The sequence below is a fragment of the Spea bombifrons genome, chromosome 2, assembly GCF_027358695.1.
Source record: "Spea bombifrons isolate aSpeBom1 chromosome 2, aSpeBom1.2.pri, whole genome shotgun sequence".
NCBI classification, from domain to species: domain Eukaryota; kingdom Metazoa; phylum Chordata; class Amphibia; order Anura; family Pelobatidae; genus Spea; species Spea bombifrons.
Window position 1 is genome coordinate 30,862,725 of NC_071088.1, and position 72,089 is coordinate 30,934,813.

The 72,089-nt window shown below is 38.1% G+C and overlaps 1 protein-coding gene across 1 annotated transcript; it reads right to left on the reverse strand.

Annotated features, from left to right (window-relative positions):
- Window positions 1-11,037: 11,037 nt before the first annotated feature.
- On the reverse strand, window positions 11,038-36,989 carry MXRA5 (matrix remodeling associated 5). The gene is made up of 7 exons (XM_053457376.1): window positions 36,582-36,989; window positions 25,744-25,951; window positions 24,915-25,044; window positions 23,157-23,547; window positions 17,066-22,396; window positions 14,933-15,833; window positions 11,038-13,682 (listed from the first exon to the last, which is right to left on the reverse strand). Exons 2-7 carry the CDS (start codon window positions 25,941-25,943, stop codon window positions 11,777-11,779), a joined length of 8,859 nt encoding a protein of 2,952 aa, XP_053313351.1. The 5' UTR covers window positions 25,944-25,951; window positions 36,582-36,989; the 3' UTR covers window positions 11,038-11,776.
- Between the last annotated feature and the right edge of the window lie 35,100 nt (window positions 36,990-72,089).

A 72,089-nucleotide genomic window follows, 5' to 3' on the forward strand; every position in this document is an offset into this window, starting at 1 on the left:
TATTTTGATTTAAAGGGTGAAAGTGGATGAAAAAAGTGAGCTGAGAAACAAAGGAAATTAGAAATATAATATAGGATTAATTTATATATATATTTATATCTCCTAATAACTATGCTGTAGTTAGAACTGAAAGACTTTAATATTAACTAGATGCAAATGACACATATACAGAAAAGTCTACATAGATATAAATATTTGGATATATATATTTGGGTATGTGGGTGGCGCAAAGCATCTATAAAGCAACTCTATAGAAGTCCTGTTATTTAGACATGTTGTGCTAAAGTGTTAAATGTTGTATGCCATTTTTCTATTCATCAATTGCTATTGCCAACCAAAATAGCAAAAAGCATTCTAGGTGGACTTACAGTTACAGTTCATAGACATCCTCCAAATTACATAAACATCTGTACAGTAGTATGTGAGGATGTAGAATTTTCCGTTGGGTTTTTATCCCCTTCACTACTGGGGTTTAAATGTAAGTTTAATTAAGATTTCCCTTTTCTGTGATTGATTGAAAGGTTTTATTCCACTGTGCAATAATAAAAGGCCAAAAGAGTACCGTACAGCAATCTGTGGTCTGGGGTAGAGAGAAAGTCTGTTAAGCAAGCCAAGGTCAAAGACTCCAAAAAACAAGTATCCAGCAAGGAGGTATGGGAGTACAGGAAGGGACTTGAACAATCAAGCAATGATGGATCAGTGCTGGAGGTTTAAATAGCCCGCTAAAACCTGACTCCTCCCCCATCCCTCCTTCTCCTATATTCATAGTTAATGGTGACCTGTCCATCACCGGTCTGCCCTCCTGCATCATCGGACCACAGGGCACACCCCCGCTGCCACTCCTTTCCCGGCACGGGTAATATACAAATGTGATTGACTTGCATATCAAAACAAATACTGAAAAAGAAAAAACCTAATAAATCATGGATGTTTAGGAGTTGCAAGCGTAATGTTTGGAGTCCAAGGAGTTTTAGGTAGATTCTTAGAATTACTTCTTGTAGATGGAATTGATCGCTTAAATCGAACTAAGCCCTCATTCCGATATATATCACTAGACTCCATGTAGAACATCAGATTCCCTCTATTATATCCATTAGGTTTGCTTATAAACAAACATGACATTTATAAATTCATAAGAGGATGTAACAAATAAGTATGTGATTCTAATATTAGTGGTCACAAAATTACAATTAACATTTAATAATTATATTCTAGCGTATTTCTACTGTTTTTTTTTGGTGCTTTTGATATTAGATTCCTCTTTGGCGACCTTAAGACTATCTCCGGATATTGCTTCTCCACCACCAGCCCTGAGTACGGCTTGTGCACTAAGAAGAATTTTTTCCCCCCCAATGACCCTGATTCACAACCTTTAGCTTTGAAATTAACAGCAGCTTTTTGTCTGTTATTGACCCTGAAGTCAGACCTGAACACTGATAATTCAATTATGCTCCTGGTCTTAAGTAATCCTCCCTGACAGTCTGTCATCCATGTGTGAAAGTCACTCATCGCAACTACCTGATGCAAACCCAGACAGTAAATTTTACTAATGAAACGTCTGGTCAAGTGGATTTATCACGCTACTGGCAACCAGCATCCTCGTCATGACTTATTTCTGTAAAAAACTGAACTTTTTAATGTCAAATTATAAGATTTTTATATTGTTAGCTATCTACAGATAGGACATTCCACTGATGAAATTACTGATAATGTGTGTTACCAGAAAAAAATATTGTGATTCTTGGTCAATTGTTTGTATAAATTATAAATTGTGTTTTTAATATATTTCATGCATTTTTGTTACCTTACATGACTTACTCTAGCAAAGCTAATTGAGATGTGATTGCCTTCACATTGGTCTATAGGGAACTAAAAACCCTAGTAAACTGAGATTCTTCAAGAAGAATAGGACATTTGTCTGAAACAGTCTTCAACTTTAGACCTGTGTGCCATTTTGCACATTTTTTCTCCCTATTCCCACAGGAAAATCTTGAATGTATTATTATTGAAAGTGGTGAATTACAAATGAAACTGACCTAAGACAAATCCTTTCATCTTAGGCGCCGATCACATTACATCACTCTTTAGTAACTTCTAATTTCCTCAAAAATGTAATCCAGATTTTGAGTAGCGATTAATTAAACACACCACTTGGCAACTGTAGTATGTCTAAGCAATTTAATATTGTTACTTATATGAAATATCAGTATAAAAATACAGATGTCTGCTCATAATCCACTGTGTCATAATGTGCTTATTAAATAGAATAAAAACCTGTTTATATATATATATATATATATATATATATACACCTAAAACGAGTTAAAGAAGAATTAGAAATAACAATTTTTATTGGATTATTTAATCATTTTAATCAATCTATTTAGCCCACATCATCCTGTGTAAAACCCAGATTTATTTATTTTTTACTTTTTTCTGTGTAACCTTATGATGATCCCACTAATGCATTAATTCCAAATATATATATATATGTATATATATATATATATATATATATATTGCAGAGAGTGCACAGATGTGGTAGTTATACATAAAGTAAAGTTAGATTAAATTATATTAACGTGTATATCATGTATATAATCAAAAGTTGATATTATTATTATTATTATTATTATTATTATTTACTGGGTTTTAGAACACAGTGTTGTACAATGCATGTGGCCATATAGCCAAAACTTTTTAATAAATCAGGCAGTTAAAGTACAGCATGAAAGTATATTTTGACAAAAGTAGCCATGATGTTAATTTAGAAGGTCTGACGCTTATACATGTTAAAAGAGGGCGGTGGATAAATGAAAAAGCCATCTGGTTTAAGGGGTAAAAGTGTAGATTTTGGCACTGCTGGGATAGACATAAGACTATTATGCACATAAGACAAAGCTAAGGTTCAAATATGGTTTGAGATTTGCAGTTGGAAGGAAAAATAGACAGACTAGATCAGCCACGAGGCTTTTGGACACTCCTAGAAGGCTCTTCCCCATATCTATAATATATTATTTCACTGAATATAAGCATCTGATTCCAAAGAGGATAGTCCTATCATTTCCCCTAATTTGAAATACATTTTCCTTCTGCACTTTGTTTAAACCCTTTACATACGTGAACGATTCAGTCTTATACCTCTGTCTTGTTTTGCCTCCAAGCTACACATGTTGAGATTATTTCTGTGTTTCCTGACAGTCTTCATCCTGTACTCCGTTCTCTGGACTCTTTCCAGGATAAAGTCAAAAACATAATCAATTCCATATTCAATAAATCATATATGATGCTAATGTAAACCTTAATATATTGAATATTGCTGTGTGTCTGGTGAAACTGCTAAGTTCTTCAAGATGTGTGGTGTAGAATTAAATAATGGTCATTGTGTATTATTCGTTGTAAATGTTTTAATTTATTTTATTGCTAAATAGTTAAATCCTGCGTAATGACCAATAAATTAACCAGTATGTGCAATGTATGAAGTGAGTCAATATCTATCCCCTCTCTATGTATACGTATGAAGACGCCATTATAAAGTATTTGTCATATCAGCAATAACCAGTGGCTTTGTTAGTATTGTTGACGAAATGGGGAGCATTCCTCCGCCGATGCACAATTCTGTAATTCTAGCACACAACATTTCTTAAAGTGAGCGCAGGCTCTTCTTTCTTCCATGCTTGTGAAACCATTGTGCTCCATCTGAGCCATGGCACCCTTTGTCAGCCTGTCCACTTATTGGTCTTCTGTGCACATTTCATATCACAATCAATGTCTGGAGGATTCTATTCATGGATTATCGATATCTTATAACTATGTGACATAATTATTTTATAGAGTAAAAATTCCAATAATTCTAAATATCATAATTTATTTTACAGTTTAATAAAACCAGCTTAGTCTAGTTGGTCACGGGTCAATCTCCTTTCTTATTTAAACAGCATGTGTTTTAATTGGCTTTGTGGTTTTCAGTAACAATCAAACAAAAATGTTTCTTGTGCTTTCTCCGTTTCTAAAGAACACTTGAAGAATATAGTTTATTTTTCTTGCATCCGATACCAGAGTAACATTTGTAGCTCTTAGGAGAACCGTGTCATCACACTGGGTGGCTTGGCTTAAAATGCTTTCTAATTCATTCTCTTAATAACAAAAGTAAGTGTCTGTTTTGCCTTATTTCCTTTACTTAAGTGGCAAGTTCAATCAAGACATATAAAGTAAATATTTCCAATTGGCTTTTATTTTTTTTTCTACTTGACATCGGGAGGGCCAGCTACAGAAAAAATAATACAATTAGGAAGCAATACATTAAATTAGAGAATTAGAGAATTTTAAGTTTGAATTTTCAACTTACTTAAGATTTTTTTCTGTATATAAAGTGATATGAAAATACAAAAACTTATGAAGTGAATAAAATGTTAAAAGAATAAAAACATATTAAAGTATGTTAGTAATGATTAGTAAAAGATGTGTTTCCAAGGAACTTTATGTTAATAAAAAAGAAGATTTTAGGCAGGTCTGGCCATCTGGCAAACATGCAAACAGCTGGTGGGCCAGTGGCCGATCAAAATGCAAAATTACATTTACTGATGCTCCAGCAGAACCTCAGGTCTATCAGCATGTGGAAGCGTTGGGCCACTGACTAGATACGAATGACACACTATGCTGTTAAACTCCCATAGCGTCCGGGCCATATCCAGCAAATGGCAATACACACAACATTTAGCAGCCGCGTTTCTTCCCAATACCGAATGGACCATGGGTGTTACTTATAAAGCCTTGGGTCCATGCAACAGGGGCACATTTTCACTATAGGCACCAACGTAATGGTCCAGTTATCAGGGCTGGCGCCGGGGTTTCCAGTATCCTTGGTTAACCATGATTCTGATGAAGTACAGCGACGCAAAATATCAGTGAGATGCCTTGTTATTATTATAACTCTTATTCTTTACATATCATTTAATAGTTATTTGATATTGTGCTTTGCAGAATTATTTTGGACTGATAATTTCAATGTTAATTTCTGCCATATTTTTAAAGTTAAAAAAAAAACATGCTGGAATTCACCAGATAATATGATGTTTAATACCGATGGACCGATTTTCTTAATTTTATGATGTATTTACTGTGTTTTGCATATTACAATTTTGATTAATGAATAGTCTTGTTTTAATAGCCATGAAATGCGCACAATGGGTAAATGACTTCCTAATGCTTACCTTTCATATTCTCCAGGTTCTATGTCAATAGACTTAAAGGGTTTGTAAATATAATTTTACTCCTATAATTCTACATCTATCATGCATTTTACAGTCCCTCCGCAGGGTGTGTTGAGAATCCATTTGCCATCTGAAGAACACAAAGATAAACACAAAGTGCATTTTTTTACGACAAACTAGTGATATGATAAAGCCAATTAGAGATCCAATGAATGGCATTATCGCCAGCTTCATAGCAGCTGCTTGTGCACCAAAACCATTAGGGATGTCCAAAAAAGTATGGTCCCCATGCATTGCAGGGGTCACAACGGCTTGAGTGCAAGCAAGCGATTATAATGCTTCTTTCTGACTACAACTAATCTCTTGAGTACTATAGTGCCGACCAAACCATTGGGGAGGTCTCCTATGGCTCAGTAAATAACTAAGGGAGATTTAAGCAAAAAATATAGTGCAATAGTGCCGGGTAACATAGTTTCAGAGATATTCACTATTTGGTAAATAATGGTAGCAAAGTTATCATTATTTTAGATGAAACATTTTTTTCCCCATAAACGTACATTATATTTACTATCAATAACACTTATACATATCTTAGCTGTAATTTAAAATTCCAAACACTTAAGATAGAGCAAATTAGATCTTTATATATATAAAAAGATATGGAAATATAATTGTAAGTATTCTGGTATGGAAAAATCAAATTTTTTACATTTTCCAAAGAAAAAATAAATTAGTTTATTATGTCCTACTTGCTCATTTTCTGTATAGCAGCAACAATTTTAAAAGGTAAAGAAAACTAGTGTAGCACATCTGGAAGTCATTTTGAAAGCTTTTTGGCATAGATGAGATCTTGTGTGTTTTTTCTTTTTTCCTGAAATATTTTTTTTCTTTAATGTGGATGCTTAGCTTTTGACCATCTGAACACGTACATAGAGCACTTTAGCTCTTTAAAGCAATATGGTGTAGTGTACTATTTACTTAAAACAGTTTAGGCAAAACCATCAAAGTATCCGGCAAAGATGGTTTTATTTACATATGTAATGTATATATACATCTAACCCCGTCACTGATTTCTATATGGTTTCCATTTAATAGATTGAGCAGCTATCAAGAGTATTCCTGTGCTTTATGTAATATTATAGCTTGCAATATTGCAAAAGCACAATTTATAATGAATCAAAATAATTATTGCAAGTATTGTCATCAAGGCAACATGTCGACTTGGGCCATTTTCCATGATATTGTATATTACTTGTATAGAGCTACTATTACATAAGTTATGGTGAGTAAAGGTGATGGAAAACCCTTCCACTAAAATTTAGGGGTATGTAGAAGCATTATTAAACACTCATCTACAGACACCAGACAAGCCAGAAGGATTGTTGTTCCCTCAGAAATCTCAAGGTGCTGCCACAACCACAAGGGATTCTGGGTCAATGGATCCATGTATAAAGTGGATATAGAGGCAAAAGGTGATAATTGTTGACCTTATTTGCATGCGCCTACCCAGAATCCCTTGTGGTTGTGGCAGCACCACGAGATTTCTGAGGGAACAACAAGCCTTCTGGCTTGTCTGGTGTCTGTAGATGAGTGTTTAATAATGCTTTTGTATAGAGCTATCATATCCAGGCACCAAGCACCATAAAGACATGCAAGGACACTGCCATTGATATCTGTGCTGCGAGAGACATAAATAACTGCTCTCATATAGAACTGCTCTCATATATACCGTATTGGCTCGGATATAGGCCGCCCCCGTATATAGGCCGCACCCTAAAAGTTTGGTGCTTTTTTAAAGAAAAAGTTTTTTTTCTTTAAAAAAGCACCAAAAAAAAACATGCTGCCACTCTGTCCCCCGCCCGAGATCCGCTGCCGCTGTCCTCCCTCCCCGAGATCCGCTGCCGCTGTCCTCCCTCCCCGCGATCCGCTGCCGCTGTCCTCCCTCCCCGCGATACGCTGCCGCTGTCCTCCCTCCCCGCGATACGCTGCCGCTGTCCTCCCTCCCCGCGATACGCTGCCGCTGTCCTCCCTCCCCGCGATACGCTGCCGCTGTCCTCCCTCCCCGCGATACGCTGCCGCTGTCCTCCCTCCCCGCGATACGCTGCCGCTGTCCTCCTCTGCCCCCCCCCTCCTCGACTTACCGGAGCAAACTCCCGGGTGTCTTGCGGGGCCGGCGAGGGACATCTACGCAATACGCGTATGCAACTTCCGGTACCGGAAGTTGCATGCGCGTATTGCGTAAATGTCTCCCGCCGGCCCCGCAAGACACCCGGGAGTCTGCTCCGGTAAGTCAGGGGTGGGCAGAGGTAAAACGCTTAGATAACCTCCCGTGCCGGCACCCCCCCCCGTGGGAAGTGCTGGCAGGGGAGGCTGTCTGAGCGTATCGGGGAGAAGGATGCAGGTCCCCTGCACCGCTGCGGGGGATCTGTATCTTAACCCCGCTGCCTGCCCGGCGCCCGGGACTGCATGTCCCGGGCGTCGGGCGCTAGAGCCCGAATATAGGCCGCACCCCCACTTTAAAAACTTAAAGTGGGGGAAAAAAGTGCGGCCTATATTCGAGCCAATACGGTATATTCCTCCCCTTCAATGTAAAGTTGAGGGGAGTGACAGATATGAAATACCAGGAGAGCAGGAGAGTTAAATAATGTCAAGATAAAGAGGTAAAGGATATGGAGTGGTGTGATGAAGGGTAAGGTCAGGTCTAGGGCAGAATAGTAGTTAAATATATCACTACAGTAATCCAGTGTCCAGTTCATTCAATATTACAACAAAAAAAGTTATTTAGTCGAGTTAGAAGTACTCACTGAATGTAACGTCTGATAACACAGATGAAAAGTCCTTTTGAGGACTGTAGCCTTAGCATTTGTATTAGCAGCTGAAGTACCAGATGTTCCCGAAGCATAAATGCTAATTTGTCTTTGTGTACATAACTCAAAGATAATTCTGTAATAGCTGCATTAAAGGGATAGAGTTTTCCTTTCATACAGACCAGTTAGCGACTTGGTAGCAAATGAAAAAATAAACTTATAAAGCTGCATCTGGTAATCAGACAGCAACTCACAGGAACTCATGCAGAGGTATGTGAAAATTACATTTTTCTCTTACATTGATTGAATCACAAGTCAAAATGTTCAGGTGTTTGTGCGGTACGCTCCAGCACAGTTTATTCCTGTCTTTTGCCATTCGGGACTGTCTGGCGATCACTGGCACTTTAAGTCCAGCAGGCGCCTAATGAGGTAGGGGCCCCCTGACGGCTGGAAATGCAGGGCTACATGGTACGTTTTTATATCTGCTGCTGGTGCTCGAGTTAGTATGGTGTGCGGATGTTTTGAATAATGTGCCAAATAGCCAGTGTGGGCCTGCTTGCCATAATGGGTCTTCTGTAGTTTTTTGAAATCTGGAGAACATAGTTTATAAAAAGAAACAAAAGCAAACAATATCACCTATTTTAGTGTTTTTGTCCATTGTTTTTCCCCTATCCTTTTTCTGTGGTTCATTGATTCTTTACATTGTTCCACTTTCCCTCCACCCACATTTTGTGTTTTCTAACCCAAATCAATCATTCTCACTAGAATCAAGTAAGCTGTTGGTGGTTATTTAGTGGGTTCTTTATGTTAAAATCTGATTAGCTTTGCAAGTATCTCTACTCCAGACATTGACATGAGCAACATCATAGTTCATTTATTGGCTGTCTCCAGGCCACAATGGGGTTAGGATGGAGTTGCTGGGAGACCTATTAGCTAAAACTTTTGGCAGCCTCAGGTAAGTCCCCTCAGGACCAACACATGTTGAATGGTGATGGTGGCCTAGATTGGGGAGCAGGGAGAAAGGTGTCTTTTTGTGCATTAGACTGTATGGAAAGGGGTCGAACAAAAAAAGTTTTGACAATGATCTAGCTTATCATTCATTAAAGAAAGAGGTGCAAAAATTAAAATAGATCCGTTTCAGCAGGGCCGGCCCAAGGCAAAATGCCGCCTGGGGCGAATTTTAAAATGCCGCCCCCCCCTTATCTACCCTTCCTCTCCCTCCGTCCCTGCCGCCCCCCAATTATCTACCCTTCCCCCCCCTTGTACTTACCTTTCAGCAGCCCTGCGGCGAGTCTTCCTGTTCGGTCTCGGTGCCGGCTTGTAATGCTGAGCGCCGGAAATCTTCCAGCACTCAGCATTACAAGCTCGGCGAAGTGCCGCCCCTTCAAAAGTGCCGCCTGGAGCGGTTGCCCCACTCGGCTCCATTGTCGGGCCGGCCCTGCGTTTCAGTATTTGATTATATTTACTTAAGTAAGGCACCTCAACTTTGGAACTCCATCTTTGACATTTTTTTTATTTGTGCATTTGATAATAGGAGTTTATCTAGAGCTAGAGATAATAAATAAATATATTAGAGAAGTGAGATTAGATGAGCATCTACTAGACCTTGGAAAGGCTTATCCTACTAAACACTAAACACATGAAAACCAACTCAAAACACAATGACGCATAGAGAAAGTTCAGCAGACAATGATACCAAGGTAAACAGATGTGAATGGCAGAGCAATTATCAAGGTCAAACATTTGATCGACAAATTAAGTAATAGAAATATGTTAGAACTCTTCAATCCCCCAGTTGTACTTTGATTACATATCCCTCATTTTATCTCCCCAATGCAAATACATAACAAATCAAATTTTCTCAGTGAGAACAAAGACACCACATAATAGTATTTCAATTCTTATTTCCGAGATTTAAAATTAGAATTGCAACAATGTGAGCGGGGCTTACTTTACATAAGAAAATGATATCAATAAAAGTAAAAGTTGCAGATGGAATAATATGGGTATGTATTATGGAGCAGGATAAAGTATTTATGGAAGAGTCTACCTCTTTAAAATGTAGCTCTAAATACCTTGCATACCTTCTCACCAGTTGCTGCTAGAGGTGTTACATATGCTTAACTTGTTGAAACTCTCTAGGGTCATGTAACTAGATTTACAATGTAAAGGAAACAACGCTAGGCTCTTTAGTACTGGTACAGCAAAGTGAAGAAAAACAACATTAAAATGCAAATGACCTTTTTCATTACAATATAATCTACAATTAATGTTAATAAAGGTGTTTTTTTGTCCATAGGAAGTCTTCTGTGAGGCAAAAAGGTTTACTCAAATAGTACACAATATGCTTATTTACCTTTTAATTTATTCTGTTATTATGTTCTCATGACAACAGTAATATTTTTTGTGCAGTTTTAAAGCTTTTAAACTAAAAGTTTTTTAATTAAAGCATTCACATGATGCAGCGGCCCTCCTCCTCCTTGGTCTGTTGATTCTTGCCACTAATTGGCTACTTGAAGAAGCCTATCAGTGACAGGAAAGTCCTCCAGAGCTGCACCACCCTTTCCATTGTCCCATTTTCATGCCACTGTTGGCATAAAGCAGGGAATCAACGGCAGGAAAGCACTCCCACTTAACTCAGTCAGCGGGGGGGTTGTCATTAGACCCTCAAATCTCTCACATAAGCCTCGAGCTGCCGGAGGGTGAGTATACCATGTGGCAGCAGGAGAGGAGGTGTTTGGCCCAACAAATAAGCTAATAAACAAGATAAGACTCTGAGTACAAGGCAACTGCATATGGCAAGCTCCTACAAGATCCCTCCATTCATTTTCAAGGAAGAAAAAAAATCATAAAGTGACAACTTAGCTATCTATATGCCTTAAAGTGCACATGATGGCTTCAGTGTCCCTTTAATGTGGCAAACTGTAAACTGTAGTATTTAAGAAAATGATAAAATTGCCTAAACTTGTCAGAATGAAACACTGAAATAAAAAGCATTGATAAATACCGTCATCAAATTTGTTTGGAAAATATTATTTATTATAAAATGTACAATACAATGATTTTAATCATATAAACACAGTCTTGCAAAGTCTTTTAAAGACCAATAATTTATAAAATGAGACATGGAGTTTGATACTTTGCGTCTCATGGCAATATTACTAATATGTAACATACGCAGAAAACATACGTTTGCATGTTGAAAAAGTTTCTGTTCCTCAAATCACAGTTCATTGAAGATCGTCTGACTTTGTACACAATGAAATGTCAGCTCTGTGGTACATCGTTGCACATAAGAAAGTTATTAAAGACGGTAGCATTGTCGTAGAGGCAGGTTTAATGTTACCAGGGTTAAGGATAACTACGTTAATTGTCTTAAAATAAACCGGCAAAACACATATTACTGCAGCATGTTTTAGTACTAATACTTCTTTGGTAGTAAGGTGCAAATCAAGCCATTGTTATACTGTATCATATAGAATTGTTAGCATTAGAAAGCATAACCTTAAACTCTTATTGTAAAACATTGTATACATTGACATCTGAATTACGTTTGGCCTGATTATTGTTCTTATCTTGGTTACTAGTTATAGTAAAAAGTAAGGATATTCTTTTCTACTTTTTGTTGGTTATCATAAAAGAGGGATTGTCTTCTGGATAAAGCACCCATATTAGAAAAAAGGCTTCTTTTACACGTAATGATACAGTATATTTTGCACTCGAGTGGCAGTCTTGGGCATCTCACTGGTAGAATTCTTAATATATATGAATATAAGTTGTTTTTGTGTCGCTGCCTAGTATATTTTTGGCTGTGCATTTATAGTACCCCATATCTCTTTTTGAGATGTGCTGAATTATTAACGTCCCTTGAGGGTGGAGAAACTTATTTCCGTATAAGCGTGACTGGGCTAAAGCAGTCAAATGAGATTTATCAGGAAGTTCCCAGCTTATTTCCGCTTTCGGTATTCCAATAGACATGCAGTTTAACTGGACCGAACCTCCGGGCCTTGCGTAGATAACAGGTGCAGGACTAGTGGTTATACGGGGTGGGTAAGCTATAACAATTACAGGAACGCTCATTGTTGAAGAGCCATATTGAGTTGTTGCCTTGCATATATAGCTTCCTCTGTCATAAACAGATGTATTTCGTACCACAAGTGTTCCATTTTGCAGCAGAGAGACACGATCCTTTACTTGTGGGCCATCAATAACCATCCCGTTTGGCAATGTCCAGGCGATGCGTGGCTTAGGCTCACCTTGCGTTGTACACTGAAGCTGTAACGTTTCCCCATTAATTATACTAATTAGATTATTGTAATGATTGCTCAACTGCGGCTTACGACCAATCTGTAAATTGACCATCTTGTCTGCATATCCAGCTACATTTACAGCTCTACAGCGGTATGCTCCAGCATCAGCCATGGATGGAAAGCCAATATGTAATGTACCGTCCCTCTTATGGAAAATTCTGTGGAGGTGACTACCACTTCGAACTACTGTTCCATTTGGTAGAATCCATTGTGTTTCAGGTTCAGGTCTTCCTGTAGCTGAACAGTTAAGATTTACTGCCTGGCCTTCTGCTACAACAATGTTCTCATTATCGTTGATAAACTTTGGCTTCTCTGCTGGTTCAGTAACCGTCAACTGTACACTTAATTTTGCTTCTCCACCTTCATTACGGGCAATGCAAGTCAGCTGTACAGAATCAGTTTTTCTTAAACCTTTGATCTCCAGAGTTCCATTCCGATGTACAGTGATCCTGTTCCCATAGTAAGGAGCTGGAAGAATGACTCCTTCAGGAAATACCCACATCACACGCGGAGTTGGAATTCCTTCAGCTTTACAATCAATCAGCATATGGGAATCTTTTGCTGCAGTTTCCTGTATGGCGGTTATTTTATTAGAATATCCATTGATTTGGGGTGAGAGGACATTAACTTGTATCTGAACAATCTTTTTATCTTCCCCACCACTGTTTTGTGCTACACATGTATAATTACCACTATCGGACCTTTGCACCTTTTGGATAAGAAGAGTTCCATCTCTGTAAATCTGATACTTGTCAGATAAAGCAGGAATTGGCTTGTTTGCAGGAGTAAGCCAAGTTATCTTGGGTACAGGTTCTCCTTTAGCTTCACAAGAAACGGTAACCACATCTCCATATGGTACATTAACAACAGAATATGTTTTATTTTTAATAATTGCACGCTCTGCCACAACCTTTACACTGACCCGCATCTCATCTTTTCCAATTTGGTTCACTGCATAACATGTGTAGTCCCCTTCTTCTTTCATTCCAACCTCATTGAAGTACAAGGTTCCATTATTAAATACACCATATCTTCTTGTCCGTGATCCACTATCATCGGATTGCATGACATTGTTGATCATACTACCATCAGGTAGGCTCCATGAGATTTCCGGGTTTGGAACCCCTGTAGCTACACAATCGACTTTTAGATCCCCGCCGTACATAACCTTGTGGTCAACTTCTTTCTTCTGTTGTATTTTAGCTGGCTTCATCATCACATTTACTTTGAGTACTACGTAGTCATCTCCGAGCTTATTCCGTGCCATGCACAAGTAGTCGCCTGCATCTTTGTCTGTAACTGAATAGACGATCAATGTGCCATTTGAAAATGTCTTGATTCTGGAGTCAAAGCTGTTGAATAGAAAACAAATTTTAGAATAGGCCATCTGAGATTTTATAACCGTGTCTGCAGCATTACATAGGCATTTCTATATAGTACACGTTGTTTGAACCAGCTATATTCTGCTAAATGCTCCCATTCCCACCCCTTTTTTCATTTATGACATATTTTTATCTCTATTCCACTTTATACCGTTGTGCTCATCATATTGCTCATAGAACATTGTACTCTTAAAATAATATTAATTATTATTAATATTAATTAATTAATATTCTCAGTCAGAGTGTGCACCTATATTTGAGAAGCAAAGCCTACCAGCCTGTTTATGTTTGCCACCAAATAGGTTTCAGAAGAAAAGACATGAAACTGGAATACATCGTATGTATGCACTGACCCAGAGGTACCTTTATTTCAAGAGACATCAACCTACATGATGCGCTGGAAATGGGAGTTTTCAACCCATACTTTGATAAAATAAAGAATTCATGACTTGAAGAAAGGAAGATGCACATAAACTCAAAAATTATGCATTGAGGAAAAGTCTTTATTAATCAAATGGTCTAAGGTTGAATATTCTGTAGACCATAATAAATGTCTAGGGATTGTACATAACTTCTGATTTTTAACCACATACCAACACTTAGTTGTACTAAAGCAATTGCCTTACGGAAGGAAACAAACATAGCGGTCACATGAGTGTTCATCTATTGCAGATAAAGTACAAGGTATTAAAACTCCAAAAGATTGGAAACAGATGATATAAGCAGATGCTGAAAAGCTGATGTATCAAAAACCAAAGAAGAACATGTTTTGAAGATTTTCATTTCTTTGTGCACCACTTTTTCAAAAAGTGCATGCTATATAAAACTTTAAAAGTGAAAATTAAAACAAATGTTTAATTCAATCAGCAAGTCTCCATAAGGAAACGCCTGTCTTGCCTAGGTCATTAGCCTAAGTTTAATCTATTGGGGTTATTTTTGTAGTTATACAATCAGAATGTTCTTATTCACTAATGCATGGATCTGTTTGCGTGTGTCTCAAATTGCACCATAAATAATACTCGGAAAAAAGTATCAGAGGCATGAAGTTGGTACTATAATATTTTTAGCATAGCTTGTATGAACAAGAAATATTTGACTTGCTATTCTGGGCATTCTAAGGTATCTCAAACATCTTAGATTTATAGCCCCTATACCTTATCTTTGCTCTAAATATGGAATAAACCAATTTTGCACATCCTGCTAAGATCATTATCACCTACCTGAAGAAAGAATCCACTAGTCTTTTGGAAGGAAGCCGCCACAGTATCCTTGGCCAAGGATCGCCAGCCGCACTGCAGTCTAGACGTAAAGTACCTCCATAAGTTACATCGGTTCTCTGCGGAGAACTTCCAGTAATCTTGGCGTTCAGTGGGTATTTTTTCACATCCAATACCACTGTTCTCTTTGCTGCCCCGACAATGTTTGCTGCAATGCATTCATACCTCCCGATATCTTTTTGTAAAATGTTCCGGATATAAAGAGTGCCATTTGGAAACACAAACAAATTTCCATTTGCTAGCTGCGATGGCCGAACCTGTGTCCCATCTAAAAGTACCCAACGAATACTGGGCGGGGGGGCACCTTTCGCAGAACAGTGAATATATATGCTGTGGCCCTGGGGAAGAGAAATGTTTTCAACTTTTTCTTGTTGAATAATAGGAGGCAACGCAGCTACGTGAACCCTAACAGTCACACTGTCAGCTCCGGCCACATTGCTAGCAACGCACTTGAAGATCCCTCTGTCGGAAAAAGTAGTGTCTTTGATGGATAACGTTCCGTTTTCATAAAGCATAACGCGGCTCTCTGTGGTTGAGATTGCTCGTATTATTTTTCTGTCTGGGAATATCCATGAAATGTGGGGGGATGGTACGCCGTTAGCATGACAATCCATTGTAACTGTATCTCCAAGATATACAGTAACATCCTTATACCGCGACGACAGCATTTTCGGCTGCTGAGCAACAACTGTTAACGTAATCAGCATCCTGTCTAAGCCCAGTTGGTTATGTGCTGTACAGAGATATTGACCACGGTCCTGAAGCTGAAGGTTCTGGATGTGTAGCGTACCATTTTGCAGGACTTCAAACCGCTGTATTCTTGTGTTAACTGTCATTATTGCACCTATTAAAGATAGAAGAAAATAATTGCTAAGTACAAGTATTTCTCTTGAACAGTCCTTCGTACAGATATTTCATTTTAGGACTTTTTGTGGGCTTTTCAGGTAGGATAATCAGAATCACTTTAAGTATGTTTTGTTTCTTTAAAGTTAAATTGTAACTTTACTTAACTTATAGATTACATTTTTGTCACAGAGTACCTGTCCCTTTGAACATTTCTCAACCAAAAGTACATTTATGCTCCTTGCTTTTATAGTGTGTATAATAGAAGTTTTCTAAGCATACTAAAATAAATTGCAAGAATTACAAAACTAGCTGATACCCCTTAGCATAGTTAGATTCAGACACAAGCGTTCCAAGGATACAACTAGTTGGTTGGATAAAAGAGGACCCTAGTGCTTTTTTATATTATTTTTATATTCTCAGTGTTTAGCTGTCTGTGTTTGTGTCAGTGTTTGCCACTGATCTGCGACTTTAGAAGCAGAAATTGTAGATGTTGTGACTTATGGGCATATCTGGGAACTCTATGGGTTTCACCCGGAGACATCCAGGAGAAGCACTGCTTCTCCAGGTCTCCATGTCACCAGGTCGTGGGAGCGGTGTTGTGACGCTCCCCACTCCAACAGTGGGATGTTGTGCAAGATCATTGGGAACGCTAACTGTCTTTAGCTGGGCTGTCCACAACACCAGCAGGACTTCCTGCAAGGGTGGCTTAGGTTAGCCAGAGCCATAAAGTTCTCAGGAATGCCTATGGGCCACTGTCCCACAAGGTATCTTCCCTGTGCACCAGATGGCCAGTTCAGGCTTGAATATAACAGATCTAGATTAGCACAATCTTATAGCAAACCATTTCATTGCAGTTCTGGGAAACACTTTTTGAGGAAAAAGGAATTAGCAGGGGAACCATTTACATATTGGAGATTTAAAACTGAATACTGAACACACTGGTCTGTTTCTACTGCAATATCTATCATTATCCAATTATAAATGCTAAACTTGTATAAGTTTTGTGTATCAGATAATACACCCTTACAAAAACAGTTGGTTAAAAATATATGACTTGTGCAGCCTTTAGTTGAAGTTGGTTGAATGATGGCATTCTGTATGAAGGAGGGACCCGTGAGGTTCCGTAGGTTAGCTACATGTTTTTTATGTTGACCCACCAAAGGCTATCAACTTACTCCATTTTATTTTGGTATAAAACAACTGTACTTTATATTTATTATCATATATTACCTGTGGAAACTTTAGTCCATGAAATTGAAGGCTTCGGTTCGCCATTGGCCTCACATGGTAAAATAGCATCCATTTCATAGGGCACAGATATGGATTGAAATCCTGTGGTTGTAATCTTAGGTTTGCTTGCTTGAGACCTGATGTTCAATGATGGTTGAATCTCGTTGGGATGTTTAAGTTTCGAGTCTTCTATACTTGATGCAATTGGTGGTTTCTGAATAGCATGAAGATTGTACCAATATGACTGAGTCGTTGAGCTTGGCTTCAGAAAACGTGTAACCCCAAAATATGGAGGAACTGTAGTGTGTATAGGGTTTGTTGGTGGAATTTTTGATGTAGTAGTTGTCCTGGTAGCTGTTGTGGGGGAGCTTGTAGTTTTTAACATTGCACTGGATGTTGTTGTCCTTGCAAATGCATTTATAGGATTATTCTTATTTACTGATTCACCAGAGGTAGGTATTGGAGGTTTAGAAGTTACAACAAACTGAACTGGTCTTGTTCTGTTAAAACGATATAAAAATCTTGGGTTCAAATAATATGGGTGTCCATAATATGGAATTCTTGCCCCATTAACCTTGCTGTCCGTAAAAACATTATTTCCAAAGGGCCTATAAATTGTTGATATTCTTTGTCCTAGATTATATTTGCTTGGAGTCATTGGCCGTGGCCTAGATAATGGAACAGCTGTGGTGGTACTTGTTGCAGGGGTTGTTGTGTATAAAAGTGGAGCATATGTCTTCCTCTCTTGAACATTTTGCACCGTATATGCCGTAATCTCAGGTTTATTTGTCTGGTGAATTGGTGGATTAGTAATAAAGTGACGTAGTGGACTATGTGTTCCAAAATAGGGAGATCTCATAGTCACTCTTGCAGTGTTATATGGAGTCTGTTGTACTGCATGATGCTGGTTGTGGTTTATTTGCGACTGGCTATGCAATTTTGTATAATGAGGAACAGTACTGTTGGACTTTGTACCATGAATATCCTTAAATTGCTCTTGTTGTGGATGTACAGACATATTCTTTTTGCTGGGGGGGAATCTTTCCAGTTCATCACGCCTTGAAGAAGGAATGTTTGGTTGCATTATTTTTGTACCTTGCGTTGGTGCTACTTGGTTTGTAATTTCAGAAACTTTTGTTGTCTTTGGGGTCATGTATGGAATGAAAAATGGCTTTGCACTTGAAGATGTCAAATGGAATAATGTTGTGGGAACAACATTTTTCTTGGTAAGTGGAAATACTCCCATTGATTCAAGCAGTTCATTTCTCACAGTATGACTGACTGGTTTACCAATGCCTTCTTTGTCATCTTTGTAAACATCTTCGGAACTATATTTTTCCATAAAAACATTGCTTGTAGGTTTTGCTGTGTTAAGGAGAGATGCGATAGTTGTTCTTATAGGTTCTACAGATACACTACTCTTGATTGCACTAGCTATAGTGGCTGTAACTAGAGTTTCTTCTATGTCAGATGCTTCATCTGCCCCTGTGGCAGCAGTGGGGAATATGACATTATCTTCTGGAATACCAGTACTATATTCCTTGTATGGTTGGGATGGTTCAATGTTAGTCTGTACGTTATTGTTTATAACAGAACTGGAGACTGTATCATGAAATGTAGAAGTTTGGAATTCAGATACTTTAGTGGCCATTGTATTAACATATTCCTGTAATGTCTTGAACACATTTAAGTTATCAGCCTTTTCAGTGCTGTATGTTTTTAATGTATTTGTTGTTGTAACAGGAGCAACAAGTAAAGGTACGGATGTTGTGGTCATAGTGCTGTATGAAGGGGGTATGTATTCTGGAGTACTGGTCAACCTTTCTTTCTGCATAATAATAGGCTCTGCTGTAGCCGTAGCCATTGTTTTAGACTGAACATTATTTATAGTTTTATAATTTGTATTGGATGATCTAACTGTCTGCATAATAATAGGCTCAGCTGTCGTTGTTGTAGCCATTGCCTTAGTCTGAACATCAATTGTAGTCCTATAATCCGCACTGGATGATCTATCCATCTGCACAGTTATAGGCTCAGCTTTCATTGTTGTGGCCATTGTTTTAGATGTAATATCATTTGTAGTCTTATAAAGTGGTTCAACATTTACTTGGGTTGTAAATGAAGGTATACCAGTGGTACTCACTCCCTCTGAGAATGACACTTGTGGTTTTTTAAATAATGTACTTATCCTTACTTGTGTTGTAGGAGGAACCATAGGAACAATCTGGTTCTGACGTTGTCTAAAACGATTTGGCCTAAATCTCCTTCTTCCATTGGGCCTACGTCTGGGATAATTAATATTGCCATTTGTAAGAAGTGATGAAGCGGTGGTTGGTGTTTGAGTAGGTACATGAACAGTTGCAATTTTTGTTGGGAGGGTGGTCACCATTTCTTTTTTACTTGTACTGCTGATAGGGTGTATGGCTATAGTGCTAGTCAACAAATTAGCATCTGTCTTTACAGAATATCCAAATGTAGGTGTTGTTTCTGTGATCTTAGATGTTTTAGGTGTTGTTTCTGTGATCTTAGATGTTTTAGGTGTTTCAGTGTTTACAGCAACAGTTTCCTTTACATCAGTGTAAACATTCTTTGTTTGTTCAACATAGTCCTCTGGGTGTTTCTCCTCATTTAAACCTATAGCAAGAGACTCTGTGGGAGCCAGAATAGATGATGTTAGGGTAGGAACAATATAATCAACATTAGGAGCAGTTGGTGGACTAACAATAACGTACTTTGGGACGATGCCACCCATAGCTTTAGATACTTCATCATAGTCTGCCACAGAAGTCTGGGGTTTGCTGGTGGTTGATGGCAGTGTGTGACTTTCTTCTGTCCATAAAATTGGCATGTCACTAGGTATAATCTCAGTATTAACTATTTGCAAATGTTGCATATCTTTGTTTGAAGACTTATCATGGATCTCTTCGGTTTCCATTGTCTCAGTGTCTTTATGAGAGAACTGTTCTTGGGAAGATGTAGTTGTAGAGGTTCGGACTGGGAAATACTCTGTTTGTTCTTCCTTAGGTATCATGAACATTTCACCTGAAGAGATCTCCATTTCGTTGAGATCATTTTTAATATCATCCTCTTTCAAAAAAGTTGTGTTTTCTGCCTCACTAAATTGTTCCTCTGTGTATTGCTCATATTGTGCAGTTCTAGTTGAATGTTCTTCAGCGAGGTCTTTTGTTGGTAAAACTTTATCTGCTGTATGGGTGCTGTCTTCCAACTCAATAAAAGAACGACTGATTTCATCTTCATCCGTTGAATAAGCTAAATCGTTGATGTCAATGTTTTCAAGTGTCGACATTACAGGCATCGATGTCGTAAACACTGCAAGTGAAGAAGATGACTCTGTGCTTACTCTCTCCTCATTGTTTTCTGAAAAAGTATTTTCACTGTAATATTCGGTTTCATCACGGGTAATAGCAGAATCTATGTGATCAGCGGATGATGCTACATTATAATTATTAGGTGTTTTTGTTACTTGTGACAATAGCTCTTCTTCATCTGCAGATGTTTCATCTACATTAGACTGTGCCCCTGCCATAGGCTTCACTGGTGGCCTGGCAATAGTAGATGGGGTTGTCGACTTAGTAAAATGCGTAGGTATTGTGGTAGCTTCTGTGCTGGTTATACGTGGTACTTCTGTAGTTCTTTGGACATTTTTTCCTCTAACCTTTGCCAAAATGTTGGCCCACTGATGGGGATCAATCTGTTTATTTCCCATATTTATTCTCCTTCTTGATTCAAATTTTCTCCTACCTTCTGCAATGCTGCTACCTTTTGATCTTTCTGTATTCTTCAAAACTTTCAATTTCATCCTGTCTTTTCTTGTTTTTTCTTTGTTGGTAACTTTAGATACACGTGAACCTTTGTTTTTTCCTGATCCAACCTTTACATATTTATTATATTTTTCTGGCTCTTCCTGTGCTTCTTTCTCACCAGAACCTCCATCATCATCAATCACGTTATAATTAGGTTTTACTGGTATTTTTACGATTGGACGTTTTCTTATTATTGGTATTGGATAAGACTGTACAGAGACTTTTCTGTTTAATGTCAATTGGACACTGTAGTGGTCAGTTCCATGTTCGTTTGCAGCTATACATACATAGAGACCACTGTCAGACTGTTTACTGTGAGGTATAACTAATGACCCATTACTCAGCAAATGCACATTAGTTTTGTTTGCTACAGAATCAATTATAGTATTGTCTGGTAAAATCCAGTTCACTTCAGCATCAGGGTTGGCAATGGCATTGCAAGTCAAAGTTATAGGTTCCCCAAGAGCTTGTGTAATTACTTGAGTATTTTGCTCAGATATTTCACTTGTCGGTGGCTGTACTACAACTCTAAAGGTCAGTACATCAATTCCATGCTTTACTTGGGCAACACAATGGTATAATCCAGAATCCATTAAATCTACTGCTTTGATAACTAATTGGCCCCCAGCAGACACAGAGTATCTATCATCCAGGTTATTATATGGCGCTTTCAATATTGTTCCATCTGGGAGACCCCACTGTATAGTGGGAGATTCCGATGATCTTACATTGCAGCTAAGCTGACAAACTTCTCCTTTAACAACAATTTGAGATGTTTTAGTCTTTGAATTTCTATCGATCATCACCCAATTATTTTTTGGATGCTGAATTTCCTTGGTGTGGATCAATTGGGAGAATTGAGTTGAAAAGGACAATGTCACCTTCTTGGCTGTGCTCATCTTTCTGTTCAACTGGATGCTGACAAATGGTTGGATTACCCATTCTGGTTCTGCTGAGATTAAAGATTTAACACCTGTGTAGTAATATGAATCCTGATCTGCATTCTGTCTGTATCTGTATGTCACTTTTGGACTACCAGTAAACATCAGCTCCCTCTCCATCTTAACAGGTACTTCACTATAATATGCTATGAGTTTCCACAATTTTTCATAGTTTTCTCGATTCATGGGGCATTCAAAGTCAAGACTAAAGGTGGCGTTGACATCAATTTCTTCTGGATGAGGCTGGTTCCAATTAATTTTGCTGAAATCAGAGGATTTTTTCATTTCACATTCCAAGTTTACTTTGTTTCCATGTTCATCCGTCATATTCAGTATAACTTTTCCTATATAATCTTTATAGGACTGCACCATCTGCAAGTCAGCTCCATCATCTTCTGTAAATAGGTCACTGCTATTTACTCTATATGGCGAATATATTACCGGGCTGGAACAAGCAACGTCTTTCAAACTCTGGATTTCTTGATTCTGCAGTTGTTTTGGGCTGGAACACATGGCACAAAGCTGCCCGTTTTCATATGATCTGTCTTTCTTACATTTTAAGACACCTGCAAAAACAAAATATAATTCATTGAAAATTTATTTTTCATTATTACAATCAATGGAAAAAAATACATCCTTATTGGTAAACAGCATCTATGTACCAATACGTGTTATGCATGTTATTGTTAGTTTTGTACTCTACTGGTACTCCTAGAAGGATAGAAATGAAATCTAAAAAATATACTGTACTTAAAGCACCCAAAGAAGCAAAACAACTTTGGTAGTAGAAGGTTATAGTGCAACTTAACTCCTATTCTTACTGTGTTTTTTCCATATACATGTAACCTTTACCATAAAGAGCATTGACTTTATTTAAAAACATTTGTATAATCAATACAAAATGTACGGAACTTTATTGAAATACCACATGACTAAAGAGCTCTGTCATAACATGAAATGTTAATAAAATCCATATTTTCCCAGTTTCTACTTTTGTCTTGGTGGCAAAATATCTTGCTTAATAGGCTAGTACTCCACTGAACTTTAGTAGCGTGTAAAAATTACGTAAAACATATTATTTGATCTGATAAATAAAATGCACTTTAAGGCAGTTAAAAAACTCACCTTTACTATATGTAAATATATCTAGAAAATGGTTAGTTGGTTTGGCTACAATTCCTAGAATGTGATTCCAATTAAGTGCTGTGACTATTGTCAAGAATAGTTTGTAAAATGTGTTAACTAAAATATGTACATGAAAAGTGTATTTTTTAAAACTTGTTCATAGGGGAGATATCATGGATTGTGTACGGTTTGTTTTCTTACCATTAGATTGTTCATCCCATTCTAGAAGCCATTTTAAACGGCAATCGCAGATCCAAGGGTTGCCATGAAGATAGAGATTTTCCAATAATGGCATGGTCTGTATCATGGCAGCAGGAAGAGTTTGAATCAGATTGTCTGATAAATATAGGTGTTTTATTGTGGACTCCCTAAAATAATCGAGAAAATTGAAAGTGCAGAAAGTGTTGGCATGAAGCTGCTGAATCATATTCCCTTCCAAGTGAAGCAGCCTTAAAGACGTTAATCCGTTAAAAGCATTGGGGTGTATAAATTCAATTTTATTATGGTCGACATGTAATCTTGTTAAACTGGAAAGTCCATGAAAAGTGTGGCTTGTAATCACTTTGAGTTTGTTGTAGCTTAGCTTGAATACCTATTGTAGAAAAAGGAAAAATCAGTGAAAAATACAACTACCTGGGGTTTCTGAACATTGAACTTTACAGCTTATCATTTCAGGGCAATTCAAAATATAAATAAAACAATATAAAGTAAATAATCATCTTAATTAATAAAGTGTAGCATTAGGCAGGTTAGTCAACCACTGAGTATCATTAGCTTTAATTCTTTGTGCATAATATGCTCTCATATATGAAAGCTTGCCTAGATTTGAGTTGAGAAAGTAGGATATCTTTATATATGGGTCATGTTATATTGTATTTGGGTATAATAGGCCCTTAAATCTCTGTATTTCCTCCAACAATGTTACAGATGACATGAGCAAAGCTAAGAAGTCACTTAGAGTCTCCGGGTGAGATATTCCTTCCCCCAGGGTTAGGGTTTGTGTCTTTAATATATAGGCAGGGGAGCAGAGCCGGGTCATGACCAGCTCCAGCCCAGGTTCTGCCTACTTCTTAATCCTTTAACTGGGATTAGTCTTGGCTTTTCTCATAACCACATCCCCTTTACACCTCCTATAAGAAGCAGGAGAAGTGGAGCTCCAGACAGCCAACACCACTTCTCAGGTATGGATATAACTGTAAAGCATAGGTGAAAGAAGCATCTTTATTGCTTGGAGGGGATTAACGTATAAACATATATATTGTTCAACTCTGGATGTAGAATTTTGCAACTGAACCCTGTTGCTTGGCTTTAAATTAGACATGCTGGTGCATCAAGAAGGGAGAAGCTTTGCAGAGTGCCTGTCATAAACGGACAGAATTTATTATATTAAGGAAATTACCATAAAAAAACCATGTGTTCTTTAAGGTATAAGCAAGTTTCATGTCAATGACCACTGATATCCATGTGTACGTAGCTATCTGCTGAGCTAGTGATTTTTTAGACATTTTTTGGTATTTTTTTGGGCGCACCTGTTCAATTAACATATAATAAAATAATAATTTAATCTCCATTCGGTAGGTCTTAAATTATTACTCCTGATTTATATTTTCTTTTACAAACAGGGCACATCTGTTTTCTTTATATGTTAAAGCTTTGCTACATGCTCCACCATATGTTTCTCTAGAAGTTAACCAAGGAACTTTGGTCTCCATTGATAATCAGGATAATGATACCCTGCTTAGTTCCATAAATCACCTACATAGTAGGTAATTTATGACTTGAAATGAAAAGAAGAGATACAATTATTTAGAGGTAGTAATTTACACGGAAGATATTTTCTTTTAATAACATACATGCAGAAATTTGCAGTATATTTTACCAGGTCTACAGTATGAAACATGAAAATGTGTATCTTCATTTTTAAATTCACAATTTAACAGTTTTGTGTCAAAATGTTACCTGCAAAGAAGCGAGATCCCTAAAAGCGCCGTTGGGAATGTTATGGACATCATTACTGTGAATTAAAAGCATTTCCAGCTTTGACAGTCCTGCAAAGGCATCCTCAGCTATAAACTGGATACTGTTGAATCTGGGGCAAAGAAATGCACAGTTATTAAACTACAAAAGTCCACATTAAAATAAATTGCCTCTTTACCTGCCCCCCTCCAACTCTTTAGCTTTTAGCCAGTTTAACGAGACTCCTCCACCTTATATATGGACAGAGAGCACTCCTATTGGTTCCCTGTGGGAGCCCATTCCTATTCTGCTGATTGGCTGATTCCACTGATTGGGTACTGCAGGGCTGCTTGCTTCACTTTATGTGGCAGCTGATTGGCTGGGTTGTGCACTGACACTGGTCCACTGAGCGTAAGCAATTAAAACACGTTGCTTCTCAGAATATCCTTTACATTTTAAAATAACTTTGGTTTCCTTATGAACTTTAACATCTCATTAATCTTTATTAGAAGGATTATAACCCTTTGTGATAACATATTGAATATCAAATGGTGCAAGCTGCTTGGAGGATTATTAAAAGCATGATATGCAGCTTTCGTATGTGAAAGCCTGAATTGGGTTTACTAATGTAATCAATATTAAACTACAGCAATATCAAGTACAAGGAAAGTTTTACACAGATATACCGGTAAATGTTGGTTTCTAAATAAATACATACGCATAATAGCTCATAAGTAAGGAATATATTGCCAATTCAAAATCTATCTAATATCAATGAGTTATATTATAACTTGGAACTACGCAAAAGATAAAACAAAATATTAATACGTACCCCAAATTGATTCTTTCCACATGTTTTGGTATTCTTGTCGGTACGGCTGCTAGCGATCGAAACGTACAATGCACTTCGGAATTGACGTAACATGCACACGGGTGAGGGCAGGAGAATGCATTCTGGGGAATCCCCAGGAATATAATAATTATAAAAACTATCCAAACATATGTTTTATCCATCTTGATTAATGCCTTCATTGTTGTTGCTGTGTAGAAAAAAAATACACTTATAAATGTGTTATAAACTACATCTGTAGTATTATGCGTCTGTTGGTGTACTCATTGTTATAATTCAATCCTCAATATTCAATGCATGATACTCCTCGTTGCTTCTCGAGTTACATTTTCTAGCCCGTACTCTGAGGTTTCTGAGGTTACATCTATGGTGGGTAAAGTGCTAGGTTTAGGTAAGCCTGGGAGCTTACTTAGACTGAGAATATCACTTTTAGTTCGTCTGAACAATCCATGATTTCTCAAGAGACTTGAGTAATTGAGGATTTACCCACTTAACTGGATGAACATATAACAACTTTACATCCATTTTCCTAGGAGGAAAGAATATAACCCTTAAAATATAAAAAAGTTGACAGTATCTCAAGCTAAAACCATACATTCAGAGGGAATACTATGATACCTGCAAATGGCAAGTTACTTCAGAGATATATTGGTAAAGGTTGGTGAGATAGAACCATAAGTCACAGAGACATTTGTTTCTATCCAAACCAATGAACTGATCCTTGATCTTAAGGTGTTACAAGTTAAAGTATTATGAGTATAAAGCACCATTAGCTGCCATCTGGTAGGTTCTCCTGACAGCCCTGTCCACAAAGGGTTTGCAAACAACCCAAACAAAACCAATTGGACCCACCACAGCAATGACTTTGCAAACAGCCATGGTTTCAATGAGTGAAAACAACACCCATGATTCAGCCATATGATCTAAGCATGTAGCCAGGAGCCTCATACAGATTTTACAAGAGCTAACACTATTATATTGCTCTTAAGACATTTTTTTATGCAATATAGGAATCCCAAATATTGGACTGGACCATTAAAGCCAAACACATAATATGATAATAGAGCCCTGAGAGCATGTCTGATTCAGAGTCTTGAGTAGCCATGACATCATTCTAATGACATTTAATAAGTGTTTCAGCTCAAGAAATAAAACTAATTTACTAACTTAAAAAAATTGGGTGAACAGCATTTATACTAATTTAAATTATTAAACTGACATATTTTGTATTCTCTCACACGCAATAAAATACAACATTTTCTACTAAAACCACCCACAGGTCTTCATGGAATGAAATCATTGTGCCCATTTTAAATATTTTATGTCAATATGAGAGAAGGTGTTTTTATTAAATAAAGAATAGACTAAATATTTGGACTTATGGCATGGAATATCTTTTACTTAACGCTGTCTTTCTACATGCGTACGCAAACCTAAAATATCTTGAAAAATAAATATGAACTGTAGCAATAGTCAAGGGTTGACTTACCATGCTAAAACTTGCTTTATAAATTATATGTCAGCGTGACATGGAAACCACGTCCCTTGGGGAGAGGCAGATTTTTGGAGTTAGATATATAATACAGATAATGAACTGCAGAACAGAATTACCTTGGGCTAAAACCTCATCCTCCCACGTGCAAGAGGATTACTGCAAAAATATAAATATACTATAGGTTGAGGCTTAGCAATTATTTCTGAAGTTTGAAAAGAAAATTATGGGTAACCTTACTAAACAAAGACATGTTCTATGCCGGCATCGTGCTGTTTATTTAATACTGTAGCTGTTTTTAGTAAGGAAAAAAAATGGCAATAACAAGACTCTTATTAACAGACAAAAGGCATGAAAAAAGCCAAAACTCTCCCGACATTCTTCTAAAACCAGGTGTGTGCTCTCAAGGTGGAAAACAATCGCCTTACAGCATAGAGATACTGTATTTGGAAAATCAAAGGACTAAATGACGCTTTTAATGTTTTATCTACTCTCACTATCCCATGCCATGTGACAAAGTATATGTCTACGGTGCCATGTTTTCAGGGGCAGCTCCACCAGCCTAGGTTCTTCCTACCTTTTTCTGCTCATTATATTTCTTTGTCCCTCCTCCAAAACCATTTTTTATTTTTTTATGAACAACCCAATAGAGGTCTGTGCCTAGGGTTGCCCATCATCACAGGAAAGTGACGGATAAGATACCCATCCCCTAGTCTACATCAAATATATAATCTGAATGCACAATCTTACTGCTTTTGCCTTTAGTACAAAAAAACGAATTATTGTGTTGACAAGATAATGTCGAAACAAAATTCAGCAACTGGGTATGACAGTTATCTACCAATTCCTGTCAGTGGAATGGAATGCTATGGGATGTTAATGGGATCCTGCTGTCAGGTTGAAACCAATTCGAAGCTCACCCTATTTAATAACACAATTACAACTGTCCCTGTAAAGTTTGCATGTTTTTCCCTTGGTTGAACTCGAGAAAATGCCTACAGCATAGATAAATATGAAACACGATCAGTTGTTTTAATGCACATACATTAAATTATAATGAAGATGTTTGATCCAATGGAGACAGCAGGCTGTGGTGTTGGAAGAACAAACAGGATACTCAATGTTCATCAACTGATCACTTGTCACTGATGGAATTCAGTTGGGCCTAATAGCTTAATGTCACACACATATACATAAAACACAATAGAAGTTATGCTTAAGGATTAAAAAAGTGGTGCATTCCCAATATTAATCATTGAAATGTTTCTGCTGGCTTGTCCACTTTTCAACCTTTTCACCAAAATTGTTCTCTATAGTGTCCCCCCTAGTTAACATTAGGATTCCCTCACTTCCGAGTTTCCTACTTTCATATATTGCTTATTTTGGTCTTCTTTCATAATCATACTTTGTATTAAAATAGTTTCAACTACATGCATTATCAAAATACCTAAGAAGGGCCCTGTTTCTCTCAGATCCTGTTACTGGATAGACACTGAGCAGTGCCTAATGATGTCAATCAGGCAACATGGCAAAAGGTATCCCAAACATGACATATATCATTAAATGAAAACAGTCCTAAACACAAGGAAGGTCACCATCAAGGAGACACCATCAGCTTTGCTTTGTTGTCCATCCTGCTGTTTTTAATACAGCATATATTAACTGCCCAAATATTTGCTCAGATATCTGATTAGTGTCTGTCAATATACAGTATATCCAATATCACTCTTGGCTGAGATGTGGATTGTACAAGTATGAATTACAAACATTACAGTTTATTAGTAATGACACGCATTAGTAAAGAACACCAAGATAGATAGATGGATAGATAGAAAGATTTTTTTTTTTTTTTAAGTTAACAAATTTACGGGGATATTCTATGTTCCACAACTCCAACACTCAAAGTAAAGAGATTTTTTTTTATGCTGTGGCTGCCACTCAAAGACAGAAGCACATGTTCCTGATTACAAAGGTTTGATGTTTTCAAAAGCCTTCACACATCTGAGTCCAAATATACCCTCCGTGACAGCTCTGGCATTGCAATGCAAGATGATATGACCACTTGAAAATGAATAGGAAACGGTTATTTATAAAGAGGAGCAATGTCGGAAGATAAAAATAATGTATACGAAGAAAATGTAATAAATGTGTAACAGGCTTATGGTGGCAAAGAGGAAAGTACAAACAATTACCAATGTCCTGTCAGGATATGAGGAGAGCAAGAAGGAGATGTTCAACCATATTTTCCAAAGTAACTCTTTCCTCTAGCTAATTAATCTAATAATAAATATTACAAAGTAAATGTCTAGGACCAGAGCTTGAGAGGTCCACAGTATCACTGTCCCAACTCAACAAAAAAACAAAGAACTGACACAATTCTGAATTAATACGAGGACTTTGACCATTGGGAGGCTGTGCCCAGCCTCAATAAAACATTTTCTGTGCCAACTAGTTTTTTTAGAGAAATATATGCTTCTTTGCTTCAAATATGTACAAAGACATATCTTCAACTACTGAAAACCACACGGATTATAATCTGAGCTCTGAACCCAAATCAGGAAAGCAAAATATATGCACTTTCATATCAACCACATTAACTTTTTGAAGTATATTATGCTTCTAATTATCCAGTATATCAAGGTGGCATTCCATAACTTAACATGTAATTTCAAACATACCTCCATGCTGCGGATTGTGCTCTTTATACTTATTTGGTCAATTTTTATATGTAGGTCCTTCAATCATAGGTGAAAACATGCCCTACAAAAAGTTACTCATAAATGAAATATCCAAATCTATTTTTCGAAAGAAAAGAAATATATGAATATATTCACAACCTAAAACTGATTTTTTTTTTTAAAATAAAAATCTATTCTTTTGTCTTTTGGTACAAATTACTCAAATGTGCTTCTTAAAGCGGCAATCATGTAATTTTCATTACTTTAATTTTTTTTGTATACACGACTTGTCTGGTGCAATTGTTATTCAAATAGAATTATCATACCGACTGGATCACAGCATCATTTTCTTCCATGCTATATATGTATCATAAGGATATCAGAATTAGAAAACAGACTTCAAAGCCATATGTTTGCTCCATAAAATAGTTGGGTTTTTTTTTTTACCTCTTGGCATTTGGCCAGCTGGTCTCTATTGAGATCATAATGTCTTTTTCTTTAAAAGAAGCCAGTAAAGGCGGTGCCAAATTGTCTATGCCTTTTGACTTTTAGGCATTTTAAGACTTTTTAAGAAAAAAAAAACAACATAAAAAAGTATTTTGGAATATGGGAAAGAAATGGTCATCCTTGTTCATTGTTTCCTAACTGAAGTTCCTGCAGCCTCCATGTACCCTGCAGAATGTCTCTCTGTGAAACAGAAACACGTGTTTCTACTTGAAAAAATTCAATAAAAGAGTGCAATGGGGCAATAAAATAATTCAATGTGTACTATGCCACACAGCAATTTTTTCACAATACATTTAAGCTATCTTATCTAACCACAACTCTTTTTATATCTACATAAAAGTAAATAAATTCCAGGATATACAACAGATGGAAAGGCTACAATGGAAAGTACACCTTGACACAATGACACAGTCCTATTCACTGTATACTACAAACTATGTATGTAATTGTATGCGCTTCAACTTAAGATCCATCTATCAAGCGTTGGCATCAGCAGGCTTCACAACCTCAATCTGGTTTAAAATCTCCCTATGCGACATGGACTATCTAAGGTCTTGTCAAGGAGAACTGAGCCCTTTCAGCTTTGTGGGGCTCTGTGAATACTCTCTACTCTGATGGCCACATAGCTAATTCTACAATTGAGGCTATTTCTGCACACTCGATATGGGGCTCTTTCTATAACCCCAACTTTACAGTGCTGTCTTCACACATCCGAGTCTGTGGTTACACTCATCTATTTGTAATTTTATGGAGTGCTTAATACACCATCATCCTTTTGGGGTTATCTGTACTCTATGTTTCTTTATACCTAATCCCATCTAGAGTGTAAAATGCGAGTAGGGCGCTCTTTGCCGAATGTATCCATTTGTCTCGGTCTGCCAATTCTAGTCTGTCCAAATCTCACTTATAATAGTCACATTTAGAGTGGTGGGCTGTGATATACAAATGCACATATATATATATATATATATCTATATATATATATTTGTATATATATATATATATGTTATTACTACACACAATGCACACAGCTTTGTGAGAGCCTTAGTAACTGGTTGGTTGTAAAATCTCAGGTTTAATTTGAGAGTTCAAACTATACACATAAAAAAATAGTATTATTTGGACAAGGGGACATTTTATATACATCGCATACCTACGTACATGGCTCTAGACTCTGGAGTGTGTTCTTTTAATTAATTTCCTTGCATGGTATATTGTTTTACTAATGCGCAAGAGCCTCTGTTTTTACAGCCAGTTGACAATTTGGTATAGATGTTGTCAGGCTCCATGCATTTGCTTGTAAACATCAGCGTTAAACTTTGGAATGTAAAGCTTGTTGCTTCTAGTTTCCCAGCCAGTAAACGTTTTTGTCATAGCTATAAAAGTCCTGTCCTCTGTAAAGCCATGGGTAACCTTTGGCATGCCAGCTGTTTTCAATTACATCTCCCATCATGCTTTTATTTTTACCTGAAACAAAACAATTTCCCAATAAATTGTATTTCCTTCATGTCATCCCAAAGTTAGGGATACATAATCCAGATAACATACCTCCCAAGTGTCCCTCTCTAGGAGAAACAGAACCTCTCTATCCCTCGTCCTTCCTTTAGTCTACATATTCATAGAAGAACATACTGTTTGGTAGCTATAAGTATATCACCGCATTCTGCAGCCGGCAAAATAACATGTACGAAAACAACACAAAATGTATTTTATAAATCAAATTTTGTAAAATTGCTATTTTTAATGCAGTGCCCGCCAGCCACATATTTCACCAGAATTTGTAGATAAAAGTGTCTCTCTTCGGCCATGTAAGATCTGAATTTTGTTTAGATTTGAGAGATATTTTAAAATATATTCCTGTAAGATATTTACGGTAATATAAAAAATATAAGTATTGCTTGGTTGAAAAAGAATTACTCAGAAGCTTGTTCAAATGGTAGCTTGCTTTTTCGCATTACAGGGAGGGTGGTACATATGTGGAACCACATCACAGCAAAAGAGGTAGAGGGTAATATATTATTATTGTTACCTTCTATTTATATAATACCGGCAATTTACATAGGTCTTCTTATAATATACACATTAAAGGGGTATGACAAAACTAGGATTGACAGACTACTAGGTAGAAAGGTCCCTGTTTAAGTTTACGTCAAGAAAAAACGTGCAGACTAGATGGACTCTTCTGCCAGATTCTATGTTTCCATTTAAGTTATTGCCAACCTTGGTTCTCAAGGACCCTGTACAGTTGTAGTAAAATGTATTTGCTAGATAATCAAGTTGGTCTTACTGTACGTGGATCTGTCAGATAGACTGCTTGCTTTGACATGATTACACACTTAGAACCTGAATTGCTGAGAACCTTTGACCAAAAGAGCAGGCACATAGTGTCCTGTACGATGTCCGCTCAAAGGCAATCTCACTTCTCAATAGACTCTCACTGTCCATTAGCGCAATATGGTAACTAATATAAACCAGGGTCGGATATAACCTCAAAGTGATGAGTGACTCTAAATATTTTCATTTTACAGTGTACTAGTTTTTAGGTCAAATTCTCATATTACATATCCCAGCATCACAGTGGCAGGGGCATATCACCTGGCTTATTGATTTACAATAATATTAACAATAATATAATGAGTTATTTGAGAATGATTGTTATGATACTTGGTACCAACAATTCCTCTGGCATAGTGTTCCATAACAAAGAGCAATGTGTGCTTGTACTGTTTTTATACACTGCCCCCGGTGGCCAATTGGGAACTCTGCACACTACACAAATATAAGCTTGCCCTGAAAAGAGCAGAGCTAATGTCTATATACCACATACAGAATTTGTTACACATATGATTCTTGAATTAATAGAAACAATTAAAATCTGAGAAAACTTCACAATGAATTGACCAGAGCTGGCTTACAGTCAATTTATTGCTCATTAAAGGAGAGAGACAGAAAGGCAACCAATGACAGCAGGGTCAGGGTGTTGGGTTGGTAGTACCTATATGCTAATTGATCCTGTGGTAAAAAAATAAATAACTAGAAGTCCAGAAGAAAATCAAGCCCTGGTAAACCACAATACTTGAAACCACCCTAACCAAAGCATGGCATGATTTGATACCAGAAGGGGGCAGGTGGGTAAGTGGGTATCAAAGAAACATTATAGACACAACACCAAATGTATTGTTGAAGTTGAAATGGTGCATCTTTAAAAAAGATAAAATACACGCAAATATTTCCAACTGCTTCCATTAGAAAGCAAAATGGATTAACAAGGAGCGTATGTACTTTATTAAAGTCAAGGACAGCTGGGGAGAGTTGACTCCAGGAAGTGAAAAACATATTCTTGCTTATGTGGAGATTTAGTAAGAAATGTTTTCCCTTTCCGAGATAATTTACAGTGCATGGAATACTGTGCACAGGATTTTGTACTCGTTGTAGAAAGGAAATTGAATGCAAACAGTTAGTAATAAAATGCTAACATGCAAAATGGTCTCTTCTGTCTCTATCTTCTGGCTGCAACAGAGATACAAACTGTTTCAGCTTGTGGTTTTCACTGTTTTAGTGTGTACATAGCATCCATAAATCCCATGTCAGTATTGGGGTTCACCGTTTGACTTACAAGGTAAACTATAAAACAAAACAATAATTTATTAATAACATTACAAGATGGTCAACACTGATATAGTGTAAGGTGTGTGGTCATACTTGATCCTTAGGTTGGGTGAACAAAATTTTGGCCTGCATGTTGTGGAAACCTGTTAATATGGAACTTGACAAACAACAGTTTTCACATAATCTTAAGATTGAAGAATTTCCGTAGCTAATAAAGAGTCAGATAAAGAATCATGTTATGTTCAACCCTCTCCTTGTTCCTTTAGTCAAACCACCACGGACAATGGTTGTCTACGTAACTGGACTACAATGGACTTAAGTGTGAACTATTCTGTAACTGGGGGAAGCGTCACACACACACACACACACACACACACACACACACACACACACACACATACACACGACTAACTCCTGTCAGTTGTCTTCTACTTAAGGGGATGCTCACGGAGGAGGTGCTGAGATAAATATGTTTCCCATGGGAATGTATGCGAGCCACCGTGGTCAATCTTAAAGATGTTTCCTGAGGAATTTTGTTTAGAGGTAGGTAAAAAGTATATCCAAGCCAGAGCAGAGTCTGGCCTCAGCTTGGCCCTCAGAGCCAGATCACAAGTCGACCATGGTTGCCATATTGGGCATTTCTTTGGCTCAGTACCTATAATGCTGGCCAACAGTATGTGGAATGTATAAACACACACGTGGAAATAAATTAGCTTATTAAGCTTACACATCTACCATAACAGAGGGGAAACTATGTGTCCTGGAAAAAAATGACCAAAATGACAACCCTAGAATCAACCTGAATGAAGAGAAAACGAAAAAAGCAACATTGTATCCTCTCATCAAAGCCTTATTATTTTTCAATCCTAGCCAAAGATGTGATGGCTCGTGCACTAATATGTAGCAGAACCTGAATGAGGAAAATTATTCACATCAAATAGAAAGCATAGCTTTAGCCAAGTTCACTGATTTAGCCAGTGCTACCCAAATTGATCCACTGTTATTAACTATTAATAACAGCAGCTTACAACCACAACATGACTAATCAAAGCCATACTGGTCATTATGCATCTGGTCCCCAGATTAACTGACATTTAATTAGACTTTTTTTAAATTTTCCGGACTCGCTTTTAACTGGTATATAATAAAATATGTGTCACCAGAGAACTTACTACTGAAAATCTTCGGTATGCTCTAATTCTAAAGTCTAAGACGCCTATTCCATAGTATAGGTAAGAAGTGATGTTGCATCCATCAGCAAAAAGGGATAACCCTAGAGCCATCTTCCAAACAAGGTCATATTAAACAAGAGATATTTACAGACATCTAGAAGAATTTAAATCTCTAATGCAGAAACAAAATTTCAGATTTTGTTTAGTTACTGTATCTCAATAGGGGCAATAGATATAGTTGTCCAATTAGTTATCCTCTTACTTTCTCCCACATTCAAACCCAATCTGTCTGTGTGTGTGTATATATATATATATATATTTATATATATATATATATACATATATATATACACAATTAAACGTATTAAGTGGCTATATAATGTATAGGAGACAAATAAATAAATATATATATATATATATATATATATATATGTCTAGTCACCTAATACATAGGTATTTCCATCATTAAGGCTGAAGGCTGACACATTTAGGGGGCGTTTGATTTAGAACAGAAAAAGGTGGAATTACTTGGCAAGAGTTTCCTAAAAAAACTTTCCGGCTGAGTAAAATACAGAAAGCCATCAAAATACTGATGACTTAACCAGCTACATAAGCAGCAGAGGAAGCTTTCACTCCTTCTATCCTATTTTTATTGTCTCATCTCTGTGTCTGGAAGGAGTCAGTCTCCAAAATGTGAACACACCTGCCCCCTGTCTGCCATTTGCCTCACCCACACATGATTTCCATTAACTAAACTCAGCTACTTAACTTGGCATCAAGGAACACCATTAACCCTTTACAGTTCACTATAGCTCAGCCCAACAAGAAACAGATAGAAAAAGTGGTGTTTTTTTTTCTTTATAGTATTTTCCATTCACAAGTCTAGGCATGTGTTTTTCCTTTTCTAAATCTTAGCTTAGATCTTAACACATCCATGAAGCGTTAATGTATAAAACACATTGAACAACAATTAGATTATACTTAAAATACATTAAATGCAGATTGCTTCTCTCTAATGAGAACGACTTTGTTGTGCTATTAGAGGGAATTGACATTATTACAAGTACAAATTCAACATAACAAATTGCACATCATATTGCATAGTGCTGTAGCTGATTATCTATTCATTATAGATTATAGTTAAAAACTTTGTTATATATGTATATATATATATATACGCTATATGTAATTCTGGTAGGTAGATATATATATATATATAAAAAACTATATCTATATAAACATATAAAAATATAAACATGTAATGTTTATAAATTAATAAATACATAACATATAACATACATATACTGTATATATATATATATATATATATATATATTTAAATAGAAGAAAAATATACAATACCTGAATTCTGCAAATACAATCACAGAAGGCTGTTATTGTCCATCTTCTACTTTCTGTGTAAATGCTCAGAATTTTTTTTTTAACAGAGAATGAGAGTGTGAGTTTTTCAACTATGCAATTCAGACACTTTCAAATCACACCATCCAGTGAAGAACTGCACATGACTGGTAAGTGCAAAATCAAACGTGTATCCATTTAAGTCACAAGAAAAGATGAATCCAGAAACTTTTGCAGAATGAATCCAGAAAAAAAAAAGAAATAGAACTTCAGGTCCACCTGAGATTGAAAAGCCTGAAATCAAATTTCATTTCAGAATCTCAGAGCATCTGCTTGAGATTTCTAGCTGTGATCCAGGATAGGAGGGCTGTTGGTAGTAGCATGAACCTTGATATAAGGACAGATGCTCTGCTCCTTGGTTCTTTTGTGGTGTGCTCAAGTAGGAGGGAGCAGCTGATGTACTGTGCTTGCTAAGTTGACTTCTTTCTTGGTGGGCGTCTCTCTGCTCAGGCAGGACCTGATGCTGGAGAATGCAGATACTGAAGAAGTCTTTGGATGCTGTATGAACTGATGCTGTATAGGCAAGTTGAAAACTGTAGGGTAAACTCAAGACAAATCCCTCCAGGGCTCAAAGAAAAAAAAACCAGATCAAACACACAGAGCTTTTGGCAGATGGTAGAGGTAGACTGTTATTAGCAACTGCAATTTAGGATTAGGCAGTATATATTGTAACGCTTATCATTCTCACTCACTGTTTTTTGACTTCCAGAACCCCAAATTTAATTAAAACATATATATATATATTTTTACACAAAGAAATTAACTCTTTGCCTGCTGGAATGGTGTTCATTAAAGCAAACATTCCACAATCACACAGAAAGTTTCCCTTACACTGCATCCCATGATGCAGGCTTGTAGGTTGAAATATATTGCCTTAAATGTAGCAGTGGTGACAATAGTTATACAATAATGATGGTATGTGCAATGTATGAGCACTTTTCAACCATTTCAATGATTACTTGATATGATCAGGTAAGGTGCGAGAAACCTATACGTTTGTGCTCACCTGGCTGCTTTTGAGTGTAACGTAAGACGCTGCATAAATCTAAATGCAGATCTGTCATCAGACACAGGATTCTTACTGTTTCGCAGACTATGCTGTGAATCAAATTTCAAATAGCTCGACAACAGCTATGTACAAAAAATCTCCATGTTTTTTTACATATACAACTTTCCACAGGGATACAGAATTAAAAAGTATTTTTTTTTACCCTCTCCAAAAGGGTTTTCAAGAAACCCACCATATGTTGATAGGGCAATATGGCAAAAGTGACAGCTGAGTGACATCATTGTCTCTTCTTGACTAGAGCCACTAGATGACATATGTATGCCCGTTGGTGGATATGCACTGGCGCACATTGTGTTTTTATGCTATATCTACATGCGGCCGCACATATCCAGCCACACACTGCAGGACCCAATCTGCTGCTTGAGTGGTAGTATTGGTAAATAACCCTATCATCCACTAGCCCACAGGCTAAAAAATGGATGCTCCCGGTCATCAGGTTCATGGGACATCAGTAAACCTAAACGTATGCAATGTTGAGTGAATACCCACAATTAAGTAACCTTGATTTGTGTTTTGGAATAAATTTGAGCACCCTATCAATTATGCTATTGTGAGAAAAATATGTATGTTAGTTACCTAATTTTATTTTATCATTTATTGTCCAAAGGACCCCATTTAACCCCTTAATGACAAAGCCCGTACATGTTCGGGCTCAAAATGCATTGTTTTCAATGGGTTTAGGGACCGCCTATTGTCCTTAAGGGGGTAATACAGAAGGCCAATCTCAGCGTTATACAAAGTTATTCTGATGTCTTGCTTGAAGGTCCTCTTATAACGACTGGATTGGGCCATCACATTTTATACATAACTCTGTTGGCTTCTTAGTATCTGTAGTGTTACAGGGATTCATTTTTCAAGAAGTCCACAAGGCTAATAATTGATATTATCTGTCAACATCAGGATCCCTTAACAATCGGTCTCTGAATTAATGGGTGTTTTATGATTCAAAAACATATTATTACACAACTAAGAGATATTTTGCCTAAAGAATTTATCCTTTAACAGTTACAGTGCTTAAAAACTAACATATATACTGTACATTTTCCTCATTTCAGAGGCACATGTGTGATCTTGTCCATTTCATAGCTCAGACACTTAAGATGAACAAGAAATTGATATACCTTCAAGCATTTCCTGGAAGAAAATGCGAGCAAGAAAAAAAAAACATAAATATAATAGTCATTAAGACAAGAGACCTTAATATAAGTATGGAACTCTGGGCCATATCTTCAAAAGCACAACAGGAGCAATGTACATTGCAGCTGAATTGCTCCCTTACAAAGCAAATGAAAAAAAAAGGGTAAAATCCAGTAAAAGCATGAAAAGGTGTGTGCAGTATGAACTTGACTCCTTGTACATTTTTGTTTCTTACATTGATTAATTTGAAAAGATTACCATACTTGACCCCTCAAGTAATTTGAGATATATATATTCTTTGTTTGCAACAAAGAGAACAGATACATTTGAAGTAAGTTATAATAAATACATCTATAATTGTTATTATTATCAGGCTCGGACTGGCCATATGGCACACCAGACAAAAATGTCTGACAGAGCCAGACATTCCCCCGATTTCCCGCTCCAAAAGTAGAACAGGCTGTGATTATTATTCTTTTTAATACTTTATGTAGTGCAGAAAAGGATACACCAATAATAATAACAATAATCTTTGGACATCAAAGTATCTACATGCAGGAAAATATTGTTTTCTTGGGCAGCTGCAGCATTAAAATCCAGTTGGGTGGCATTGCAACTTTTTATACCAGCCAATTGTTGTTGAAGACCACTTTGCAATGTAATTTGTCATTTCTCATTACATTTAGTGAGATTTCAATAAAGGCATTTAAACTGTATGTGTAAATTATTTAAGGGCAGTGTTTTTAGAGACCCAAAAGCCAACCTCCTTCATTCTGTCATTGATGCCATTTTGAGCCGCTCAGAATACTTAATTGTACAAAACAAAGCAAGAATTCAGCACATATCCAGCGAATACCATTCAAAAAACACCTAATTTAGGCATAAATATTGGGGATTCCCTCACACAATATGGCCATATATTATAATATCATAAATTAAGCTGGCAAGTATTTAAATATGGGAAAGGTGATATACCGTATTTGCTCGATTATAAGATGAGGTTTTTTCCAGATCAAATGCTCTGAAAAATCCCCCTCGTCTTATAATCGAGGTCGTCTTCTAATCAGACCTCATTCTGCTGGGGCCATGCTGCTTACCGGGCTTTGGTCGCGAGCAGCGCCAAGGAGAACAGGAAGCTAGCACAGTCCTCACATAACTCTGCCTCCCCCCTCCTTCCTCTGGGGGCGGGGCCAGAGAAGTAGGACCCCTGCAGAAGTCTGCGGGTGGGAGATCTGCAGTTAAGGTAAGGGGGTGGGGGAGGGTTTTTGCACAAGTATGGAATGAATGAGTATTTAAATGTTTGTGAATGAGTGTGTCTGTGTGATAGCATGGATGTGTAAGGGGGGTGGGGGTGGTAGCATGGCATAGGGAGGCTGTAATCACACTTCTAACATCCCCAGGTTCCAGCATGTACTGGCTGCCCTGGCTTGATAGGAGTGTGATGGCTGTTAGCACTATATATATCTCCAGAAATGCATTTTAACCCCCTATATGCCACTCAGCCCCATGATATGCCTTTTAACCCCCTATATGCCAGAGTGGCATATAGGGGTATAAGGCATATCATGGGGCAGAGGGGCATATAGGGGGTTAAAAGGCATATCATGGGGCACAGTGGCATATAGGAGGGTATAAGACATTTCTGGAGGCAGAGTGGCATATAGAGGGTTAAAAGGCACATCATGGGGCAGAGTGGCAAATAGGGGGGGGATAAGGCATTTCTGGGGGCAGAGTGGCAAGCCTGGGGGCAGATGTGCAAAACTGGGGGGGCAAATAAAAGGAAATAAAAAATATATTTTTCTCAATCATAGCTTTTATTAAATATGAAAATTAGTTTACATGAATTAATATTTACTAGTAAAGCTTTTTTCCTATAGGGTAGTCTTATATTCAGGCTTTTAGTTTTTTTCCTAAATTAATATTTTGATTTTGGGGGGTCGTCTTATAATCAGGGTCATTTTATAATCGAGCAAATACGGTATATATTTTTCTCAATCATAGCTTTTATTAAATATGAAAATTAGTTTACATGAATTAATATTTACTAGTAAAACTTTTTTCCTATAGGGTAGTCTTATATTCAGGCTTTTTGTTTTTTTCCTAAATTAATATTTTGATTTTGGGGGGTCGTCTTATAATCAAGCAAATACGGTATGTATAATGTTATATGGAAAACCGTGGAAACATCGTATTAACATTATAAAATCCTATATTTTATAAAAGGTTTTGTATTTATTTAGGGCCATCCCGATTCAAGAACCTCGGAAATATTTGAAACAACTAGATCTTTTCTGCATTTATTTAGCTGAAAAAGACACCACGTGCCCTGGGGCATATTTTGAGACGCAGATTAAAGTAAGGGGATAAGCTATTTATACTCAGGATAAAAGAAAATTATTTACATCACAAAATATGGCTTCCGTGGCAAACACTTAGCCCTATATAGCCCTATTAAGTTGATTTTTGTAATAGTGGCATATCTTTTCCCCTAAAGCTCATATGGAATTAAAAATGGAATATCCTAGATCACCTATTATAGCTTGATATTCGCTATTCAATTTAATATTGAAGGCATTCTTTGTTTATTTGTATTCAATGTTTATTTATATGTATAGAAATCTGTATTGGTTAAGAAGTTTGTATAAATGCCTGGGTACTGTTTCCAGCAAATTCAATTATAATGTATATCATTTTGCATGAATTTGTTTACTGATGAAAATTGAAATAAACAATTTAATAAAAAAAAAACATGTACATTATTTGTATGATAAGTGTTGCATTTTTAACTAATCTAATTATTTGTTACTTTATTAACCTGTGCATCTTTCGCACAATTTCTTGGGCATTTAAACTTTCCTGAACTTTTTAACAGACCAGACCTAGATCTACACAATAATTTGCCTGATCAGTACATTGCTTTATATTTTGGCATCGCATCAAAGGCCATTGAATAATTCAGGATACCAAGTTGTATCAGTACATATTTGATCTTTCTCAATGGTAGAAGGAATATTTTCAGTGAGAATTTTCCTCACTTACCGTGTTATTAACGTGGAAATAAAATACGCAGGGTACAGAGCACACGTTCACAGATAAAGACCACTGATCAACAAGTAATCAACGACCCAGAGTTTGTAAATTGTTTTTTAAAAAAAAAAAAAAACAGATGACTTTGGAGCAATTCAATTAGTGTTATTAATAAAACATTCAGAACAAATATCATCATTTCTACTTTATTTAATGCTGAGCATTAATGAGTTAAATTGTCAGGTAAAGATTTACAGAATAATGTTGAGTACAATAGATTAATGGTAGTCAAAAAAGAACAGACTATTTCTGAAATATTTTCCATTCACATGTAAGGGGCACTATTTGAGAACGAATTATCAGGGGCAGAAGCCTCTAACTGGAGTTTGCTTTTGAAACTGGAATATCTGATCACCCTAGCGTGGAGTCTCTGAGAAGGGCATATTATTACAGGGCCTCCAGGCCTAATTCTGATCACTAATTTCCTGTATATTGGGTGCTATACCATTTCCATAGCTAGACTACCTTGTCACATCAGTCCTGCCACCTCCCACAGCATGCAGCTGGGACAGAGCCCCTGGGGTCCAGGCCTGGAAAATTCCCATACATTTGGGTGGTGCATTTACATATATTGTATGTATATGTACAGTATTTACCTATCATGAGCAAAATATGTGCATTGTCAGTAATTACCGTATATGAGCAGTTTCTTTGGAAAACCGCATCAGAAGCTTTCCTCTGTATTTACAAGTCAAAGTAAGCAACCATTATTTTAAGTGACATATGTAACATATCAGGTTTTAATGTGTCTCCTTTTAACTTGATGTTTATATAGGCTCTACCATATTTTCCACAGTGAGTTATACCGTTAAAAGCTTACATAAGGTATAGTGCATCTAATGAGGTCTATGGAAATATAGCAATAAGGACGATATGCAGGCTTATTGTTGAGCCTTCAGAAACATGAGATTGTGTCTAACTTGTTCCAATGAACAGAATACCTTCCGTAAATGCATATATAGGTCAATGAATACCAGAAATATTCTCTGTTCTAATGCAGTTTGAAGTACTGCCAAGAGGATACAAACTTTAGGACGATGTTACATATTTTCTTTGTTAATACGGTATTATTGTACAGCTGGAAAGCATGGTGCTTTATTGGGTAGTGTGCGTGTGTAGCTTATCCTTGGCATTTGCAGGCCTGATTGTTCTGGATTGATTATCTTGAAAGCTTGCTGCATCTGGTGCTATGGTATTAAGTTTGTGTTTTGCATTTCTCCTTTAGTACAATTCTAGCACATATATTTTATTAAGAACACATTTAAACCTTGTGCTCTATGCATCTTCATGGCCACATTAATAACTAAGCAAAGTGAGCACTTGCCCAGGGTCCATCAGCGACAGGAGGCCACCAGAACCAGCCTTTACATGGGCCTGCGCCAAGATATGTATTTTCTAAATTATTCTGGCCTCTTGTTGCACTTCCACAAAAGAGCTAAACAATGGGGACAGTATCTGCCCCTTTCCTCCAAATGGGGGACATAGTGTGCCCAGAATCCTCCCTGTTTTGCGTATGGGAACACTGGCACACAGGGATGACAGCCCCGGGCCCATTCAAAATTATTTATTAAGAGTCGCTCTGACCTGGACCCCATTGTTAAACACATGGTTATGCACAACAGAGAGGAAAGCTGATATTGAGGAAAGAGGGTTGGCAAGGGAAGGAGGAAGAGGTTAAGCGAGGGAGTATGCATGCATAACTGAGGGTGTATAAGTGTTTGTGAGTGAGCATGTATGAATGTGTGTGTCATCGTGAATGTGTATGTGTGTCAGCATGAAAGTGTATGTGAGCATGGATGCATATTGATAAATGTGTCAGCATGCATGTGTTGGAAAGACAGTTGGGTATCACTATTATATTTTTTGCCCAGGTTCCACCAGAGGCTTGAATCAACCCTGTGCATATCTGCCTGAATGTGTCTCATTTATGTTCCAAGTGCTTTTTTCTACATTTATCATAATTGAACCGTAGCTGACACACTCTTAGCTATTTAACTAATTTATCTAAATCATTTGCAATGTGACTAATTTTACCAGGAAGGTCTAACCTATTGCAGAAAAGTTTCATTTTTAGTATTTGGCATACCTTACCTTTGTAGGCTTGTAGTAATGTCAGTAATAAACATACTATGAACAATGGGTCTAATTATTTATACTGTATAGCTGCCTTAATAAAAAAACATCTTCATGGTTATGATCTTGCAAGTTGGTTACACAGAAACATAGAATTTGATGCTAGATAAGATCCATTCTACCCATCCAGTTAGGCTGTAAAAACCTCAACTCTTATAAGTTCCTTAGTCTTTTCTTATCCCACCCATATGCTATAAATACCCCCTTCACTGTTTTAACCTTTTTTTTCATTTCTTACCATTTTTAGCATTGTCTCCATTGCCCTACTGATGTAAGACATATTGGTCTATAGTTGGTATACTCTACGTTTGGAACAGTACTCTAATTACCAACTTACGATATTCTGGAATTAATCATGTTAATGGTGACAACTTAAACAACTTTGTTATCAGTTTTACCAGCACATGCTGAATTTCTTTTAATAACTTTCCAGACAAAAGGCTAAATGCAATTGTTGTTCTGAGCTGTCCTCCGCAACTAATTAATTACAACATCAATAAATAAGTTTCTTACTTGGACTTGTGTCATGTTGGCCGGACTATTTTTTCATCACCTGACTCCTGCAGCAGTGTTAAAGCAGACCCTCCACAAACTGTTTTTCTTGTATTAATGTGTTTCTTCCAAACACCTGTCTTTACAAATGCCAGCTTTCGTTGTGGCTGTAGGAGATCATCTATCAACACCAAGTGGCATGTCACACCAGGCAAGGCTTCTATTTTCAGTTAAAACGTGGCGTGAAAGCCAAATGACCAAATAATTTCCTTATGAAAACACATACTTTTAATAACCCTGGAAATTCCCAGACGTATTTTGAGTTTGAGTTATTCTAAAAATAGTTCTATAAATCTATACAATGGATGAAGAGTTTTTTTAAAAAATACTATTATGTTTACTTTTTGTGCATCCCATTACAAAATATAATGGAAAAAAATATAATTTTTACCCATTATTTTACTATAAGTGCAAGACCAAGTAGTAAACGGAAACCAATTATCTTAACTCCACAACTTTAGTAGATTAATCCAATACACGTGGTTGTACATACATGCAGATTACACAAGTAGCCCATGTAGGTGGCAGTACATAACATGACATAGTGTAAGCAACTATAATCATGCAAGAAATAACATATAGGTAGAAAATACACATCCACAAGTATGCCAACCTTTTTTTTTTTAACTCTACTGCATCCTCCTTTTTAAAAGCGAGAACTTCCATCATACCACATATGATCATCAGCTCATTTTTTTTTTTTTTTTAAATATAAAACATATATATATGTATTTTTTCAAGTCGACATGACTTTATGAAGTTGTAAGCTTTGGGTGTCAGATTTTAAGAGAAACAAGGATATAATTAAACATTTGCATGTGACAGCTGTATGTCTCCTGTCCCTTCTTTACATTGGAATTCCAAAAATGTACCGTCAGCTAAACATTTCAGACGCTACTGACAATTTTTACATGTCAAATACATTTTAAATAGCTTGACACATTTAATCCAAGTACTGGAATACACTTACAATTATTATTTAGTGTATCATACTTTATAGGGAATATTATTACATCATTATAAAAAAAAAAACCAAAGGCAAATTAATTTAACCAACTGCAAATTTTCAAGTATTCAGTTTACTTTTGTTTATTACATTATGAAGAACGATAATACAATTAACATAATCTCTAAAGCAAATTAAAATATAGCACTACTACAATGACAATTAACATTATTACTATTAATTATTATTATTTATTGTTTTATATAGCACCATCATTTTCCGCAAAGCTGCACGATGGGTAAACAGGACATAACCAGTAGCACACCATAACAACCTGACTTAGAGAAACAAGAGGTGAGGAGGGCCTTGCTTAAACGACCTTACAAAATAAGAAGGCCATGCTCTAGTAAATTTACAGACTATTAGAAGGTTGAAGAAGAATGAGACTGGACAAGGATGAGATTATACTCACATTTTTCAGTATTAACTATTAGATTATTAAAGCATTCCTATCACCCAACAGAGGCATATTCCATTTTTGCGATCCAAAACCTCACTTCTTCTTTCCTCTCTGATGTCTCTTTTCTAAGAGCTCAGAACGTTTGGTGGGTATACGTGTACCATGGTTCTTATAATATCCATGTAAAAAGCAAAAAATGTTTATAAATTAAATACATTATTCATTTTTCTAAAGGCATTACTCGATTACATGGATATCTATCTGGGCATACAAATGTAAATATGCCAAAGTAGCAGCACACAGGTAATGAATAAAATATGCTTGTTAGTTAATAAACAGAATACATGAAAAATAGTTACACATTAAAAAAAAAAATAAAAAAAATATTATTTTTAGATGACACTGTTTCCACTGTTCCTGTTGTATGCAACAAATTAAATTGTTTAACCCCTTAAGGACAATGGGCGGTCCCTAAACCCATTGAAAACAATGCATTTACAGTACATGTACGGGCTTTGTCATTAAGGGGTTAATAGATGTTGTTCTTTGGATGAAGCCTATCTGCAAAGAGGTAGGTATCTGCGGTGAACCATGTTTAGAAACTTACCTTTATCAGTTCAAGATATATCCTTCTCATTTTCAAACATTTCTATCCATTTTGTTTGGGATGAATGTTGTCCTCGTATCGGTTGCTGTGCATTTTATTATATGTCCCGAATCTGCATTCATTTCAGCAGAGAGAAGGGTAATAATATGAAATTGCAATTAACTGTTATAAACATAATTCTATAGGTCTTTTAAAACTTACTCATAAGTATAAACGCTTTTTAATGTCTGAATTGATTTAAGTTGTCAAGCCTTGTTAACTGGGCTGGATTTTTCCTTTAAGGAGTGAGATACAGCATATATATGCTAAGTGCTGTTACATTAATTAGTATCTAACTGCAAGGATAGTATTTGATATGGCCTCTTAACCCAGCTTTCACCAGAGGTCCATCAGTCCATACCAATCACAAAGTACATACGACAAAGTTTTGATCCACAAAGTGAAAGATTTATTTTTATTGTATTACCTGTTGTTGTCTTATAGTTCTATGAAAATGATAACTATATATATATATATATATATATATATATATATATATATATATATATCATATTGGCTCCAATATAGGCCGCAACCGATTATAGGCCGCACCCTAAAAGTTTGGTGCTATTTTAAAGAAAAAATATGCATTAGTGAAATGGTAAAACATTATTTTACCTAATGAACAGTAATACATGCAGTCTAACATTTTTGGTATTTTAAGGTTCCCCCTTAATTCATAATGCACATTACTTATAGATATGCCACTCTGCCCCCCCCAATATGCTTTATGTCCCCTAGAAATGCCAATCTGCCCACTAGAAATGCCACTCTGCCCCCCCCCGGATGTCACGCTCTGCCCCCCACCGTATATACCACTCCGCCCCCCCCAAAAAAAATGCCACCACCCCCAGACTTGCCGATGTATCCCCAGACTCCCTGGTGTCGTGCAATGCGCGCAAGCAACCTCCGCTGCTGGCACTTCCGCCGGGGCTTTTATGGCGGAGCACTGGAAGGTTATGTCACGCCGGTGCTCCACCATAGAAGCCCACGGCAGAAAGTGTCGGCAGCGTAAGTTGTCTATGTGCATCGCGCAGACGTCTACCGGTTGCCGGAGAGTAGGATCCAGGTCCCCTGCATAGTATACACTATATGTACCGTATTGGCATGAATATAGGCCGCACTTTTTCCCCCCACTTTAAGTCTTTAAAGTGGGGGTGCGGCCTATATTCGGGGTCTAGCGCCCGATGCCCGGGACATGCAGTTCCGGCCGCCGGGTAGGCAGCAGGATTAGGATACAGATCCCCCGCAGCGGTGCAGGGGACCCGTATCCTACTCTACACGGGGGCGGCCTATATCCAAGCCAATACGGTATATATATATATATATATATATATATATATATAAACATATATATATCATAAATATTACAAAACATTAAATTGTATAGATACATTATTTTGCAAGGTTACACCCACCCTTAAAGGCACACTCCAGTCCCTATACACACTTTAACAGTTAACTTTTTTTTTCCATCCAGATACATAAAGGGTGCATTTGAATCTATCCTATAGATTTTGGATTTTTCCACACATACCTTCTCCTTCCCAGTACTTCAGTAATCAGTAGACTGTCCCTTTAAATTCAAAATCACGTGTATTAGAAAATAATAGTACGAAATCATAATATTTACTAATTTACTAATTTAAGAAAACCCAGCGCTATCATAAATTTGTCTTATCCAACATGTCAGTTATGTATTTATTTGGGTGATACATCATCATATGACAGGAATTTTTGGCATTCAAATTTGAACTGTAATGATGTGACCTTGCTTAAATGGCTTGGGGTTATGTCAGTTCTAACACACTGAAGTATGCCGTAATACACACATACAGATGTGTGTTCTTTAGTTCCTTTCAATCATTTTGTTGATTTTGTTAGAAAATACTCTCATATAATACTCTCATGTATGAATCGCTATAAAAGCTAATAAAGGGGTCCCTAACCTATCATTTGAGCTACTTATGATTAATTAAAAAAATGTGTATTTCTTTATGTTCTGATTACTTTTTAGCAGTTGTATTTCTTTGCTTAGGTTAAGTTAAGTTGCATCAGATATACTCCATTTTTCCATTGAGGCCCAGATTGGCTATTGGCTTGGGTGACTGGTGTCATACTCTCCCTAACACTATCAAATTATACATAGCGGGCTTGGGACATTAGGTTTCCCTACCTCACCCGGATAGGCCTTCGCTTCTTAGTCCAAATCTCGGACCCGAAACAGGAGTTGAGAATAACCGGTAATATGAACCCCTCTAATTGAAACTAGTTTTAAAATTGGACCCTGTAAACTATAAGGAAAACAGACAAATGCTTATCCAATTCCTCCCCCAATGATTGCAGTGGGTAATATTACAATGATCATATAGGACTGTCAAGGTGTTTTGTCTATCCTCTCAATCCTGTATGCTGTTGGGTGGGAGCATTACATATAATGAAGCAGGGTGCTGGGCTATAAAATGTTTTTGGGCCTAAGTATTGCTTACTTACTTAATATCAATGTTTTTAAATTGAACATAACTTTTAAATTTGTTGATGTTGAAAATATTGTGTTTTCATTACTTTTTTATTCGATATGACATACATGGGAAATGAAAACCTTTGTTTTGTACTTTACACGAGATAATGCATATAAATAGGCTTTTAGGAATAACTTGTCTCAACCAAATGTAAAATAAAATATAGGTTTCCCCAGGTAAAGTGTACACAAGTTTATCGTGTAAATATAACTAGAGCAAACCTATGACAATTGGAAGAAAATCAATGAACTAAAACCTTACTTGAGTAATATAATTTTTGATGAAATATGCAGGTATTGGAGGGTTTAACCCATCTGTCCTAATCATAGGGTTATGCCCAAATAAATGATAATTCATAGCAGTTGCCCCCTACGTATACCTTGCCACAGTGGCATTTTAACAGGGATGTTATTACTTTTTTTATATTGTTGGATAAGCAATCAATTGGTTTGTTGCTGATAGACAGCTTTCTTTTCTCTCCAGAAGAAGCATTAGAAGGTTTCCACTTTAATCGCATGGAAAGATGAACTTGCAAGAGATCCAGTAGGAGGGGGGGAATGGCTGCCTATCAACTCAGGGGCTTATTAGCAGCCTCTCTAGACTTCAAAGAGTGTAACCTGATGTCTGGTTTGTATCTCATATGTAGTGGGCACTGAACAGGTTTATTGATCCCATGTGTGGCCATTGCCTTCCACGTAACTTTATTGTGGGTTGTCCTTTATTATGTGGTCGCTGGCTGTATTCACGCATCCACACAGCCAAAGTGTAAGATTGTATCATGGAGAAGGGACTAGCGCCAGGTAGCATTTAGTGGGCGTGAATTGGGTACGGTCAAACAAAAGAAAATAAGAAAATGATTCAAAGACTCAGAGAAGCGGTGTTTCAACCCAAGACTCCAAGTCAAACCAGGACAGTTCCTTGTGCACACAAGTTTCTAGCACTAGAGTCTCCATCCTTGTGGTTTTTCTTTTACGATTAAGAACAAATGCGTTTAAATGCATATCTACAGCAAGCTATTGCATGATCACATAAAGCAATTTGCCATCGGCATCCTTATTTTTTAAATCCTTATTTTTCTGTTTGGTTGGTATCCAAGTGAAGTAATATTTGGAAATATTTGAAAGAGGTTAATTCAGTGTTAACTGCACAATACATCAAAAGCCATTTGTATTCATCTCTTGCCAAATACGTACGCATGTATTATATTGGATGTTTAAAGAATAATGTACGTAGAAACAATTCATAAAGGATTATGTTTAGAATGATTGACTCACTATAAATTGTGCTTTCAGTATATTTTTTTTTTACCTGTGCGGACAATATGTTATTATAGATGAATACAGCATTCTTTGTATCCATATTATTTTTATTTTAATTTGTGTTAGGGTGTTATGTTTTCAATAAATATCAAAATACAATTTTTCATTCTCAATGAAATATAAATTACATAGTAAATATAGCAAGCTTTTGGATATATCACTATATTTTTTGGCTTTTGAAGCCAAGCACATCATTCAGTTTGCCAGGGAATGAAACAGCCAGTAAGATTGATATAAAATATGCAAATTAGGCACATCAAGCCCCTAAACATAATTTTAGGTTACAAAGATGATAGCTTTCGGAATTTATGTTAATGCGAACCTATCCCATATATATACTGTATATATATATATATATATATATATATATATATATATATATATATATATATACAAGATGCTTGCCAACAACAGACATCCTGCCTACGGTGTGTCCTCGCTTGGGAGCATCTCAAATTTTAGTTCTCTTGTACCATTACAGAGAAAAAATCTCCATCTACATATCACGCTGATCCCACGCAAAAGAGTAGTCCAGAAATGTGTGTTACGGCTGGGGCAAGGAGCTGGGGGGTCACTTGGGTGGTAGCCTACGTGCAATTGTCTGTTGCTGTAATGACTTCAATACGTTTGCTACTGAGCCTGTGCAAGAGGTGTACAACCTGATGCTTTCTGGGGTCAGTATATGCAATCAGAGTAAGGGTTAAATGAGACAAAGGTCTATTTTTTTACCTGAATAATTAAATGATTTTTGTAAGTTTGCATGTTATAGACTGCACTGGAGCCCATGCAAAATTTGCTTTACTGTGCTTCAATAACAAATATAATTTTTTTTATTTTAAGAAAAAATAACATACCTAGAACATATGTAAGAAAAAGTTTATTGATAAAAAAAAAAACATTTATATAAGTAGATGCCTGTTGATGCATCACGATGCAGCAGTGTATGATCCTGAAAAGGAAACGTTGTCGTGCCGGTGTCTTCAACATTGTTTGTGATTATGGGAGTGAGAGACTATAAAACCATAGGAAATGGTGTTATGAGATTAAAAAAAGAAAGCGCATGCACTGCTCCCAGAGTTTATGAGATTTCTCTTGCAAAATCTCAGTATAAGCCATACTTTATTAACAATGCATGCTGTTCTTTTAAAAGGAAGACATACGAAAACTGTTTAGCTCTGTTTAGATGATAATCAATCAAGGTTAACTATGTATGGAGCTAATTGTGTAATATATTTTACACTATTATTACTAAATGCATCAGTACAGATGTTAAGGCTGTGTTAACTTTAAATACAGAAAGAGATCAGATTAAAATCCTAAATTATGACTAGGAATTAAGGGCCAGGGCTGCCAACTACTGCTAATAAGTATTCTAAGTGTGCAGATAACATGATTTTTAATGATTGTTTCATTTGTATGTATCAAAATGTATAACGATAATGTATTTTAAATATACCTCCAAGGGCAGTGCCCTCAGTAGCCCAGTCAGTGTTCTGTATATGTTATCATTGTATATTATTATTATTATTGTTATGATGATATATGTTGATGCCAACAACAATAAAGTACACGTGGTTCTAAAAATATTACAAAGACAAACTAACATACCAGCCTGTAAGCGTATGATGTAGAAAGTATAGTGGAAGTAAGTAAAACACAAGTTACAGAGTAAGCTGTTGAGAAAGCCATACCCATAAGCCATTGTTGTCCAACAGGTAGCCCACAGACTAGGTACAACCTTGCAGAGTTTTACATGGTTTGCATGACTGCGTGCCTTAAAAAACCATTTGGACACTACATGTCAAATTTAACAGTGTTCTTTTCCTACCCTATAGTTCCAAATGGTCTGTTGCTTTCTCCATTTCAGATGTTAGACAGGACTATCATGGGTGAGGGATAGGAATAGTAATGGATGGTGAGAGTGAAAGTCAAATCAACTATAAAGTACTTTGATAAGATGAATGTTTGAAAACTGAGATGAAGGGAGGAAACGGAATAGACAGAATAATATGGATCACATCTTTGAGACAAAAGGAACACAGAATCACTGATACTTTGTAATTAAGGATTTCAAATGTAATTCTTAGAAGAAGCTTGGGATGTTTCATTAACAGCAAAATATTTGCGCATGGGATAAGTGGGTGAGTGAGGGAAGGAGGGAGAGGATAAGGGAGGGGATATGCATGTGTGACTGTATGTACTTTAGGCTGAGAGTGTATAAGTATTTGTGTGTGACCAATATATTTGTGAGTCAGAATGAATCTGTGTAAGAATGAATGTGTGTGTGAGCATGAATGTGTAAATGTTAGCATGTATATGTAAATATTTGTGCGTTAGCATGAATTTGGATGTGTAAGTGTGAGTAAGCATGGATGTGTATGTCTATATGTGTGAGCATGGATGTGTATGTCTGTATATATGGGCATTGATGGGTGTGTATATGTGTGTGTGTGCGCAAGCATAGATGTGTAAGTGTTGTGAGCATGTATGTGTATGTGCATGTGAGCATGGATGTACCGTATTTGCTTGATTATAAGACGACCCCCCAAATCTTAATATTAATTTAGGAAAAAAAGAAAAAGCCTGAATATAAGACGACCCTATAGGAAAAAAGTTTTACCAGTAAATGTTAATTCATTTAAACTATTTTTTAATAAAAGCTATGATTGAGAAAAATATTTTGGTTTTATTTCCTTCTATTTTCCAACCTGCCCCCCCCAGTTATGCACATCTGCCCCAGAAATGCCTTATACCCCCTATATGCCACTGTGCCCCATGATATGCCTTTTAACCCTCTAAATGCCACTGTGCCCCATGATATGCCTTTTAACCCTATATGCCACTGTGCCCCATGATATGCCTTTTAACCCTATATGCCACTCTGGCACTTAGAGGGTTAAAAGGCATATTATGGGGAAGAGTGGCATATAGGGAGGTTTAAGGCATTTCAGGAGGCAGAGTGGCATATAGAGGGTTAAAAAGGCATTTCTGGAGGCAGAGTGGCATTAAGGGGGTTAAAATGCATTTCACAGAGCATCCTGCCTCCAGAAATGCCTTATGCCCCCCATTTAACACCCCCCCCGCCCCACTTACCGGTACTTCTGAGTCTCCTGTCATGTAGCTGGTACACGCTGCAGCCGGAAGGAGGCGTGGCTAGCAGCGGGGGTTGTCTGTGTGCATCGCGCAGACATTCCCCGGCTGCCAGAGATCAGAGTTCCCCGCGCCGGTGCCGGTGCGGGGAACTCTGATCTTTGACAGCTACACGCTGCCCCAGCTGCACACCGGGGAATCTGAAGTACTGGTAAGTGGGGCGGGGGGGTTGAGACAGGAGGATCCAGATCCCCTGCAGCTGCGGGGGATCTGGATCTTAGTCGTCTCATAGTCAGACTTTGAGGTCTGATTATAAGACGACCCCGATTATAAGACGAGGGTTATTTTTCAGAGCATTTGCTCTGAAAAAAACCTCGTCTTATAATCGAGCAAATACGGTATAAGTGTGCATGAACATGAATGTGTAAGTGTGTGTGAGAGGGTGTGCAAATGAAAGTGTTTGTAAATATGTGTGCCAGTGCATATGTGAGTTACAAGGGGGGAGGAAGGACAAATAGCAGGGTGCCAAATATACGATCTGCCCTGGGTGCCAAATACTCTTAAGTGTGCCCCTGAGTATTTGCAAGTGTAAATACATCAGTCACATCAAACTCTTTATAGTTATACCAAAGGAAACATCAAGAAATAATAGTCCATTTAGAGCTAACCTAGCCCTAGCCCTTGTTGACTTAGGCCTTAATAAATGAAATTTATTTAAACTACACTAATTAGCTATTTCTGAATGTATGGTACTAACTAGTATAATATATTTAATTACGGCTCATAACTTCCTTCTCATAAGCCTACAAAGATTACATTTTAAGCGTTTTCAATAAATGTATCATTTAGCACATTAATGTCAAACTGTAAAAAGCTTAAAATCCATCTTTTCAATTCTTCAGTTATTTCAATAGCTAAAACCAGTGGTACATTGATCTCTTCTGGGTATTTTAAATGTATGAATTTAGGGCTATAAAGGTTTCATTAACTGTACAAAGACAGAGTATAATTAATCATGCGTTTTCATTTACAAAATCTATTGTCGCTTGGGGCTCAGAACATTTGTTTAAATCTCCAGATTATCCCTGATCCTCACATGTGTATATAATTAACAAAATATATTAAAATAAAGTTTCCGTTAACTTTTCACTTAAGCAACTATAAAAAAATATGTCATTTTCTATTGTGGTGTGGAAGCTGCAATCCTTCTGCCTCAGCATGCGTCATGACACCTTGTTTTAAGACTTGTGATAATAGCCTTATAGAGGAATTTGACAGACACACGAGTTAGAGGCCCAAAACACATTATCAATGCCTCTGGTTTTACGCAGACTAAGGAATTCAATATATGTGTTTGAGTACTTATTTAGTGTGTACCATTCTAGATCAGTGTCACACTTTTTTAGACTTCTTTTTCTCTATTGAGGTTCTATAGCTACAGTTTAATTTGCTTCCAAGGTAGTGTTGTGTCTCGCTGTCACAAGCGAGGGGGAAATGCAGTGAGAAGGGGCAGAGGGGGAAGGCAGTGAGAAGGGGCAGAGGTGGTAGATAGTGAGAAGGGGCAGAGGGGGGAGATTTTTTTCCTTTTTTTGGGATGGGGGGGCGCCAGAGGAGTTGTCCGCACAGGGCGCCAGAACACTTAAGGCTGGCTCTGATTGCATCCATAAAAATATGATATGTATTAGGGTATTATCAGAAAAGAGGCTAATCCAGACTCTAGTGACACCCACTAATGTGACCCTTCCACCCTCAAGAGTTACTGGTCTTTAGACATATCCTTCCAGGTGCACGTGAGAACACAAGTATAGATGGGATTTATCCTCTGCGTCCTTCCAGTTTGACTCCAAATCAAGTACGTCCCCACCTGATGAAATTGGGCTCAAGCCCACACTGCCTTTAACATTCCTACAAAATGATCACAGCTTGAACTTCAATTGCTGTATAACCATGACTTTTGTGAGGACAGCCACTATTACTGTACAGAATATCACAATTTTAATATACATGCTGTGAAAAGAGATTATTTTTCCAGAAAAATGTGAAATACTAAAATTAATATTAAAATTATTTTCACTTTTTTAATTTCACTATGCATTTTTTTTTTTACCTACGGGATATCTATTGCCAACAGTTTGGTACATACATAGAAGGGTGTGACCAATGCAATATCCCCACGGAATCTTAAAATGTCTGTAAAAAGCCAACACTGCATAAGAAGGCAATAGGAAAAAGTTACACGCTCAGTAAGCTACTCTTTGTGTTGGCAAAAGTAACCTGTAACACTGCCTTATAGAGTGGAACAATCATTAAACTTATACCCTAAACTCACTTTTTTTTATTTCTGTCTGTATGAACTGTATAGCGGAATGTTAACTATCCTAGAAACTTTAATATGTGAATAACAGAAGTTATAATCATCCAAAGGTTAAGTGCTGAGCCTTTCTATCTCTGAATGAAAACCTCAATGGGGAGTTTAAAATATCAAAATAGCCCAAGAGAAAAATAGCTGAATATATAGATGAATATTAGTGAAATCCTCTATACCCAAATAAAAAACAGACTCAAAAAGCACACTAGAGGAGGATTAGGAATTTTGGCCAGAATGACTCTGGGATCTAGGCTTGAAGTGGCAATGATCAAGCCGGGGAATGCTCAATCGGCATTAGTCAACTGCCTGGGTGGACTTGGCTCATCATTTGATGTAAATGACAACCCAAGAACATATTAAAAAAACAGAAGTTTGCTGGTCCGTTGAGCTTACATGATCATTATGGTTTCACCTAACTGATAATACTACGAAGCTAAACACTAGTGAGCTTTACCCAGAAGAAGAATGTGATCGGACCTATACTGATTTAACTATACATTCAGGGCAAATGTAGCCATTATTGCTGGAGAAACCTGCCAAGCTCGACCTTTAATAATGCACATTTAATTTGTTTTATTCATGAGCGTATTTATGTGCCGTTTCCATCATCGTTATTAAATAAACTATATACATAAATATACGTATTCATATGCACTCCAAATATTTGAAACTGACAAAAGACTGAAAAAAATATATAAAATGTAAAATTCTCTATTTATTTAGTCTGCATGCTAAGTGATTAAAGAACATCTGTGATTGTATTTTATTACAGCGGATTATTCACAAAGAATTTTCCTTCATTTCACAAGCTGGCCACTAATCACATATAATAAAATAGCATCCACTGTTATGCACCTGGGTTCATAAATAAAAACCTGCTATTTTTTCTTGAGTGATACATTGAGAAGCAGTATTAAGAGGACAGTTGTTGCATTGTTTTAGGGCCAAGATGCTGAACTATGTTTATTTCATATTTGTAAAACTAGGACAATTACAAAAATACTGGTTGTGAAATTATATTTCAAAATCCACTCTTCACCAACAGATATGGCACACTGTATGAGGAATAAGACAAGGAACTGTTGGGAGTATTTACAATAGTTGCCCCCCCCCCATTTGAATATTAATTTAGGGAGGGAAAGCCTGAATATAAGACTAGGAAAAAAGTTTTATTAGTAAATATTAATTCACATGTAAACAATTTTTTTATATTTTAGAAAAACTACAATTGAGAAGACTTACCAATGCAACCCGCACGATGCGCGTAGACCACCTCTGCTTCTGCCCCGGCACTTCTGCCAAGGCTTCTATGGCGGAACACTGGAAGGTCAGGGTACGCCGGGCAGCATCATAGAAGCCCCAGCTGAAGTGCCGGGTAGCAGCAGAGGTTGTCTGCGCGCATCGTGCGGACGTCCGATGGCTGCCCCTGTTAGACACCTGGAGTATAGGGCACGGGGGCAAGTCTGGGGATGCATTGGTAAGTCTTATAGTCAGACCTCTATTTGAGGTCAGATTATAAAACGACCTTAAATATAAGAGGAGGGGTATTTTTCAAAGCATTTGCTCTGAAAGAACCTTGTCTTATATTCAAGCAAATACGGTAGTTATTCTGTCCCTTGGGACCTGTGTTCTCCAGGTAAGCGATGCACACGCATCAGACCAGACCACCTTCTTCCATTGCTCTGTGGTCCAGCTCTTAAGCTTACATGCCCATTGTAGGTGCTTTCGGCAGCGGACAGAGGTCACATGCAACAAACTAGTGTAGTGTGTGTTCTGAACATCACTTGCTGCCTAATATATCCCACCCACTGACAGGTGCCATGATAACAAGAGTATCAGTGTTATACACTTCACACGTCATAATGTTATTGCTGATTGGTGTATATTTGTATATATATATATATATATATATACAAATATACACCAATCAGCAATAATATATATATGTATATATATATATATATATATATATATATATATATATATACTGCAGTAATTAACTGCATTGATTCTACCATCACAATCCTCTTTTTTATGGCCTCACATAACATTCTGAAACATGGCCTTGGGCAAAGTAGTTAAACTATGTAGCAAACAAATGTCGATTTCAACCTCTGGAACAAGCCCAGCCATATACGTTCAGTAATATGGTGTCTTGAAAATATGCGGACTACCACAACTTAGTTATTCAGTGTTTTGTACAGCCCTGTCCAACAATGATTCCCATCTAATTAAAGATGGTATAGAGTAATGAATACCAAAAGGATTTTGCTTAGAAGTGATGCCAAAAGGCCACTCAGGTCCAAAGAAAATAATGTAATTCTTAAAAGGGAATGAAGCATGCTTTAATCAGCTTGAATCCTCAGTAGGATGGGAATAGGAGAAAAATTGACCCAGTATATCAGGCAGACCAACTCAACACTTCACTCAGTTACTAACTTGATTGCAAACTAGACTCTTAACTTGACAATGCTTTACAGTAACTTCACAGCCATGGAGTGAAACCTCACACATCTAAACATCACCTTGACTTGTAGGTACAAGATGAGCAGCTGTTCGAGTAGGGTTTATTGACCACCAAATAGATTCTAAGCTCACAAGGACAGGGCCTTGGTAAATTGTCAACATCAATGTTGTTGTTAGTTTTCCCTTTTGTACCAGTGCTGCAGAGTCTGCTTGTTCTCTGTAAATAAAATATAAATATGCCTCTAGGTTAGGCCAGTTAAGTTAGCTCTGTATTCCGGCAAGCAACTCAGACCTTAGTGAGCAGACCTGCACATTTCTGCTCTTCACTTCAAGTCCACTTTCTTGTGTCTCTCCCCTCTTTCAATGTAGGCTTTATTGTCAGGAGGGTTTGCAGAAGAGTTGCAGTCTCTCCAGGACTGACATAGGCCCACTTGCTGTGCATCCATGCTCCTGAAGGCTGGCCTTGTATAATGCATAACAGATTAAAACTTTACATTATACAGGGCCAGCCAAGGTTTTCATGCAGCAGAACCTCAACGGAGTTGGCCCTTCATATTGTGTAGTGAAGTCAAGTAGTTGATACGTCAACTCTCCTTTTCCTCCTGTATGTGGGCTCCATATCTTTGCATTCAGCATGTTCTGTCTCTCTTCCTCTGATTTAATGTGTGATGTCTCTACAGCTGGATGCTTAAAAAATCAATCACTCTGCTTTACACTCTCTTAGAGCTCTCACTCTGTATGTGTCTGGCATATCTAGACAGATGTCTCATTACTTATCTCTTCAACAAGAAAGCTCACTGGCAGCTTCCAACTCCCTATTTAAAAAAAATGACATCTTGCAGCAGTCGCAAATAAAAAAAAAGACAAAAAGTGAAACAACCATGTGACATTATGTGACAGTTCCCTTTTAAATTGTAAAGTGTGAGAACAGCTGTTACAGCTGGTACTGCTACTAGACTGTATAACTGTAGGCAGCAATTACCATTCTATATACGGTACCTGCCATCAGTAACTGGAAATGTGGAATAGCATTAGAATTCTGCATGCAACCAGGTGTGGGTTCAAGTGACTCTAGAACAGTAAAGGGTTAATCACTCAGAATGCTAGACTATGTGTCTGCTAGCACTGAAGCTATGAAACATGTTATGATCTGATTTTTTTTTATGGCTTTATTTTTGTCTCACATCCCTGACAGGTAGGGTGTTGTTTTAGCACAAGCTGTATTATAGAAGTGCAGATCATTGTTACTTAACAGAAACTGGATTATTGTTGGCAACAATTGGCAAAAATGTGAAAAATGTGAAAAACATATGTATGATTATAAAATAACCCAGTTTGTAAAAAAAATATATATATACAGTATATGTATATATATATGCAGTATATACTAGCAGAGTTAGGCTAAGAAAATCATAAACGTATTGTCTGAATTAAGTTTTAATGGGCACATTTAATGTTCTTAAGGAAGGCATATTTTGCATAAAAATCATCCTTATTTTTCAAGACAGTTTAAGAAACTTATTGCAAATTGAAATATTTATATACTTTTTGCCCTGGATTCATTGTACAATAAGTCATGATTAATCAATGGAGGAAATAAATTATATATTTTATTTTATTCATGAAGCTAGTGGGCCTCATTGAAATTCCAGGAACTCTTAGAAGCAAAAAATATAATGTCAAAAAAATGCAAAAAAGAAAATGTAAAATACTAGGTATGTGTGGCTACGTCTAAGTGCATACTTCTTTGCCTCCCGTGGTACCTAATAGATTGCGGTGAGTATTCTGTGTGTGTAGGAAGTTGGAACTACAACTATCATGCATCCTACTTTTTCATCTAATTACCAGTGGCCCATTATGGTTTAGCGATACAGGGGCCGCTTCACCAGGTACAGATTATACCTATACCATATAGGGTATAGGGCCACAGCTCAATGAGCCAAGGATCTATGCTTAGCCAGCACAGAGTTCAATGATGTTCTTCCTCTTTGTTCCACAACCTTTCAAAAAGTACACTGTGTAGAAGTCCAGGCAAGTATACGGAGTAATTGCTCCGGGTGAGACATAGGGCAGCACCCCTATTATATCACTGAGGGTTGAACAAACCCAATGATTTTGCAGTCAATGGTTCAAGAAGTCCAGAATAACCCTACTTTATCTCTAATATGGTTATAAAGAACATACTGAACACTTTTTAGATAAATGCCCTTGGACAGGTATGATTTGCAGTCAGTATTCTCTGAAGGAACATATCGTGTATCATCGCTTCCTTCCAGTATTTGAAGAAAAATATTAATCCATCAAAATTATGCGTATGTTTGTTAAGAAAAATATAACAACTTTTTTATAAGAAACTCCATTTTGGAAAGAAATTTATATTTATTTACCTCACAAGGGATTCAAATACTTTTTTACACTATAGTTATACTATACTGATATTGAATCATTTTATACGTTAAATACAGTAATAAATCAATATAATTTTGACCCCAAACAGTGTGGACTTTTAATCCAACTGTCTGGCTTGGTCATTTTCAAATCATGGTCCTGACACTCAGCAGTGAAGTGAAGTTACGCGCACCACAATGGAGCAGCGAGACAGAGGCCTCGCGCTCCCATCACAGGACTTCAGCAAGGTGAGTACATTTGGAAAGTGAGGGGGAGAGGTAGATAGTGAGAAAAGAGGGCTAGATAGTGAGAAAAGGAGGGGAGAGGGTAAATAGGAAGAAAAGGGATGTAGACAGTGAGAAAAGGGATAGATAGTGAGAAGGGGGTAGATAGTGTAAAAGGGCAGGTAGATAGCGAGAAAAGGATGGGATCACTATATAATGATAGTAGTTATATTGTTGTGGTGGAAGTTGTGGTATACCACTGTCAGGCTTAGTATTTATATTGATGGTAGTTATGTTGTACCACTTTCCTTGTTATTTATCTATCCACTTTCCCTAAAATAACTTCTGTATAGATATAGTGGGGGGCACAATTTTCTGTTCTTGTCTCTGGCACAAAACAAGCTAGCTATGGCTTTGCTCTCTTGTTCAGCTTCTTTAAAGTCAGTGGGCCAGATGTCACTGACACATTTAGTGTAATGCTGTTTGGGGGGCAAAGATGTCACTGATGACCTGTTTTGGCCCAAAATGGCCCTGACAAGCAGTTTGGAGGCAAAAATGGCACTGACAAACTGTTTGGGGGCAAAGCGAACACTGTGGGAAGTGAGTGACATGTTACATGGTGAAGTCGGGGGCCCCAAAGAGGTGGAGTGGTTGCCATAGAAAATGGGTGTGGTTAGAGGGGTTATGTTTGTTAAGGAGAGGCATTAGATATATTGCCACACCCACCAGACGTCAGTAACCCTAGGCTCGGCCCTGTGTGGCACACCATACCTGCTCAGCACAGCAGCCAAATTTGGGTTTCTGTAGGGTCTGCCATGCCTGAATCGTCTGTATATCCTTAAAAAACCCTGCTAAATATTTTCACCATGAACTTTCAGAAGTCCTTATAACATTTTGATTTATAATGTCAGAGATGTAGAGTATTCCAAGATGTTGGCATTTACAAGTGTGCAGTTCAATGGCAAGCTTTAAATATGCAGATAATTGTTACATGAAGCTCAAAATTATAATGCTACTCAATCAGGTTGACATGAAACTGATATATGTTTCATTTTATGAGTGTTATTAAAGTGAAAATATTTTCATTATAATTTCGTTATGTACAACTGAAGGGAGGTGTTACACAGTATGCTTGGTAGTTGCAGTAATTTGCACTATTACCTAAACACGTGTATTTAAGCACTGGCATTGATAACATTTGTGTTAAATGTTTTTCATGCAACGGTTCCTTTTCCGAAACCTATGAAATCCTTGCACCCTCCCTGATTGGCTAAATTCACTTCTATGATAGGTTAGTGTATCGCTAGCATGAATGGGTTGCAGCAGGGTTTTAATACTGAACCAAACCGCCTGCTCTCAGTTCTTACACAAATCATAAGTGCATGCACACATCTGTTTCACTAGTTATGAAGTTATAATATTTGCCCAAAAGTTGCTTGCAAGTTGGAAAAAGAGGAGGTGTAATAAAAAACGAGGTAATAATAGACCCTTGTGAGAGGCACAGAGCCTCCTCTATCAACAGTGTCCAGTGGCATGAAGGAATTGAAAATCTAATACATTTACCTATGCTTGTTCCCTTCTTATCCTCCTAATGCGACAAAAAGTTTAACAATGACACTGGAGTGTGTATAAGCAACCAGGTCTGGACTGGCGATGAAGGAGCAGCCTTGGCACTTTAAGGCCAGGTGATGTCTAATGATGCAACATTTTTGCATTACATGTTTTATATCCAGCCATGAGTATGAGGCGCTGATGCCCAGCTGGTCACTGGGCCTGGTGTGCCAGATGGCCAGTCCAGGCCTGTCTGCAACCTAAATCTCTTCTATTTGCACAGGAAACAGAGGTTTCCTTCAAAGTCCTCTGACAAAGTTTGTCTTTCAAGTAGTCCGGGTGTGAAACAATAACATTTGTTTGCCACAACACAAAATCTCCATGTAAAATTACCAGGCTTAGTGATGCTGCTGACAAAGCAATGCTTCTTCCAATGTTCAAAAAGATTCTTCTTTAAACTAATGCTTTCAAATACCAGTGCCCTTAGAAATAGATCTCACACCCACTAGATTGTGGGCATATTGATGCAAGCCCTGTAATCATGCACAGTATCTCAAAGCTTCAAAAACATTAAGGCACATTGAAGTCATCATTAACATTCCTATACCATGTATGCATTTAAGATACCCCCTTTTTATCTGCTACACCAAAATTGGAGCCAACAGACTCTAAATCTCTAGTGTTTGTTTAAATAACAGTTAAGTGATGAAACAGTTAAGTGATCTCAAACTTTTGAACGGTAATATATATATATATATATATATATATATATATATATAAAATATATTATATATATAAAAAATGTGGGGTCACTTAGCTGTTTCCATGGAAAACAAATACAGTTCTACCTGTGCTAACATACTGTAATTGCAAAAAGGTTGTCTAATTAAACTTAAACTTGGATTAGGTTACACAACATGCCATTGGAACACAGGAGTGATGGTTGCTGATAAAGGGCCTCTGTATGCCTAAAAAGATATTCCACCAAAAATCATCAGTTTCTAGCTACAATAGTAATTTACAAAATTGTAAAAGAGTGGGGTGTATGGTGAGCTCTATACCACCCCAAAAGGGTTAAACTCTCTTCATTCCACAGCAACTCACAAAATTAAAACTTGTATAAACGCTCAATCAACTAATATACTGATAAAATATAACTGAGTTGCTTCACTGGTTGTTACATATGAGTGCATTTCAAGTCTCATAAGTCCAGTTAAACTTGACTGGCGACTCAATCATTTTAGTTCAATCTCTTCTATAGCCCCTGTGTCAGATAGATCATGGCGCGCATAAACATATGGGAAAAAGAAAAATAAACAACAATAGTGTAATATGTACACCCAAATAGTGTATTAATATGATAGCGTATCAACTCACAAACGGACTGAATAAGCCAGGCTCATCAAAGGAATCAGTAGAAAAGGTTCTTTAATATCTTCTAAAAAATCTTCTAAAATTCACTAAAATATAAATAAACCGGCAATTTATATTTGAGTGAATTTTAGAAGATTTTTTAGATCTTTTGTGAGTTAATACGCTATCATATTAATAGACTATTTGGGTGTACATATTACACTATTGTTGTTTATTTTTCTTTTTCCCATATGTTTATGCGCACCATGATCTATCGTCTATTTGTTTGAACACTTGAAGGAAGAGTATTGTTGGCTGCTGCTTTTCATTTGGGTATTATTATTAACTTTATTCATTTATTTATCTATTTCACGTAGAATTCCAGTACTCTATATTTTCACTTCATAGTCCCTGTGTCATTAAGCTATCCCTATGCACCCTGATTTCTTATGTAACTGATTTTATAATTCTAATCAGTTTTCACTATTTTATCCTGTAGGTTTGCTTGAATCCTATGGTTCTTGAACCATGTTTTCCAACCCAGCCCTTTCTATCTAGCACACACCTATGATACCTATTATTTTGTGTAACAGTTGAGTGTGTTGAGAAGGAGGGCAGGGGTATAAGGGCACGTAATGCCAACTGGCCCTCAAACATTGTACCATAGTATACTTTCATGTTTCAAATTACAGAACCCTACCATATTATTATGTCACAATAACCGTTATGTACTGACATTAATGTGTAGACATCTAAAAATGAATGTGACAATAGTATAACATTTCTGTGTTGAATATCTTAAATGAGCTATTTTCCTCAATTTTGTAATAAATGATGGATAGTGAGGTTTTGACTTTCAGAAATGTTTCAAATAAGAGGAGGATTAGAACCATTTCAATATGCATGACTGAGTCTGGGATTAGGTTATAAGAAGTAAAGTTAATGAAGAATTAACTGTAAACTCATAAAATTTGATCTTTTTAAGTAGTAATAATTAATTAACCTCTAATAAAGATGTTCATTTTATTAAAGTATATGCTTCCTGGAATTTTAAAATAGTTAAAAGATACACTTAAATCTAATTCCTGTTGTCATTACAGATTATTTTTTATCATAGTATTGTTGAGTTACAAGAAATTGGACCTCTTGGTATTAGCAAGGAGCTTAAGTTGCATTCTGAATAGTTTTTTTCTTGAAATAGACTAGAAACAAGACACTTTAATTTGGGTGTCTTTAAATTTACCATATATATAATTGTCAAATGTTTACTTGTAAATAGTTTTTTTTTGTGGACCAATTTTCTGCTTTAACATCTAGAAATGATTGTGTACCAAACTTGATGTGATATGCCTCCACAATCAATTTAATGCCCAACTGAACTATTCTGTGGAATAATATGTATTATAATACTTTAATATGTATTACAAAAAAAGTTACAAAAACATAAAGTACTTAACTTTTGCAAAAACCTAAAACCCAATGGCCATTTAAAACAAAAAAAAAATTATAAGACTAGAAAAAAAGGCATAAAAACAAGGCATTTACAATCAATTTATGTATGGAATACATTTGTGGCTAATTTAAGATAAAAAGAACACAACTATTCCATCTCAACACCGAAAACGTAATCTACAGATTTCATTCATAGGAAAATCAATTTTCAAAATGTGTCAAACAAAAAGTTTCCACAAAAACAATTCTTTAAATGTTTTTTTAAAGATGAAATTGCACACCAATAATGTTTTGATTACCACTATACATTGCATGCTGTAACCTAGGCATCGATGAATATCTTAACTTGCCCTGAAAATAAAAAACTTAAATGTGACTATAGCAAAAATCCGAAAATGTGCCGATTCTCCCACAGGGGAAAAATGTGTCCTGACCCCCAGCATTCAAAGGGTTAAACATGGGTAGACATTTGTCCAATACTAACCCAGGTGTTTCTGCTGACCCGGCATAAATCCATTTTTAGGATATCATGCACTGGACTCACCATTTACCCTTTGTGCCCTAAGACTTCTGTGGTTCTTTACTAATGTGATCACCAAAACAAATACCAACTAACATGAAACCTTTTGTGATAAAGGTTTAAAAGTAAATGGCACAACATAACATAACATCTTTGTAATTATATAATTTCATTAAACCTGGTGCTGCGGTGGATATTTGTGTAAATTTGACCACCCTTAGCAGAACCTGGGGTATGCTAGTAGATTGAGAAACATATGAATTACCTTTATAACCTGTATCATATTAAATGAATTAGTGAGATTAACACAATCTGCCACATCTAACCATTCATTAAAGAAGGAACATTCACCTCTTTGTGCATGTTGATACTGTTCTGCTATTATGACTGGAAAAAATAATTAAGCCGCTCTATCAACATCGGTTAATACAGCCAAGCGTTTTCAGTTTTTTTAGGGATTAATATAATGGTTAAGTAAACAATTAACTATATTTTACAAAACAAATACTTCTTTTGGCCCAGATGCCTCCAATTAATTGCTGTGCTAGAAAAATAGGAAGTGAACTTGAACAGGCAGGTTAAAAATGTGATCTAATTAAGAAAATTAAAACCTTTTGTTCTGAATTTCATCTGTCAGCATTCTGAGCTTCTGGATTCTGTAAGTGGCAGCAGATCAATCCATTCCTTTAGTATTTCAGGAAATAACTCTGGGTCTTCCCATTTGTTGATGCCGTTTATTAAAAGCATTCATATGAAAACATATGAAGTGTACAGCAATAGTTTCTGAACTAAATTCCTTTTGTATGTTAAAGAAATTGGGGGATCTGCACATTACTTCTGTTTCGTCTGACAAACAAGATGTTAAGGTTAAAAATATTAACAAATGACTATCTTTATTTTCTTGTTAAATTTAATTTTACTTAACAATTAAATGGTTAAATATCATGTATGTTATGTAAAAACACATCATAGCTCAGTTTTGTGAAAGGTAAAAAAAAAATCCTGTATCATAGCTCCCAACAAGCCTGAAACCAGGATGACTTAAGCTGGGGGTATATAGGGTTGCCGAATGGGTAGCACTTAACCAGCTTTACTGTTTTTGCACCGTAAATTAAAAAACTTGAGGGATATCTAGATATAAGCCCCAATTGTCTAATCGCTACCTACCAAGTGAACAGACTGTGGAATCCTTGTTGATGATGTCACTATTAGCATAGTTTCGAAGCATAACTTGGCAAATGCACAGTTTAAGATCCCAGGCCATTATTCCTGTAGCTGAATAAAGAGCTACCCTTACTCATTCATTCACTCACTCATTCTCAGCTGAAGATGTAGAAGGCCACTAAGACATAAACAGGAAACACTCCTTTGCTTACACTCCAGATAGAAAGTGAGCACCTACTTATCATGGAACAGGAAGAAGTACAAGACATTTTACTTTCCCTGAAGCTTCTGCGCATCTGTCTGGTAATTGTAGTATGATGAATTGGGAAAAGGGCAGCGGTAGATGGGCCCCTGAAGTTATGTGGATCCTGGACAGCTGTTTCTTTTTTCCAAATGGCCTTGTACAATGTACATAATGTATATGTGGCAGAATAAGGACAGCTTTTCTTGGAAAATTCAGACACAAGCCAAAAAAGCATGGAGAATATGAAGTAATTTGGGATTTGAAGAAATGTGTGAATTTAATTAGGGATTAATCTAGCCTTGGTGCTGTATTAATCTAAATTTTATAAAAGACAGGAGGCGAGTATTTTGCATTATCCTTCTTTACTGAAACCTCCAGCAGCAAAGGAGTTAACAATAATAACAACAACCAATCAGAAAGAACAGGACCCTATAACAGTCCAGGCATCCAGCAACTCCTCCTCTTTCTTTGCAATGGCGCCGAACAGGTGTGCCAATCAACACGAACCGAAGGCAGGAACAGCAGCCTCAGAACAGGCAGAAACTCCATAGGCAACCAGGAAATGGAAACCGGAACCACTCACAGGGCAGCAGAGCGACCTGAAAAAACAGAGATAACATGACAATACCAGGCGAACGAACTCGTAACCTGGAAGAAACGGCATGAAAAAGGCACAGCAAATCGGCACCCACAAGGACCCCCCAAAACACAGGGAGGGAAAAGAAAGGGAGGGAAAATACTCGCCTCCTGTCTTTTATAAAATTTAGATTAATACAGCACCAAGGCTAGATTAATCCCTAATTTTACCACAAGACAGGAGGCTTCGTATTTTGCAATTTTAACGCCGCAACAGCGCACAGGAGGCATGCGGCAGAGGACGAAAATAAAAAGTGCGAAACGTAGACTCGCGCGACCAGTCAGCTGCGGACAAGACATCCGAGAGAGAGCTCCCAAGGGACAAAGCTGCCGACGCGGCGGCGCCCCGCACCGAGTGAGCCCCAAACGAAGCCTCAATGCCAGCCAGGCCAAGGATCCAACGGATCCATCTGGCCAGCGTGGGAGAGGAGACCGGCCGAAACGGACGCACATAGGAAATGAAGAGGGGACCCGAAGAAGAAACACGAAACTGACGAGAGGCCGCAAGGTAAGCCTGAACACACTGTGCTACGCAGAGCCTGGGCCTATCCGGGAAATAAGGGTAGGAAACAGAAACCGACTGAGATTTAGTCCTCCGAGAGACGGAGACCGACACCCCGACAGGAGAAAAGGAAAAGGAGTCCACATCGAACGCCAGAACGTCAGCCACCCGCCGAAAGGACACCAAACACAACAACAACGCAGTCTTGGCAGAAAGCTGACGAAAGGAAAGGCGGACATTATCCGGCCAGGCCTCGATGAAATCCAGGACCCGCGAGACGTCCCAGAAATAAGAGTACCGAGCCGTAGGGGGACGCGCGAGCCGAATCCCGCGGAGGAGACGGCACACCGACGGGTCCTTGCCAACACCCAGGCCCGCCACAGGGACATGGGCGGCGGAGATAGCCGATCGGAACAAATTAATAGTCCGATAAGACTTACCCAGGGAATAAAGGTGCGCGAAGAAATTCAACACGGCAACAATAGGGGCCGTAGTGGGATCGCAACCGTGTTCCACACACCAGCGACACCACACATTCCAGGCCTGCAGATAGGACTTACGCGTTCCCGGGGCCCAAGAGCCCCAGAGAAGGTCTCTAGCCCCCGACGATAGTCCCGACACATCCCAGGATCCCCGGAAACCAGCCAGGCCACCAACGACAGGTGATCCTGAAGAATGAGAGGATGGGAGTTCCCCTCCGGGTCCTGAAGCAGATCCGGAGAGGCGGGAAGGAGAAGGGGATCGTCGCAAGACAACTCCAACAGCAGCGGGAACCACGGTTGTGTCCTCCACAAGGGGGTGACCACCAGAACCGTAGCCCCCTGTCTGCTGAGGCAGTGGAGAGTGCGCAGGATCATAGAGAACGGCGGGAACGCGTAGGCGCCCCGACGGGGCCAGACCTGCAGAAAGGCATCCGCCGCCTGAGAGAGCGGATCCGGCAACCAGCTGAAAAAGGCCTCGGTCTGGCGATTCAACCGGGACGCGAAGAGGTCCAGATGAAAAGGACCCCGCGACCGATCCAGAGCCAGAAACACCTCCCGAAGAAGGCGCCAGTCGCTGGCGTCCCTCCAGTGGCGCGAGAACCAATCCGCCACCAGATTCTCCTTTCCGGGCAGATACTCCGCCCGAATGGACAGATGATTGTCCAGACAGTACTGGTAAAGGTCCTTGGTGAGTTCCGTAAGGAGCTTCGACCTCGTACCCCCTAACCGGTTGATATACCGTACCGCGGACACGTTGTCCATGCGCAGAACAAGGGAGCAGTGGGTAACGTGTTTGGTAAAACTGCGGACCGCGAAGGAACCCGCAATTAGTTCCAAACAGTTGATGTGGAGTCCACGCTCCACGTCGGACCAGAGACCCCCCGTCGCCGTCTCCCCGCACGCTGCGCCCCAGCCAAGTAGGCTGGCGTCCGACTCCAGGACGAAATCCGGAACCGAGCCGAAGATGGCCCGACCGTTCCAGGCGTCCATGTGCGAGAGCCACCAACGAAGTTCCAAACGCGCTTCGTCGGACAAAGGGACGAAATGGTCGTAAGAGCCCGCCGCGCGAAGATGACGAGTCTTCAAACGCTGGAGAGCCCGATAGTGGAGGGGCCCGGGAAAAATGGCCTGAATAGAGGCCGAGAGAAGACCTATCACGCGAGCGAGAGCCCTGAGGGAAACCATCGAAGATCGGAGCAATCTCCGAATCTCCTTCTTGATGGCCAAAACCTTGTCCCGTGGTAACCGGAGTACCGCCGACACCGAGTCCACGGTGAAACCCAGAAACTGAATCGACTGGGTAGGGACTAGGACCGACTTTGCCTCGTTGATGATAAAGCCGAGGTCCTGGAACAAGCGGACTGCTAAGACCGTGTCCCGGATTAGGGAATCCCTGTCGGAGGCCATGAGGAGCACATCGTCCAAATAGACGATGCACCGCACGCCGCGAACGCGAAGATACTCCGACACCGGCTTCAGCAACTTCGTGAAGCACCAGGGCGCGGAGCTGAGACCGAACGGAAGGCACGTGAACTGCCACAGACCCCCTTGCCAACGAAATTGGAGATATCTCCGATCCCCCGGACGGACTGGAACCGTCAAATAGGCGTCCTTCAAATCCAGCCGCGTGAACCAGTCGTTCTCGCGGAGGAGATCCCTCAGAAGGTGGATACCTTCCATTTTGAAGTGGCGATAAACCACTAGCGCATTCAGGGAGCGGAGGTTGATCACAGGGCGGAATTCTCCCGATTTCTTGCGCACGAGGAAGATGTTGCTTAGGAAACAGGGAGGGCCGGGGGCCCGCTCGATGGCGCCCTTCGCGAGGAGAGAGGACAACTCGGAATCTACCAGGGCCCGGGAGCTGCGCGCTAGGTGGGGGGAAAAGGGAGGGGAAACCTGACACGGAGGGGAAACAAACTCTAGACGAAAACCCGACACAGTCTCGAGGACCCAGGGGTCGGAGGTGAGGGTGGACCAGGCAAGGGTGAAATGAGCCAACCGACCCGCAACCGGAATAAAGGGAAGGAGAGGACAAACTCTTACCCGCAGGCGTCTTCCCTCGGTAGGTGGAGGATCCTCTGCCTCTCGTGTAGCCACGGCCGAACGGGGCGCGGTCTTGGGCGGGGAAAACGGGGTCTGGAGCCGAAGGCGACCCTGCTGGCGGCACGACCCCTCTGCCGGCCAGCCCTGGAGGAAAAACGCTCCCCGGAGCGAAAGACACGCTTCATGGATGTTTGCGCTTTGTTAAGGGAAGTGAAGACGTTGACATGCTGGCTTAAGTTCTTTATGAACTTCTCTCCGAAGAGGAGGCCATTGGCATCAGGGCCCAGTTCCTTTGGGGCCAGATCGGCCAGCTTCGCATCTAATTTGAAGAGGGCGGCCTTGCGCCGTTCCGCTGAGATGGCGCAGTTGGCATTGCCCAGGAGACAAAACGCCCTCTGGATCCATTCCCTAACCAGGTGGGCGTCCAAAGGAGAGCCTTCAGTTAGGGCCTCGTCGGCCATTTGGAACACCTGAGCCAGCGGCCCGGTAGCGTCCAGAAGTTTATCCTGCGCTGCCCGCAGCCCCAATTCGATACCCTTCCGAGGATCTCTTCCTGTGCCAGAAAGGAAGGTAACAAATGATTGATCGAATTCTGGCGTATTCGACACTTTGGCAGGCAGGGTAGGTCTAGGGCACTCAGACCGCAAGCGCTGACGAACCTCCTTGTCCAGGGGGCGACGCAGCCAAAATTTCATGAATTCCGCGATGTGAGCGGACGGTGTCCACTCCGCTGATCGTGGGTGGCGGAGAGCCCGAGGATCAAAAAGTGGGAAGCCGAGGGCATCCATGACTTCGAAGGGCTGGTCGGGCCCCGAGGGTGTAGGCTTGGGGAAATCAGGTGTCACATCTCGCCCAAAGTCAGTGGGAGGAGGCGAGCTGGAAGAACCAGCACGATACTCATCCAAAATTTCGTATTCTTCGACCAGCTCCCTGGATGGAGAAGCGTCGGGATCAGACCCCGCAGGGGGAAGGGTGACACAGTGTCTCTTGAGAGGGGCTTTGCCTTTGCCTGATGTCGAGGGGGCTTCGCTCCAGGGACGCTTGCGAGGGTTCTCACGCTCAGTCAGGGGAGGAGAGCTACCAGCCTCCGAATCCTC

What these genes read in the sequence shown, in the direction of transcription:
- MXRA5 (XM_053457376.1), bottom strand. Translation starts at nt 25,943, where the DNA reads ATGAAGGCATTAATCAAGATGGATAAAACATATGTTTGGATAGTTTTT. An exon ending in GTGGAAAGAATCAATTTGGG is followed by an intron (nt 25,045 to 25,743) that starts GTACGTATTAAT and finishes TCTTTGCCCCAG; the next exon opens with ATTCAACAGTATCCAGTTTA. An exon ending in ATGGGATGAACAATCTAATG is followed by an intron (nt 22,397 to 23,156) that starts GTAAGAAAACAA and finishes TTGTTTTTGCAG; the next exon opens with GTGTCTTAAAATGTAAGAAA.